Source organism: Cupressus sempervirens, chromosome 8, assembly GCF_028749045.1.
Source record: "Cupressus sempervirens isolate cs-2001-9-10 chromosome 8, ASM2874904v1, whole genome shotgun sequence".
Classification (NCBI taxonomy): domain Eukaryota; kingdom Viridiplantae; phylum Streptophyta; class Pinopsida; order Cupressales; family Cupressaceae; genus Cupressus; species Cupressus sempervirens.
In genome coordinates this window covers 153,504,816-153,576,904 of record NC_143125.1, presented here as the reverse complement: position 1 = coordinate 153,576,904, position 72,089 = coordinate 153,504,816, and the positions used below count along the sequence as shown (strand labels likewise).

The 72,089-nt window shown below is 33.5% G+C and overlaps 1 protein-coding gene and 1 pseudogene across 2 annotated transcripts; both read left to right on the top strand.

Moving 5' to 3' along the window:
• The first annotated feature begins 1,430 nt into the window (after positions 1–1,430).
• On the top strand, positions 1,431–7,122 carry LOC149542016 (coniferin beta-glucosidase-like). The gene is made up of 12 exons (XM_089797058.1): positions 1,431–1,727; positions 2,618–2,684; positions 2,786–2,920; positions 3,065–3,136; positions 3,285–3,372; positions 3,905–4,124; positions 4,590–4,705; positions 5,263–5,483; positions 5,781–5,812; positions 5,897–5,999; positions 6,329–6,437; positions 6,593–7,122. The coding sequence occupies exons 1-12, from the start codon at positions 1,578–1,580 to the stop codon at positions 6,813–6,815; spliced, it is 1,536 nt and encodes a 511-aa protein (XP_089653184.1). The 5' UTR covers positions 1,431–1,577; the 3' UTR covers positions 6,816–7,122.
• Positions 7,123–38,276: 31,154 nt separating this feature from the next.
• Positions 38,277–47,017, top strand: LOC149542015 (indole-3-acetate O-methyltransferase 1-like; annotated as a pseudogene). The gene is made up of 4 exons (XR_016355171.1): positions 38,277–38,419; positions 45,047–45,412; positions 45,763–46,020; positions 46,530–47,017. The product of XR_016355171.1 is annotated as an indole-3-acetate O-methyltransferase 1-like (transcript).
• Positions 47,018–72,089: the final 25,072 nt, after the last annotated feature.

Below are 72,089 nucleotides of genomic sequence, written 5' to 3'. Positions count from 1 at the left end.
ACTCTTGTTTTGATATTCATTAGTTGTTAGATCTCTACTTTTTACTATTGTTTTTCTTTTTCTATTTATTAATTGTGATCTCCACATTAGCTCATGTTGTGATCTATTTGGTTAATTTTTGATTTTTAAAATTGATTTAGATTTTAGTTTTTAAATTATTTTAAATTATTTTTATATTAGTTTAATTTTTTTTTTAAATATTATTTTTTAATTTCTATAAATAATTTAGTCGATAGAATATTTATTATATATATATATATATATATATATATATATTTAATTTCTCTTATTAATTTTTCATAATAGAATTTTTGATAGATTTTTAAAATGATTATTTTTTTCATATTTGATAAATTTAATTTAAATAAATAATATTTATGAATCTATTTAAAAGATTTTAGTAAATATTGTCTCATTTAAATTAAAAATTATTAATAATCTAATTTGCTCACATAAGATTATAATTTAAATATCCACTTTTAACTATTATTTTTCTTTTCTTATTTATTTAAAAAATAATTACTTGTGATCTCTACATTAGATTATGTTGTGATCTCTATTTACTAAACTTTTGATTTTTTAAATTGATTTAGGTTTTAGTTTTTAAATTAATTAAAGTTATTATTTTTATATTAGTTTAGTTTTTTCTTTAAATATTGTTTTTTAGTTTCTATAATTTATTTAGTCAATAGAATATTCTAGAGATGTTGCTACTTTTCATATTTTTTTATATTTCTCTTATTAATTTTTCGTAACAATTTTTTTTATTTTTTTAAAAATAATTTTTTTTCATATTTGATAAATTGAATTTAATTGTAAAATATTGAAATTATTGAATATGTTTCTTAAGCAATATTTAAATTTCCTAAATATTGTAAATTTTATATCTATGTTTTAGTCTTCAACTTTTTTATTTTTGTATTTTCATTTTAAAAAAAACTTATATTTATATTAGTTAATGTTCATTCTACATTTTTCTCTTAAATCTCATTTCTTATCAACGCACTCGTTGCATGTACAGAAGCATGCAATTGATAGTTCTATTCTAATTTTCAATTCCTATTATTGACATTCTTTGCACCAATTTTCTTGTAATTAAGAAGCATCTCTTTCAAGTATAGAATTTCTCTTGATAAAAAAATAGCGGCTTTCTTTGCATGAACTTGCTTGTAATTACTAAGTATTTCGCTTCTCAGCAGATCAGTGCATGGCTATTCAGGCGGCACTTGCAGTTTAACTATTTTCTTTTGTTTTATATAAATATTTATAAGGAAAGAATGATTTATACTATCAATTTTTCATATTGAATACTCAGAATCAAGGGCAGGCAAGATTGGGAAACGAAAAGATTGTGACACATGCACAGAAATGCTATAAATAGAAACCCTGAGTTGATAGCAAACTCAAATAAAACAACAAAAGATCTTCACCATTGAAGGCCACGTAGAGAGTAAACACCCTCATATCAGGAGCTCATGGAAGAGATGATTTGACTATCATGCTCTTTATATAATTGAAACAATGCACGGGATCATTTGTAAAATTCTCTTATTCGAGCAATTAGAAAAACATTGAAAATGAGGAGCAGAGTATCAAGCCTGCTCCATGTATTGGTGGTATGTACATTGGCAATCGCCATTAATGGAGAAACTGATGATTCTTCTTCCATAAAGAGAGAGGTTTTTCCCAAGGATTTCTTGTTTGGAACTGCTTCTTCTGCTTACCAGGTATTCATTTGTGTTCTTGGCAGCTAAGCTTTTGTATGTTTTGAACTTATACATATGTATAAAATAGGCTTTTGCTTTCTCAAAAGTATCTACAGATTGAATGATTTAAGTGTGTTCTTGGAAGTTAAGCTTTTGTATGTTTTCAATATAAACATATGTATAAATTGGGCTTTTGCTTTCTTCAGAAGTATATATATGAATAAAGGTCTAACATATTGAATGATTTAAGCGGGTTTTTGTTCCTTGAGGTGTATATTAATGAATGTAGGTCTAGCAGATTGAATGATTTAAATGGGTTTTGTTTTGTTCAAAGTATATATGAATACAGGTCCAGTGGATTGAATGTTTTAAGTGGGTTTTTGTTTTCTTGAAAGCGCGTGTCTATATATAAAGGTCCAACAGATTGAATGATTTCAGTGGATATTTGTTTTCTTCACAGTATATATGAATGCAGGTCTAGTCGTTTGAATGAATTTAGTGGTTTTCTTGTTTTCTTCACGCTTATCACAGATTGAATGAAAGGTTTAACGATTTAAGTGGGTTTTTGTTTTCTTCAAAGTATATATGAATGAAGGTCTAGTAGCTTGAATGATTTGAGTGGATTTTTGTTTTCTTGAGGCTTATCACAGATTGAGTGAAAGGTTTAACGATTTAAGTGGGTTTACACATGAATGGAGGTCTAGTAGCTTGAATGATTTGAGTGGATTTTTGTTTTCTTGAGGCTTAGCACAGATTGAATGAAAGATTTAATTATTTAAGTGGGTTTTTGTTTTCTTCACAGTATATGCGAATAGAGGTCTAGTAGTTTGAATGAATTCAGTAAATTTTTGTTTTCTTCAGGGATAGCACAGATTGAATGATAGAAATGGTTTTTAAATTTTTCTTCGCAGTATGAAGGAGCAGTTGCAGAGGGTGGGCGTCGACCAAGCATATGGGATGCATACACCCATAAACCAGGTATTGTGATTTGGTGACAAGGAATTTTAAGGGCGGCCGTTTATCAGAACTCTTTGAAAGAATTGTTTAGGTTGATAATTAGTGTATCATGGACTGAACAGGAAATACTTATGATGGTAGCAATGGAGATGTTGCAATGGACCAGTATCACCGTTACTTGGAGGATGTAAAACTCATGTCAGATATGGGAATGAATGCTTATCGCTTCTCCATCGCTTGGTCTAGGCTTATCCCAAGTAAAGATTACTGTTCCGTTTTTAGATTACATCATTTGGGTATCAAGAAAAGCAGTTTTAGTCCTTGGGTAGTATGAAAAATCAAATCATGGTATTTTTTGTGGAATTGTGAAGACTTATTACGATATTGATATTTGGTGCCAGATGGAAGCGGTGAAGTTAATAGAGAGGGAGTGGATTACTACAACAAACTGATTGATGAGCTCCTCAAACATGGTAACTACTGGTTTGTTTTGAGTATGATGCATCAATTAGTGTTCAGAATTCTATAAAGCTATAGCAATCATAACCATGTCAATATTAGAGCTATTAGATTTCCACAATCTATCAGAGATATTAGCTTGTTTTTTGGGTTCAATTACAGGGATTCAGCCCCTGGTGACACTTTATCATTTTGATCTACCTCAGGCTCTCCAGGACTCTTATGATGGATGGTTAGACTCAAGGATTGTGTAAGTTGGGTTCAAACTTCATATTATCTTATCTTTCTTCTTGATTACTGGCTCTGTTTGTTAGAAAAGTCTACAATTCTGATGTTTTGTATGACTGCAAATACTTGAAACTTTTATAGAATTTCTCAGGTTAAAGACAATAGAAACGTATCAGATTTTCACAATCCATGTTAAATGTTTCATTTCTTTTGGTATCGATTGTCGATGATAGATTATGTAGTATGATCCGAAACGTTGATGCTAAAAATGGTCACACAATCGATCCCAGAAGAATGGATAGTTTTGAATTTAGATATCTCTACAAATGCTCAAACCTTCTATATAAGGTTATATTAGAGTCATGGAAATAGAGCTTGCTTATGTTTTACTTTTAGCAATATAACTAGGTCTATATTGCCCTTACAGTCATGTGCAGACTTTCTTTGTGCCCTAATTTTGAGCTTTATTCTACCCACAATGTGCTTAAGTATTTCTAAAATGTCAATCTTGGCATGAAACTAGTCCGAAAAATTACCTTCTTTGTGTTGTTCAGGGAGGATTTTGCAGCATACTCAGAAGTGTGCTTCAGAGAGTTTGGAGACCGAGTGAAGTACTGGATGACATTCAATGAACCCAATATCTTTGTTCCTTTGGGGTACAGCTCTGCTACTTTTCCACCTCAAAAGCATTCCCAGAGGGATACATCCCTTGCCAGCCGAAATGTCCTCCTTGCACATGCGACTTCAGTGGAAATCTATAGAACAAAGTATAAGGTATATCATTATCCCGCTTTATCTTTTCAGAACATGGAAATGATAATCCAACCTCTAAGGTAAGGTATAAACAAGGAAAGCCTCTACGATACAGGGAAACAACCATTCAGCCCTTAGATTATATCAATGTGTAAGTTATAATGTATGAAGCTAACTCATGTATGGTGCATCCTAGGGGATAGATAGCCATTTCTTATAAGCACATCATAACTTTTATCTCTGTTTGTCCAAGAATCAACATATTATGAATCTTAAGCTTTACATTCTTCTTGTCATTAATATGTTGTTAATGTACTTCTAAGAGTGTCACCATTGTAGCTCGGGACCAGCACCCTCTTGCTGCTGCTTATTTCACAAACATATTATGAATAACATAATCAGATAATCAGTTAAACAGTTGCATAGGCTGAGCAGAATGGTATTACGGAATTGACATTCTTACTATATTCTCAATAATTTGCACAGGCTGAGCAGAAAGGCATGATTGGAATTGACATCCTTGCTAGCTTTTTTGAGCCTTTGAGGAATACCACAGAAGACCAAAAAGCTGCACAGAGATTGCTTGATTTTCACATCGGATGGTAAGAGAAATTCACATTTCTTAAAGCCCTTGTTTTCCCCTTTAAGTCTAGTCTAATCCAAATTTTGCAATAGTGACATTTTTAGAAGCAACGATAGACCTTTCTAAGTTCTTCAGTCTTAGTGTAGCAGAAAAGTTGTTTTAATGTAAAATTTTCCATATGCTACTGGTGGACTAACAGTCAATGTTCTTCTCTGGAATTCGTCACATGGCATAATTGCCTCTTGTGTTCTATATGTCTAATAGTTGTATCGAACATTGACAAGTCAATCTTTTGGTGTAATGGAAACCCTAATTTGTAACAAATGGTATCAAAGCTTGGCCACAGGTTGAGGGGGGATTTTTGGACCAACCACCAACATTCCCCTTCAGAATTTTTGACATGGCTCAGAATGCTTTTGATCTGGTCTCAAATATACATTAGAAGTGGAATACTTCTTATATAATGAATTGAATATAAACTTTTCTTAGCTGGATCTTCAATGAAGGAATATGATCTTGTATGCTAATCCTTCACATTATAAATCATATGCATTTTCTTGTGATAATTGATTGCAGGTTTTTGGATCCTATTTTTCATGGAGACTATCCTGCTCACATGAAAGAAACATTGGGCTCTGAGATGCTCTCACTCTCTAAGCAAGAGTCCATGAAATTGAAAGGATCTGTAGATTTTCTGGCTATAAACCACTATTCCACCATGTATGCTGCCAATCCTCCTTGCCCACCAGATAGCTTGGACAAGCGCTTCTATCAGGATGTTAATGTTTGCTTGTCAGGTAAATTAATGAAGTCTATCAGATCTCCACAATCCATATCAATGTTTATATTCTTTTTGAGATCGAATGTGTAAAATTTTTTAGCACCAACATTTTGGATCATACTACATGATCTATCATCAGAATTCAGTATGATCCAAAACGCTGGTGCTAAATTAGTACACAATCAATCTCAGAAAGAACAGAAAGAATATATACAGGTAAATTTGTATATATATAAGCTCAATCTGAGTATACAATTCACAAATTTAAATGAAATTTCTGAGGCCCTTGATTTTGTCTCTCAAACTTTAACAGATAGACGTGATGGCGTTCCCATTGGACCAGAGGTAAATTTCCAAAACCCCAATATCATGCCCTGTTTAATTCTCTGTTTCCATGCAGTAATTTGTGTCTAATCTTGTATTTTGCAGGCTGCAATGAAGCTGTTTTTTGTGGTGCCCTATGGAATGCAAAAAATACTTGACTACATCAGAGTAACTTACAACAATCCACCAGTTATTGTAGCAGAAAATGGTAAACTGAATTGTTCCACTAGGCGATTATGAATTTGAGTACATTAATGATACTGAAAGTTCATGAGGTAGTTAAAATCTGGACTGTTTAAACATCATATAAGAACATTTGATTCTTAAACTAAAAGTATTAAACAATCAAAATCGACTTATCTTTTTAAAGCTTATTTTTTCTTAATATGCATGCAGGGTTCAAAATAAAGCGCTTTTGATGTGTATAATTTATAAAATCAAATTCATGCAATTGATATCAAAACTATGCACATAGCATTTATGGACCCTGGAAATCATGTATGCAATAAATTAAGTTTTCTGGCTTGATTTGAGCAGGATTTTCTGAACCCAGAAACGATTCTCTGTCTATGAACCAAGTGCTTGGAGACAAACACCGTCTTGATTATCATCGAGAATACATGAAGTATTTGTTAAAGGGTATTAGGTATGCAATTCTCTGCATTAGATTGCTAAATTTATGATTCACAAGAATCCATCTTTTTAATTTTTTTATAATCGGAAATAACCGATTGATCACCCATTTCACTACAATTCAAATTCTGCTCAATCAAATTCAATTAAATTTGAATTCAATTGCAGGAATGGAGCTGATGTAAGAGGTTACATGGTGTGGTCTCTGCTGGATGACTTCGAATTCAATTATGGATACACTATCAGATTTGGCTTATATTATGTGGACTATAAAGACAATTTGAAAAAATATCCGAAGATGTCTGCTCGGTGGTTCAGAAAATTTCTGAGGAGCAATTCAATTTTGTCTCTATCAGAGAAAAGCGATGACGTCAGCTTAAGTAGCATTTAAATGGACGAAGATTTTGATATACATTGCCGCCATTACACAGTTTGTTGGGCCTGCGTGTGAGCTATTTTTACTTGTGGGGTGGCATTTTTTCTTCTCAACTGCGCATATTCTATGGGCATTTTTGTAGGATTGGATTTTTTTCAATGCACATTACATGTGCACTCCAGTAGGATTAGTTTTAAAAGCTCCATGTAACCTTTTTTATTTGTAACTATGCATAACTGGTGTAATGTCACCAGTTTGATTTTTTTTATAGATACGGAAACATTTTACAATGAATAAAAAGGGATATTTTTAAAAATATTTTTGTTTTCAAATTTATGATTGGACAAAGCATTGTCAATCTATCTAAATTCTAGACATAAAGGCTAATTGTTGTGATGTCTTTTGTTAATTTAATATTCACACTTGTTAATTTAGTATTCAATATTTTTAACAACATTATACTAATAGTTGTGACTTTGAAGTTATTTTTGGTTGAAGTTGTTCTATAATTGAAGGAAATGCATCCCTTATTCTAAAAAGCAATCAATCATGTGATGCTGCATTATCTACGCAAGTATGAGAGTTCCCATGCACTACGATTGATCTCATTATTTTTTATGGAATGTTGTGGGACTTGCTAGAATTTTGAGAACTATTGGGTCTTCTCCCCTATATATTATCCAAACTCAAACAGCATTTAGATATTACACCAATGTCTTGAACTTTTAAATTATTTTATTTATATTAATTAAAATTTTAAAATATACAAATTTAATAATATTATATTGGATGAATGACCAACAAATAAAAAAATTCAAAGATAAGGAATATTGTTTCGAAGAGAAAGAAGAGAAAAAATAAGAATTGAGAAAATCAGCCAAGTGATATTAGATGAGAAGTGATAATATTTATGCTTTGAAGTTTAATTTATATAAATTAGTGAGAAGTTCTTAATTGTTAATTTTTAATGTTTTGTTTGTAGTTGAGAAGAGTTTTATACTATATCAAATTAAACTAGAAATTACAAAACATGCAAAAAGTAAGGGGTTATTATTCATCCAAAAAAAAATTAGTAATCCCTAATTAGGCCCCCAAATGTCCAAGGCAAAATCATCCCCACATGACATTCTTAATGTCACATTTGCAAAACCAAGTCCTTTGAATAGCTTCTACGCTAATCTCAACCATAGCTAGTATATGAATTTACAAGATATATACCTAGATAAAAACATGCAAGTTCAAATCAAATTTATGAGATATCAAACCAACAAACCATTTAATTAACATCTATTTCAAAATGTAGGAGAGATAAAGAATCTACTCGGACCCTTGAGAAAGGGGTTTCCTCCATTTTCATGATTACTACTAATGATGGCTTTGTGGAAGACCTAGCCTCCATACCCACCTTGGTTGAAGATTCTTCTATTAGATGAAAACTATGTACTACTCTAGAGTGATGCTAAATGAGGTGCCCAATATTGCTATATGGTGCATTCTTCTTATGTCTCACCCATGTTCTTCATCTTCTATTTCCTTAGTCTTAGGGGAGTTAACATTGCCCAAACCATCAAGTTTTTTAAAATTTTTATCATACTTGTATTTCACAACTGAATCCTCTATCGCATCTAAAGTTGCTCCAATCACATCTCCTAGCACATTCGTTATACATTTTTTCTAGGAAATTCAAGCTTCTCTTGTTTTCAGTTCTTCTAAAGCCTTGGGGTTCATACCCACCCAATTAAAAAGGGGAACATTTTGGTTGGCCCTCCATATCTTTCCCACCTAACTATTCGACAAGGTTTAAGAATTGTTAAGTCTGCATTTATATTAATAATAATGGTTTATTATGCAAATATCTAAGGAGATTTTTAACATTGAATAGTCTTTGGAAAAGTTCTTTTGCCACTAATTTCTACTTGTCCACCACCAATGTTGATGCGAGAAAGCTAACAAGTGTCTATATCTACCTGATATATGTTATCTGTGTGCATGAGAGTTGGAGCCATGATCCTTCTGATGACATGGTTATATATAGTTCCTCTTGTGGTTGCATTGCTTCAAGTTTCTTTTTAATTTATTTATCTAAGTTAGACTCTTTTCTTATTCTGTGACTATTCATTGATGTAATCAAATACTTGCACTGTGTGATGCATATGATTAGAGTACATTATTGTAATGTCCCTTATTGGTACTTAATTTATCTTAAATTTCTCAATTAAGGTTTAGATTGTAATGTTCCATAATAAAATTAGTTATTTATCTTATTAAATTTAAGTTATTTGTACATTCATTAACACTTAGATCCAACATTATTACCATTTGACTCAATGAAGGAAGGAGTGGATGTTATCCAAGTTGCCTAGATACCAACTTTACAATGGATTCCCTCAAAGCTTATAGATCCAATTCTATATCATGAAGGCTTGTGAAACGTTGACTCCTACCATATCTTGGGACAAAGATCCATTACTTAGATCTATATAAGGCACTTCTTGGTAATATTACTACCTTCTCAACTTAAGTCAAATAGTAAAATACTTCTTATAATATAATTGATATAGTTCTTGTATATATATATTAGAATATATAACAACCTCTGGTCCAGATAGAATGTAAATATATATTTTGTTATTAACATTTATTCATAAATACTTTTCATTGTCATAATATTATTCCATGTTCTCTTCCTTTTAAAGAGTATCCATTATATTCCTTAATTACTTCTTCTATTTCCTAATTATTTTAATACTAATATATAATCCATAATTACTAAAGGTTTAACATATATTAAATTTAATATATAAATGAAAAAGAACTAAATCCCATATATTTCATCTTTCTAAGAGGACATACCTTTATTTTTGTGCATTAGTTTTCTATTTCCTAACACCTCCTCATTCCTACACAATGAATGAAATGCGTTTATTAATTTTGTTAATATTAGTTCAACCTTGTAAGTAATAGTTTATATTTTATTTTTAATTTTTCATTTCGTTATCCCAATAGCAAGTCTTATTATTTTCTTACTTTCCTTTTATACCTTTTCCTCCCATGATTTCCTCCTACCTTTCTCTTTTATTTCCTCCTATATTTTCTCAACTTTCTCCTATAATATTTTCTCCAAAGTTTTCCATATTATTTATTAATGTCTTTTTTGGTTCCCGATTTAATAGGGTTTACACACCTAAGATGTCACCAAGATACCCACCCAAATAACCTAAGAAGTAGCTAATTCATATGATCAACAATCAACTAGACCAACTTGTCAAGGCACTGTGTAAAACCTTCTTCACTTTTGGCTTTGCAAAACCAAGGTGGGTGCACCTATGTGTTAGTATGAATACTAATGGTAATCCTTTGGGGAAGTCTTTTGAGATGTTAGAGAGATGATTGAGGACTTATGCATTGCATTCATGACTTGGTTTGTCATTGATGTCAACAAATATTCTTTTTTCTTATGAGTCGAAGACATGTTCATGGTGATGTGTTTGAGGTAGTAGAATTTGATGACCATTTTGTGATGGTTGCTAAAGTGTAACGTGTCACATGTTTATTGTCAGACTAATTTAGTTTTGGAATTTGTTTTGGGTGAATCATTATAATGTAACATGTAATGTAATATCTTACTCAAGTCCTATATTATTCATTGTACATTGAGGAAGCCTCAAAGCCAAGTCAATTAGCTATTTTAGGACTTGGTATAAAGGAAAGGTATTTTCCTTGGTTGTAAGTGTCATATGTGTTGTACATAATGTATGATCATTGTATTATGTGAATTGTGGATGGAAATTTGATAAGATTAATACATAGGATGATGTATTTACAAGTTCAAAGGAATTATATTGGCAAATAAAGTTGTTGTCTCAATTAGTTCAACCATGGATATGTTATCTTGAGAATTATTTTGTGAAGACAATTTTAAAGCAATTAGACAATGGGTTTAGTTGACTTCCTATCAACTTCTAATAGGGTTGAATCAACTCCTAATAGGGTTGGAATCTTCTAGCAGAGATTCAAAGTCTTCTAATAGGGACTATGTGTATTGATTATATGCAATTGACTCCTAACATAGTCTTATCCTTTCACAAGTAACTTTTAACTCAATACATCATCTTGTGGGCATTGTTCTTGCCTAGGTTTTCCCTAGTTAACAAATATTGTACATTATTGTGCAGGGTTGTTATCTTATGGTTGTTGCATCTATTGGTTACATATTTCATATTTAATAATGTTTATTTAGGTGGTTTAAGAGCATAAATAATTCACCTCCCCCACCCCACCTAGTTGTATTGGTGGAATTTACTTTCTAACAATTGGTATTAGAGCATCAGGTCCTTGATCAGGAAGTTTAATGACTTACATAGATCCACAACTACATTCAAAAATGAATGTCAAAAATTTCATGGAGAGAACTATGATAGTTGGAAGGAAGAAATGAAGACTCATTTTATATACATGGGAGTTGACTATTTGATGATTTGATAGATGAAAGAAAGCTAGATTTATGTACTGAGAAAGATCTATTCATGTACAACATGTATGCGAGAGAAACAATGTTAGCATCTCTTCCAAAATCAGAATATGTTGAGGTAAAAGCTTACAACTTGCACATTCAATTATGATTAAATTACAAGGTCTTTTTGAAGGTGACATGTTTTCAAAGAAACCTAAACTTTACAAATGGAAAGATATGTTTGATAGTGCCAAGATGCAAGAAAATTAATCAGCAAGGGAATATTTTGCTAGGATATTTGAGATTGTTGTAGGAATTAAGAGTTGTGATGGATCTGTTATTGAAGATGTTGTGTGGAAGATTCTAAAATATTTTCCACCTTCTTATGAAAATAAGGTAGAAACTATCAAGGAGATTATTCATATCACATCCAACTTTATCAAGGAGACACTACTAGGGAAGTTGCAGGCATTTGAACAAAGATTATAGAAGAAATAGGATTGACACTACTTTTAGTGTACAAAAAGAAAAAGCTACATTAACTATAAGTGCAAGTACAAGTGGATATTATGCCAGAGAATGGAAAACAAAGAAAGAAGAAGACAAGAAGATTGATGAAGGAATTACATTACTTGCAAAAAGGAAACCTAAAGGTAGGAAACATTTTTTTTGTTGAACTTGTAAAGAACTTGGTCATTTTTCATCTCAATGTCCTAAGAGAGAAAATAAGGTAAAACCTAGAAAACCTTATAAATCTAAGATTACAAAAGATTTCTTCCTTGCTAATGAATTTGATTTTTAGATGATAACTCTCTTAGAAATTGATGATGAAGAAGATGAAATTGGATTTGTTGATATTAAAGAAGAGAGTCTTGGAAAATATGTAAAAGAAGAGAAAGCTTTAGTATCACATGTAGAAAAGAAAAAGTCTGATTGGATTATAGGTAGTGCACACTCTCATCATATGACTGGAGATATGATTTTTTTTTGAGTTTAATAGTTATGATGGAGGATTAGGTAGAGTTGGAAATAATGCACCATCCTATCCAAGTAAAATGGTCTACTACTCTTGATGGGAAAACTAACACCGAGGATGCCTATTTTGTTGATGGATAAAAACATAATATTTTAAGTGTTAGAAAACTCGTAGGTAAGGGACATCAGTTGAGATTCATTGAGAATACTTGCATAATCAAAGACAAAGATGGTAAACTAATTGGAGCATGTACAATGATTAGAGGTAATTTTTTTCAATCAAATCCTACTAGGATGACATGTTTGGTTGCAAAAGTGGATGATAGTTGGCTATGGCATAAGATATTTTGTAACATTAACTTTGATACATGCACATTTTTAGTGTGACCTTGTTAGAGGGTTTTCATCAAAGATCATCTAGACCTTATTACTCCTTGACATTTCTAAAGAGTGGTTTTATCTAAAGGACTTACAAAAATTACTATCGAATGTTACCATATAGGATTTCAAAAACTATTAGGTCCTCTTAGTTAAGAGGTTTCTCTACTACAATGATAAGAAAGCAATAATCAAATGATTTTCTATCTCTTCCTTATGATATCTTTCTACCTAATTCACACACTTACACTTACACTTAACACTTCCTCTAATTGATCTTCTCAATATTATTCTTCTCGGTTCACCTTTTGTCTTCTTCTTCTCAACAATCACCAACAATCAACGACATCAACAACAAAAAACATCTCGTTCATACCTTTAAATAGATAATTTTTTCATTCTAGATTCTTCTAGAATTTTTTACTTAATCACTTAATTACAATCATAGATCTCCATCTAGCTTAGGTTAATTGAATCTGGTCACTCAATTAACACTCTTCCACCTCAAAGTCTATGCATACTCTAAAAATAGTAAATCTCTTTCATCATATCTCTCTTGAGTTTTTCCAATCATTGATATCACAACTAGTTTTGTTCTTATCTTTTAGAATTATTAAAAATTCTTATTTTTCACCAAATGTTGGCCTTAAATGAATCTTTTACAAAAAAAATCTTCATGTTCATGCTCGGTGAACATTACAAATTTCTCGATCAATATTTGACTTGGTTAACATTAAGTTTTCTTGTTTAACACCACACGTTAACATTTCTTCCTTAGGTGCTTCGTGAAAACTATAGTAGTTCAATTAATACTATATTCCTTTATTCACCTAGTTGATTGGTGTAATTTGGCTAGCTTAGTGCAACTTGTTTATACATCATGTAAAATAACCAAACCAACATTATACTGTCAGAGTCTAACTCATTCTTGAGTTCTCATTGAATACCAAACACTTATCAAAACTTCTATCATCATTCTTTCTTCAAATCCTCTTCATCAATCAAATGATATGACACTCTACTGAATTAGCATAAACCAACTAAAGCTTGACATCAATGACTACATCAAAACTGATATAATTCTTACATATCAATTACTCAACATTACAAGTTGAGGTTAACAAACTCCCACTTTTGCATTGATGGTAACACATAAACATAAGATTTGAAAATACAAAACATTACACTATTCATAACATAATCAAATGTATGCATTTATGATAGCATAACTTCTCTAAATTTATTCAGTTTCTCAAATGTAGATTCAACCACTTTGAAAAAATTTCCTCCATTGGGTATACATCACTTTCTATTTAGCAACATCATAGGTCCTCTCCCTTTAGTCATTCTATCCTCTTATAGGTCCTCTCCCCTTTTTATTCATTCTCTCCCCCTTTAACATCAATGCCAAATGTAACTATAAGTTCCAACGTGAAACTTATAAAAAAAATTTGTTATATTTTGTACCTTGCATGTACTTCTTACACCAGTTTCATTATAGTCACTTTTGAGAATTTTAGAAAATAATGCCCAAAGAGTGAACTCTTGCATCAACTCTACAAAAATATATCTATTCATCCATGAATTGATACAACATGCATCCTTTATTAGTGGGATAGTGAAAGGATCCCCAACTTACCTCTTAGATACTCAAAAGAATCCTTAGGTAGTGGCTATGTAAATATGTCTCCAATTTTCTCCTTTGACTTCACATATTTTAGCCTCACTTTATTCTCTTGTACTTTCTCCCTCAAATAATGATACTTGAGAGATATATGCTTGGTTTTTGCATGCATCACAAGATTCTTGGATATTTTTATTGCACTTGTGTTATCACAATAGATAGCCATCCAAACAATATTTGAACAATTAATTGTAGCAACATCATACTAAGCTTCAACTATAGATTTTGATATGCAACTTTGTTTCGTGCTCAACCATGTAATCAATCTTTCTCCTAAAAAGAAAGCTCCACCACTTGTACTTTTCTTGTCATCAACATTTCTAGCTCAATCAACATTAGTGTTATTTCTAAGTTCAAAATTATCCATATTCTTCAATTCCTTTTAGGTATTTGAATATCCTTTTAAAAATAGGCATGTGTGTTTCCTTTGGATTTGAGGAAAACCTTGCAACTATATTTAAACTGCATGTGCAATACCAATTCTACTGTACACAACACATTGTAACTTCCCTATCATTGATCTATATTGTGTCTCATTCACTTTATGATGCAGGAGAATCAGGACATGCAAGGATCCACAAAGAAGATTAAAGATGGTTCAGAGGAAAGGAAGAGTTTAAACCAATCAATTAGCATGTGTTGAAGCAATCATGGCCTTAGGAGGCTTTAAAAATGATAAAGTTGCAATGAATCCTAAAGGGCTTGTTAAGGACCTTAGGATATTTAATGATGAAATAGGGTTAAAAAGTAAATTTGGATTCAAATAAGTCATAAATATTCTTAGGAAGTTTTAGGATTGGTTAAATTGTCTTGAGGATCTACCAGGCAAATTTAATGGGTTAGATAGTTGATTTATGTAATAATTTGCAAGTTGGGGAATTCAAATATTTGAATCCCAACAGTGAGTTCATTTTGGAGGAAAATTAGTTTTAAGAAGTTTTAGGAAAAACTAAGCATGGAATCAATCCAAATTGGTTGTAATATTTATAGGGTATGCTATTAAGTTAAGTTGGAGGCATTGTATGGAGGGCAACACTAGGAATAATCCATTGTACTAACTGTGCAAGAAGACTCAATAAAACTCTATTTTTGATGTAATTTGTTGTTTTATTTTTAGTTTTGTGATTAGAGGATGTTATAACCCTTAGAAGACACTATACTCTAGATTAATCCATTCTTAATGCTCTGAAGTTCATCTCAAATCTCTGATTTTTCAAAACAGTGCTAATAACCATTAGGATTATTATTATTATTTTTGGTTACTTTTGACAAGAACTAATGTTTGGATGATCATCTCATGAATGAAACCACTAGTTATCATGGAATGATCTATCAATGACTCGTACAATACCATTCTAACACTTACATGTGATGATAAGAGATAGTTTGAAGGTGATCACCCAAGAAGGGAGTGTTAAGGGATAATGGAAAGATAGCTATGGAGCAATATTAGAGGATTTTTTTGAAGAAGGTGTAAGTTTTATGTTTGGAGGTGTCTAGATATACCCTATACAAGGTGAATCCACCTTTTCTTGATCCCATAAGTGGTGGGACAACATCTATTTAGAAAGCCCTAGTTTAGGGTGGTTTGGAGAAGCAAATTGGGGCTTTTGGTGTTACAAAAGTTTTGGGGCTAATTCCTTGTGGATTTGACATATTTATGACCTAAGAGAGATTTTATAGACTTAGGGGTCTTGAGAGTACAAGGAACTTATAGTTTCTTTGTTAAATTTCCCTCTTTTCATGTATTTTAGAGCCATGACATAGTAACAATAGGGTATGGTCCAAAGAAACCCATGGAATCTTTCTGACATGTTGTAGTATGGCCAAAAGGGTATCTAAAAACCTATAGAGTTAGGTTATTTCTTTGGAAAATTTGAGAGAAATACAAGCTTCTTTCTTGCTGGAGACCTAATGCAGGGCAATTAGGCCTAAAGGGAAGTTTGAAGATATTGTAATAGTTGGGGAGTTGGGCATAGTTTGAAACCTTGAAAATCCTTAAATCCAAATAAATGCCATCTAAAGACATCAACCCTATGACTTGGAATCTCGGTGAAGAGTTCTTGCTAGTTTTTGAAGACAATGAAGCACTTGAGGGTTTTGGGAAGGCTAGTTAAACTTCACAAATTGGTAATTTTACAATGGGCTATTCATCCTCCACCCTTACCTCTACATGAATTGGTATCAGAGAAAAATAAGAATCCTTTGGAAGTTTGGGATCTTAAGAACTTTCATAGTTTGGATCCTTACTTAGCCCTTAGAGTTGAAGTATCCTTTGAGGAGAAGCACTTGAGTTGATCCAACTTTTCAAGGATATTAGGAACCATGTCTGAAGAGGAAGGACATCTACCTACAAGGATGAAAAACATGGAGTTGGCAAGGATAGTCAAAGAGTAGTTGGCAAATAACAAGAAGTTAAAGGAAACACTAGAACAAAAGGAGAAGGAGAGCCATGAGAATAAGACACTAGAAATTATGATGGAGAGAATCTTGGCATTAGAGAAAAGACATAAAAGAAAATGACATGACAAGGAATTAGAAATTAAATAAGAGGAAGAAGTTCCCCAAGAGGAATAATGATTAGATCCTAAAGATAAAAGGAGGGCTAGGTTTGTAAAAGTTATAAAGAGTGGAGATACAAGGGCAAGGGAAAATTTACCTATGTATGGAGGAAAGATCGATATGAGGAATTGAGAGATTGGTTTAGTGCCATGGAGAATTTATTTGAATGTGAGGATGTTGAAGAGGGATATAAGTTGAAGATAGGAAAGTCAAAGTTGAAGGGACACACTCTACTATGGTGGGATTGTGCTCAAGCAAAGAGATGGAGGAATAGGAAACCAAAAATCACATCTTGGTACACTATAATGGATAAGATGAAACTAAAATTTCTAACTAATGATTATAGGGTGTAGTTATAGAAAAAGTTGCAAGGTCTTAAGCAAAAATACATGGATGTACATAAGTAGACTGAAGAGTTTCATAAATTGGACTTAAGGGTGAGTCATGATGAAGTTGTTGAAGAGAAAATTGCAAGAGACACAGGGGAATTAGGTTCAACATCCAAGATTAACTTAGTCTTTCTACCCATACATCAGTTCAAGAGTGTTACGAATTGGCCATCAAGGCTGAGAAGAAGATCAAAAGAAGATAAGAGAGACAAAGAAACACAAGAGGAGGTTCATCAATGAGAGGAAGAGGTGGTAGATGCTCTACTAATTTTCAGAATAGTAGTGATAAAGACAAGGATAAACCATACATATCAAAGACAAGAGGAGGATATAGGGGAGGGAGACATGGAGGAAGAGATGATGGAGTGTTCATAGTGACATGCTTTATTTGTAATGAAGTGGGCCATTAGTCATATAGGTGTCCTAAATGGATTAAAGACAAAGGTTGGGATAAGAGAGTCAATTTAACCCAAGAAGAACCAAAAGAAGAGGAGGGATCTAGAACCATAATGGCTTTACCCAAAGAGGGAGAATGTTTTATAGTTGGAAGAGGAAAACTGCACAATAGAAGCATCTTCAGATCCAGTTGTTTGATCTAAGGTAAAGTATGTCAACTCATTATAGAATTAGGAGCAAGTTATAATGTAGTGTCTCATGAAGTTGTTAGGAAGTTAATTTTTTTTTTTGCACATCCTCAACCATACCATACAACTTGGGTGAACATGAATTAGAATATGCTTATTAATGATCAAGTCATTATTGAATTCTCATTTGGATAGTACAAGACAAGGTATGGTGTGATGTTCTTAGTATGAGTTGTAGACATTTGATTTTAGGAAGATCTTGGCAATGGTTTAGAAAAGTTATCCATGATGATTTCACAAACAAGTACTTAATCCATCATGAAGGAAGGAAGTATGAGTTACAACCCTTATTAAAAGAGCAATAAGAAAAAATTGTAATGTGTTTTGGGAAAGAAATGAATGTGTAGGTACAATATGATACTGGATGGTATAACAATAAGGGAGTGTAGTCATAAAGCATTTTGAACAATCCTAAAAGAGGAGAGTTTTTGGATCTAAAATTTGTGCAAGTTGGGGCTGTTAAATATCCTATAATGGAACCACCACATAGAACTAAGGAGGAAATGGGGAGGCAGATGTTTAATCAAAGGAATGGATTAGAGATGAAGGCCTTGAAACCATCTTACTATCCTTCATTCAGATAGTCAACACATGATTTTTTTTTGGCTAATCCTTTGTGTATGAATCCAGGGCATTTTGTGAAGAGGTAGGTCACCTTGGGAGATTACCTCACCCCTGCATACCAAAAGTCACCAAAGATCAATGCTTGGCCTAAGAAGATAAACTCTTGGGACAAGAGTTTCATTAGAGGAGGGGAGTATGATGCAGGAGCATCAAAACATGCAAGGATCCCTAACTTAGAAGATAAAAGATAGTTTAGAGGCAAGGAAGAGTTTAAACTAATCAATTGGCATGTGTTGAAGCCAATCATGGCCTTAGGAGGCTTTAAAGATGATAAAGTTGTAATGAATCCTAAAGGGCATGTTAAGGACCTTAGGATCTTTAATGATGAAATAGGGGTAAAAAGAAATATGGATTCAAATAAGTCCTAAGGATTCCTAGGAAGGTTTAGGATTGATTAAATTGATCTTGAGGACCTACTAGGAAAATTTAATGGGTTAGATAGTTAATTTTGCAATAATTTGTAAGTTGGGAAATTCAAATTTTTGAATCCCAATGGTTAGTTCATTTTGGAGGGAATTTAGTTTTAAGAAGTTTTAGGCATAACTAAGCATGGAAACCAATCCAAATTGGTTGGGATAGTTGTAGGGGATGCTATTAAGTCAGGTTGGAGGCATTGTATGGAGGGAAGCACTAGGAATAATCCATTGTATGAACTGTGCAAGAAGACTCGATAAAACTCCATTTTTGATGTAATTTGTTATATTATTTTTATTTTTGTGATCAAAGGATGTTCTAACCCTTGGAAGATGCTATACTCTATATTAATCCATTCTTAATGCTCTAAAGTTCATTTCAAATCTCTAATTTTGCAAAAAAAATTTTCCAACCATTAGGATTATTATTTTTCTTGGTTAGTTTAGACAAGAACTAATGTTTGGATGATCATCCCATGAATGAAAACACTGATTCTTATAGAATTTTCTATCCCCAACTTGTAAAATACCATTCTAACACTTACATGTGCAAATAAGAGATTGTTTGAAGGTGATCACCTAAGAAGGGAGTGTTAAGTGATAATGGAAACCTGGGTGTGGAGCAACAATAGAGGATCTATCTAAAGAAGGTGTAAGTTTTATGTTTTATGTTTGGAGGTGAATCCCTAGTTTAAGGGGGTTCAGAGGAACAATTTGGGGCTTTTGGTGTTATAGAAGTTTTGGGGCTAATTCCTTGTGGATTTGACATATTTATGACCTAAGGAGAGAGTGTCTAGAGTTAGGGGTCTTGAGAATACACAAAAATTATAGTTTTTTTGTTAAATCACCCTCTTTTCATGCATTTTAGAGTCACAATACGGTAACAGAAGGGTGTGGTCCAAAGGAACCCATGGAATCTTTCTAAAATGTTGTAGAATGTCCAAAAGTATATTTGAAAACCTATAGAGTTTGGTTGGTTCTTTGGAAAAGTTGAGAGAAATCCAAGCTTCTTTCTCATTGGAGACATAATGAGGGGCAATTAGGCTTAAAGGGTAGTATGAAGAGATTGGAATAGTTGGGGAGTTGGGAAAAGTTTGAAATCTTGAAAATACTTAAATCCAAGTAAATACCATCTAAAGACATCAACCCTACCACTTGGAACCTTGGTGAAGAGTTCTTGTTAGTTTTTGAAGACGTTGAAGCACTTGGGGGTTTTGGGAAGGCTAGTTAACCTTCACAAATTGGTAATTTTACAATGGGCTATTCATCCTCCAACCTTACCTCTACAACACTTTAGTAGTAGTTTCCTCCTATGATAATTTGCCTCCAGTCACTATAGATGTATCAACTGGCCTTAACTCATCCACCAAATTTCTTCATGATCTCCTTAATGTACTTAGACGATGTTACATATATACCTTCTTCTATTTGATGAACATGAAAAGCAATTTGAGCTCACCAAACATAGGAATTTCAAACTCCATATTCACCTGATCAAAAAATGATTTGCATAAAAAAATATTTCCACCAAAAATGATATCATCCAAAAATATTCAGCAATGCGTACCTTGGTTTCAACTTCACTCTTCAAGTATAGCTTATTGTTCTGACAAATGAAATCTTAATCAAATATGAATACAACCTTTCATACCATGAAGGAAACACTTTTCATTTCTATAAAAATAAATACTTGTTACCACTTGACACAAATTCTCTCTATATTTATCATTTGTAAAGACTGATAGTAACTATTTCCATCACTTACTGAAAGTGCATCACATTATTTAACATCATTTTCAACATTCTTAGATTGCAATTGACCTCTTGGTTTTGGCATCAAATAATCACCATGCCATTCGAAAAAATTTATATGGGAAGATGTATGAATTGACATTAACCAACCTAATAATTCAAAAATTTGAAGAAAAAACAAATCCCATGCTCTTTGCATAAAAATATGATATATTTCACATACGTAAAAATGAGTGTAACAAAACATCTTAGTATAAAAATAAATACATTACATTACTATAAAAAGAAATACTTGCCATCACTTGACACACGTTCTCTTTGTATTTATCATCCATAAAAAATGATAGTAACCATTGGCATCATTTATCAAAATTATATTGCATTGTTTAATACATCTATCATTATCAACATCATTGGAATGCAATTAATCTCTCTGTTTTGGCATTAAATTGTCCCCGAATTCTTCGTAATGAATAAATGGAAAGTCACATGAATTGATATTAACCAACCTAATAATTCATGATAATCCAAAGAAAAAAAAATCCAATATTCATTACATAATAAATATGATATATTTCATATAAATTTAAAAATAAGTGTAACCAAACATCTTACTATAAAATGAAATACTTTTTATTACTATAAAAATTAATACTTTCCACCACTTGACACATATTCTCTATGTATTTATCATTGGTAAAAACTAATAGTTTAACCATTGGCACCATTTACTAAAAGTGCATTGCAATATTTAACATACTTGACATTATCAACATCCTTGGACTATAATTGACCTCTTTGTTTTGGCATCATATGGTCACCACGTTCTTCATAATGAATATACAAAAAGTTGTATGAATTAACATTAACCAATCTAATAATTTAAAAATAAGAAGGAAAAACAAATCCCAAGTTTTTTTCCTCAAAAATATGATATATTTCACATACTTAAAATGAGTTTAACCAAAAATATTACTATAAAAGGATATACTTTCCATTTCTATAAAAATAAATACTTGCCACCACTTGACACATACTATCTATGTATTTATCATTCATAAAAATTGATAGTTTAACCATTATCATCATTTGTTGAAAGTGCATTGTGTTATTCAACATACCTACATTATCAACATCCTTGGAATGAAATTAACCTCTTTGATTTGGAATCATATGGCTACCATGTTCTTCGCAACAAATATACAAAAAGTTGTATGAATAAACATTAACCAACCTAATAATTCAAAAATTTGAAGGAAAAAATAAATCCCATGCTATTCAAGCATAACAATATGATATATTTTACATACTAAAAAATGAGTGTAACAAAACATATTAATATAAAAAGAAATACTTGTCATCACTTGACATGTATTATCTATGTATTTATCATTCATAAAAATTGATAGTAAACATTGGCATCATTTATCAAAATTTTATTGCATTGTGTAATAAACATGACATTATCAACGTCCTTGAATGCAATTGACCTCTTTTCTTTGGCATCAAATGGTCCCCAAATTCTTTCCAATGAATATATGGAAAGCCATATGAATTTATATTAACCAACCTAATAATTCATGATAATCTAAAGAAAAACAAATTAGGTATACTCTTTGCATAAAAAATATGATATATTTCATATATTTAAAAATGAGTGTAACTAAATATCTTACTATAAAATGAAATACTTTCCATTACTAAAAAATGAAATACGTTCCACCACTCGACACATATTCTCTATGTATTTATCATCTATAAAAATTGATAGTTTAATCATTGGCATCATTTACTAGAAGTGCATTGCATTATTAAACATACCTAACATTATCAACATTCTTGGAATGCAATTGACCTCTTTGTTTTGATACATATGCTCACCATTTTCTTTGCAACGAATATAGGAAAAACTGTATGAATTGACATTAACCAACCTAATAATTCAAAAATATTAAGGAAACACAAATCATATGTTCTTTGCATAAAACTATGATATATTTCACATACTTAAAAATGAGTGTAACTAAACATCTTACTATAAAAGGAAATACTTGCCATCACTTGACACATATTCTCTATGTATTAATCATTTGTAAAAACTGATAGTAACCATTGACATCATTTACTGAAAGTGCATTGCATTGTTTATATACCTGACATTATCAACATCCTCAGAATAAAATTGACCTCTTTATTTTGGCATCATATGGTCACTATGTTCTTCACAACAAATATACAAAAAGCCATAGGAATTGACATCAACCAATCTAATAATTCAAAAATATGAAGGAAAAACAAATCCCATGCTCTTTGCATAAAAATATGATATATTTCACATACTTAAAAATGAGTGTAACAAAACATTTAAGGATAAAAATAAATACTTTCCATTAACATAAAAATAAATACTTGCCATCCCTTGATACATATCTCTATGTATTTATCATTTATAAAAAATGGTAGTAACCATTGACATCATTTATTGAAAGTGCATTGTATTATTTAACACATCTGGCATTATCAACACCCTTGGAATGCAGTTGACCTATTTGTTTTGTTATCATATGGTCCCCAAGGAATATACAGAAAGGCTTGTATGAGTTGAAATTAACCAACCTAATAATTCAAAAATATGAAGGGAAAAAAAAATCCCATGCTCTTTGCATAAAAATTATGATATATTTCACATACTTAAAAATGAGTGTAACAAAACTTCTTACTATAAAAAGAAATACTTTCCATTACTATAAAAAGAAATATTTTCCATAGCTTGACACATTCTTTATGTATTTATCATTCTAAAAACTAATAGTAACCATTGGCACCATTTACTAGAAGTGCATTGCATTATTTAACACATATGATATTATCAACATCCTTATAATGCAATTGAGCTTTTTGTTTTGGCATCATATGGTCACAAAGGAATATACGAAAAACCCGTATGAATTGACATTAACCAATCTAATAATTCAAAAATCTAAAAAAATAAAAATATCCCATGTTCTTTCAATAAAAATATATAATATATTTTACATACTTAAAAAATGTGTAACCAAACATCTTACTATAAAAGAAATACTTGCCACCACTTCACACATATTCTCTATGTATTTATCATTTGTAAAAACTAATAATAATGATTGGAATCATTTATGAAAAGTGCACTACATTATTTAACTATGTCAAATTATTAGGGTCCTTAATATGCAATTGATTCACACACTCACACTTTCACTTAGAACTTCCTCTACTCGATATTCTCAATACTCTTTTGCTTGGTTCACCTTTTGTCTTTCTTCTTCTCCACAATCACCAATGATCAATGATATGACAACAAAAAACATCTTGTTTATCCCAGGTTTAAATAGATAACATTTCCATTCTAGAATCTTCCAAAAATTTTCACTTAATTATAGTCATAGATTTCCATCTAGCTCAGGTTCATTGAATCTAGTCACTTGGTTAATACTCTTCCACCTCCAAGTTTGTGCATACTCTAAAAATAGTAAAATCTCTTTCATCAAATCTCTCATGAGTTACTCTAGCTGTTGATCTCATAACTAACTTTTTTCTTATCTTTTAGACTTCTCGAACATTCTTAATTTTCACTAAATGTTGGCCTTAAATGAATCTCTTACAAATTTGTTCTTCATGCTCATGGTCGGTGAACATTAAAAATTTCTTGATCAATACCTAACTCACTTAACACTAAATTTTCTTAGTTAACATTGCACTTCAATATTTCTTTCTCAAGTGCTTAGTGAAAACCATAGTAGCTCAGTTAATATTGTATTCCTTCATTCACCTAGGTGATTGGTGTAACGTAGCTAGCTCGGTGGAACTTGTTAATATATCATGTAAAATAACTAAACCAACATTATAATGTTAGAGTCTAACTCTTCCCAATGAATACGTCACTTAAATCATCATACTTTCTTCAAATCCTCTTTACCAATAAAATCCTCTTCATCGATGAAATGATATGACATTTTATTGAAATAGTGTAAGTCAATTAAGGCTTGAAAAAAATGACAATATAAATATTGATATGACCTTTACATATCCATTAATTAGCATTATGATTTGGGAGAAAAAATCTCCCCCTTTAGCATTGAAGACAACTCATAAACATAATATTTGATATTACAAAACATTACATCATTCATAAGATAATCAAATGTATGCATTAACAATAACACTACTTTTCAACTCTCTAACTTTATTTAGTTTCTCTACAATAGATTCAATGTTTCCAGCTCAATGTCCACTTTGAAAAATTCTCCCCCTTTGGGTATACTTCGCTTTTTGTTTAGTAACATCATAGGTTCTCTCTCTTTACTCATTCTATCCTCTGATAGGTTCTCTCAACTTTTTATTCATTCTCTTTGCCCCCTTTGACATCAATGCCAAAGGTATTACAATATGAAACTTATAAGACCTTGTAGTTATATCTTGTACCTTGCATGTACTTCTTACATTCGTTTCATTATAGTCACTTTTCACAACTTTAGGAAATAGTTCCTAAAGAGTGAACTCTTGCATCAAATCTAGAAAGAATATATATATATATATATATATGAATTCATGTAACATGCATCCTTTCTTAGTAAATATTGGATAGGAGAAGGACCCATAACTTACCTCTTAGATACTCAAAAGCATCCTTAGGCAGTGGTTTTGTGAATATGTCTACACAATTTTCTCATTTGATTTCGTATATTCTAGCCTTACTTGCTTCTCTTGTACTTGTTATCTAAAATAATGATAGTTGATAGATATATGCTTAGTTTTTCCATGCACCGCAAGATTCTTGGATACTTTTATTGCACTTATGTTATCACAATAGATAGTGACAGGTTCAACAACTTCTTCATGCATTCCTTCCAATAATTGCTTAATCCAAATAATATTTGAACATTTAATTGCATCAACAACATATTAAGCTTCAATTGTAGATTATGATATGTAGCTATGTTTCTTCCTCAACCATATAATTAGTCTTTCTCCTAAAAACAAATCTCTTCCACTTGTACATTTTTTGTCATCAACATTTCCATCCCAATCAACATCAATATAAACTCTAAGTTCAAAATCATCTTCTCATTTGTACTACAATCCATATATTCTTTTGAACCTTTCAAGTATTTGAATATCCTTTTAATAGTAGTCTTGTGTTTTTCCTTTGGATTAGAGGAAAACCTCACAACTATACCAACTGCATGTGTAATATCAGGTCTATTGTGCACAACATACTATAAATTTCCTATCATTGATCAATATTGTGTCTCATTCACTTTAGTAGCAGTATGATCCTTAGATAATTTTCCTCTAGTCACCATAGGTGTACCGACTAGCTTTGACTTATCTATACCAAATGTCTTTAAGATCTCCTTAATGTACTTAGTGTTGATATTTGATTGAAAAGATCATTGCTTAGAAATATTGTTGAAGAATACTATGTGTTTCAATCATTGTTTTGTCACTCATGTCAAACCTACTATTTGCTGGTAAGACAATTGCTTATATGTTTCAAGTACTATCACATAGTTTATTGTTGAGGAGAATTTGATCAACAAGATGTAACAAAAATACCTAGAGGAAAGGTTGAGTTATGATTATGTAATGAAGTAAAAGAATCAATTAAAAAAATGATAACATAATCTATTGATGATCTACTTGAGGTTACAAAATGGCTGGCTACACTTAGAAAGTTTAGAAGAATAAGGTAAACAAAGTTTATTTTCCAAGCTTGACCAAGTGGATAGCAGGTGCTGAGAAAAGTTAATTCAAACTGAGCAAAAAGTCAATTGAAGCTGAGTAAAAGAAAATTCTAGTAGATCTCGAGTAATTTTTAGTTAATTTTGAGCATCAGTAAAATCTAGTTGATTGTGAGTGATTTTACAATTGATGCCAAGTGACGCAGGATGTGCTGAGCATCAAAAGATTGATAATGCTGAGCTGATGCATTATGACAAAGATCGAAGATTTGCCAAATAAAAGCTAACAAGTTTGTTTTCTTGGAACTTGTGAATTAGGAGGAAGATAAGATTGATGAGTCGGTGGCACAAAATCTTATGTAAACCATTTTGGAGGCAAATTCAAGTGAATTCTAAGAGAAGTTTCTAGAGAAGACAAGATATGGGGTAGATACATTGTATCCTACCTAATCCATCAAAAACCCTAATTTTGATGATGGATAATAACCGAAAAAATGTTCTAATTTCCTATATATAGGAATGTCTAGTCATGAAGCAAGAGAGTTAGAGAGTTTGAGGCAAGAATTTGATTAGGAGAAGGAGAAAGGGGTTTTTCTTCATCAAGTGACCAAGTGAAGAAGTCTGCAATGACACACTGAGCAAGAAGGCTTAAAAAGATGAATACTTGAAGGGGGAACAAGTTGTTAGAGCTGCAAAGAATGGAATCCAAGCAGAGTTGAGGACTAAATAGAGATCTATAATCTACAAGTAAGGTTGTAAGTTGTATCAGATCAAAGCTCTACTATTACTTTCTAGCAATTGTATTAGTCTAGGGTAAATCCTTTGGAGTAAGGTTGACTTAACAGTCATTGAAAAATCCTTTAACAGGGTGACATTTCAAGTGAATGGCCTAAACTCCTCTAACAAGGCTCATTTTTAGCAAGGTGATTGAAATCCCTTAAATGGGTCACAATTAACATTGTGTATTGTAGCCTTTAACAAGGCATCACTTCAAAAGAGGGAAACAGGAGTAGCATGTTACTAGTGGGTTTTCCCAAATTGGGTTTTCACATTAAATCATTATGTCAAATGTGTTGATGGATGTGTTGTGTTTCATGCTTTACATTTCTACAAGTTGATTTGACAGTAACATATAAGTCTTAGTTGATACATAATGAATGCATGCATGGGTATGAATGTTTTATGGGTTCACTGAATTGTGAAAAGTTTTATTTGTACATCTAAACTTTAAATAACTAATTCACTCCCCCCTCTCCCCCAGTTATTCTAAAATAATTCCAACAATTGGTATCAAAGCCATCTGCTTAAGAGAATTAGTTTTAAGGTACTAGAAGCACAAACATCAAGATGTCAAAAAGAGAAGTACCCAAGCTCAACAAAGATAACTTTTCTACATGGAAAATTTTGATGAAGCTACACCTTAGAGGACTTGGAGATCATGCACAATCTTGAATTTTAGTGGAGCATGTGATCCAGTAGGTGCCCTAACTATTGAATAAATGAAGAAAAAGAAAGAACACAATCAGGCAATGTTGGAGATTGCCTTTTCCCTAAACTATGCTAAATTTGATGATATCAAAGGTCTTGATAGTGCAAAGAAGATGTGGGATGTCGTGGCCACCATCTATGGAGGAGACAAAAATGTTGAAAGAGCAAAGTTAGAGAGTCTCAGAGGTAAGTTTGATGACATGAGAATGGAAGCAGGTGAGAATATTGCTCAATATGTTGCTAGAATAAAGGAAATTGTTAGTGCAATAAAAGGTGCTACTGGTAAAATAGATGATGATACTGTACTAAGCAAAGTATTTAGGACATTATTACCTATTTATGCCATTAGAGTTTCTGCAATCTAACCCTTGAAGTTCTGGTAGGTAGACTCACTGCTTTTGAGCTATCTAATTTTAACAACTACAAACCAGAGAGTATTGAATTAGCTTTCAAAGCAAAATTATTATTAAAGGATTTTGAGGAGGTAAAGCAGAAGAAGAAGAAGAAGAAGAAGAAGAAGAAGAAGAAGAAAAGAAAGATAAAATATGTATCTAGTGACATCAACATAGATGAGGAAGAAATTAAATAATTGGAAGCATTGCTGGCAAGAATATTTCACAGAGCAAAAGGCAAGTTCAAAGGTAAGTTACCCATCATTTGTTTCAATTGCAATGAAGTTGGTCATATAGCTACAAGATGTAAATAGAAGAAGAACTATAGAGAAGGAAACAAGCACACAAATAGAAGACAGGATGATGGTAGAGACTACAAAGACAAAGGCAAGAAGTCATGCTACATTGCTGATGAACATTACTCAGATGAACATGATGATGTAGTGTATGTTGCAATGAAGGACAAATCTGATGAGGATGAGGCAACTGCACTTGTGACTTGTGTGAAAAAGAATGATAAATGGATTATTGACAGTGGATGCTCACATCACATGACTAGAGACAAAAGTAAGTTTGTTACCTTAACTTGTTATGATGGAAATAGTGTAAGGTTTGGTAATGATGCACCATGTTTGATAAAAGGAAAAGGGTCTAACAAACTCACATATAAGATTTCATGTGACAACGCTTATTATGTTAAAGAATTGAATTATAACTTGTTAAGTGTGTCATAATTGAATAATTTGGGATGCAAAGTTGAGTTTGAAAATAAAACTTCCAAGATATATGACACAAATGGAAACTTGATTGGAAAAGGTGATCAAACTAGAAGTAATATGTTCTATTTGGATATAGAAGATGCTACTTGTCTCATTGCAAAATTTGATGATGTATGGCTTTGACACAAGAGATTATGTCATGTTATTTTTGATAATCTAATTGGCATTAGTAACATGAAAAGAGTTAGAGATTTGCCTAAGTTAAAGAAATCTGATAATATAATATGCAAGCAATGTTAGCTAGGCAAGATGACAAAGTCGAGCTTTAAAATTAAAGCTTATGACAAAAATTTGACGCTTTTCAAATGTTTAAGTGGTACTTGGCAAGAGTTGAAAAAGAAATAGGCAAAAGTCTGAAATGCTTGAGATTAGATAGAGGAGGAGAATTCACTTCAAATGAGTTTGAGATGTTCTGTAACGATAAAAGAATCAAAAGACAAACATCTGCACCTAGGACCCCTCCACAAAATAGAATTGCTGAAAGAAGAAATAGGTCTATAATGGACTGTGCCAAAACACTCATGATGGAGAAAAATGTTGCTCTAAAATTCTGGAGAGAAGCTGTAAGTACTACTATATAAACCTTGAACCATGTGCAAGTCAAGAAAGGTACTCATTCAACACCTTTTGAACTATGGTATGGATATCCACCTAATGTGAAATACTTTAAGGTATTTGGAAGTAAATGTTATATTCTTAAAGATTTTACGAGTGGAAAGTTTGATGCAAAAAGTGAAGAAGGTATATTCCTTGGTTACTCTACAAGAAGTAAATCTTACAAGTGTTTAATTACTAACACTAACAAAATTGTGGAAAGTGAAAAATGTGAATTTTGATGAGTTTACAGAAGTACATGAGGTTGAACCTACAAAGGAACCAAAAGAATAAAAATAATTTGTATATTTATATGAAGAAATGCCTGCTGAAGAAGATGTCACAAATCAAGTTGCAAACCAACAGCAAGTCTCAATAACTGTCGAGTCACAACTTGTGAATGTCAAGTTGCATTCAAGAATTGAGCTTCATTTAGATGCCGAGTTGTAGAATGAAGAAAATGCACATTCTAATTTTGAAATTAGCATACATGAAAGAGATGATGAAATACTTAACAGATATGTACACAATGACATTGAACCTGAGAGACAAAATGTAGTTACAAGAACTGAGCCAAGATTGTCCAAATATGTCAAAAGATATCATCTAATAGATCAAATCATTGGAGACAAAGATGTAAGGCCAATGACAAGAAATAGATTGAGAAGTGACATGTTTGTTAAGCATGAAGTAATCTAAGATAGTGAAAGATGCATTGGAAGATGATGAATGGTACAAGGCTATGGAAGAAGAAATTCAAAAGATAGAGAATAAAAAGACATGGAGTCTAGTTCCTAGACTAGAAGACAAGAGTGTGATTGGCACCAAATGGGTATTTAGAAACAAGCTAGATGAGAATGGTGAAGTGACAAGGAACAAAGCAAGACTAGTTTGCAAAGGGTATGCACAAGAAGAAGGAATTCACTATGGTGAGACATTTTTTTCTGTTGCAATAATGGAAGGAGTAAGAATTATACTTGCTTATGCTACATACAAAGGCTTCAAAGTTTATCAGATGGATGTTAAGTCTACATTTCTAAATGACATATTAAAAGAAGTTTACATAGAATAGCCAGAAGGTTTTATTGATAAAAGTAATAAGAACATGGTATGTAGACTACACAAAGCCTTATATGGATTGAAACAAGCACCAAGAGCATGGTATGAGAGACTTCATACTTATCTTGTGAAGATTGGATTTAAAAGGACAGATGATAAGAACAATTTGTACATAAGACATACAAGGACAAAGGTATATTTTTATCTGAAATATATGTTGATGATATCATATTTGGAGGACAAGATGCTTTCTTGTAAGGACTTTGCAAATCAGATGAAGCAAGAATTTGAAATGTCAATGTTTGGTGAGATCAAATTCTTTGTGGGACTACAAGTATATAAGATGAAATATGGTACATATATCACTCAGGTAAAATAGGTCAAAGAGATATTGAATACATTTGAGCTAGAGAATCCCAAGCCAGTAAGTACACCTATGGTGACAACACTCAAGCTATCAAAGAATGATGATTCAACTGAAGTAAATCAAACATTATATATATCCATGGTTGGAAAATTGCAATATGTAGTACACAATAGACACGATATTGCATTAGTTGTGGGGATAGTTGCAAGATTCTCTGCTAATACTAGAGAGAATCACTTGATGACAATGAAAAGGATAATAAGATACTTGAAAGGAATAGAAGAGTTTGGCTTATACTATAAGAAGAATGAAAAGTTTGAACTAAGAGCCTACACTGATGCTAATTGGGAAAGAAAAATTGATAATAGAAAAAGCACAAGTGGAGGAGTATTCTTCTTAGGTAAAAGACTTGTTACATGGACTAGCAAGAAGCAGAGTTGTACTTCCCAATCTACTGCTGAAGCAGAGTATGTTGCTACTGCTATTAACTACATATACATTGTATGGATCAAACAACTACTTAAAAGAATGAAGGAAGAAATCACAGAACCAATGACACTTTATTTTGACAATACAAGTGCTATCAATATATCAAAGAATCTTGTGATGCATACAAAGACAAAGCACATCACAATCAAGTATCATTATGTAAGGGAATTTTCATTCAAGATAAAGAGGTGAAGATGAAATATATTAACACAAAGGAGACAATTGTTGATATCTTCACAAAAGCATTACCTAACGATGCTTATGAGTATCTAAGACGTAAACTAGGGGTGATACCCCTATCAAAGGCTATGTAAAAGATAGAGGGAGTACCTTGCATCAAACAAGCTGACATTCATTTAATACAAATTGATGCAATGTATCTTACTTTAGGAATTGCCTAAAGTAATCATAGAACTATAACTACAAATTAGTCACAAGCAAGGTGACAGAGTGAGAAATTTAAGAACCTGCAAAAACCTACATTTGCATATATTAAAGATGCCAAGAGTTGAGTTTATGTCTTTGGAAATGTTGTCAAAGAGGGAGAAAGTACATTAAATGATCAAGTGCAAGAGGAACAATGGAGAAAGCAGAAATCAATTAGAGGAAGGATCAAAACAAAGAGGGAGAGATTTTGCTGAACAATTCAGTATGAAAGAGAGAAGGCATAGAAGGAAATCAGAGGGAGTTATATTTTGTAACCTAATCAAAATATGGAAGTTGCTGATAGAGGGAGAAATTTCAATACGAGTTTTCTTTTTGGTATTGTCTTACTATTTTAACCTAATTAGTTTGATGGAATAAGATGTTCATCATTTGATTGACTTGGTTGATCAGTTTGGTTTGCCATTAATGCCAAAGAGGGAGATTGTTGATATTTGATTGAAAATATCATTCCTTAGAAAGATTGTTGAAGAAGACTATGTGTTTCAATTATTTTTTTGTCACTGATGTCAAACCTACTATTTGCTAGTAAGATAATTGCTTATATGTTTCAAGTACTATCACTTAGTTGATTGATGAGGAGGATTTGATCAAAAAGTATCTAGAGGAAAGGTTGAGTTATGATTATGTAATGAAGTACAAGAATCAATTAAGACAATGATAACGTAATGTATTGATGATCTACTCGAGGTTACAAAATGGCTAGCTACACTTAGAAAGTTTAGAAGAATAAGTTAAACAAAGTTCATTTGCCAAACTTGACCAAGTGGATAGTAGGTATCGAGCAAAGTTAATTCAAGTCAAGCAAAAATTTAGATGGAGTTGAGTGAAAGAAAATTCTTGTAGATGCCAAGTATTTTTTAGTTGATGCCAAGCACTAGTAAAATCTAGTTGATTGTGAGTGATTTTACAGTTGATGCCAAGTGATGTAGTATGTGCTAAGCATCAAAAGATTGATAATGCGAGCTACTACATTATGATAAAGACCAAACATTCACCAAATTAAAGTCGACAAGTTTGTTTCTTGGAACTTCTAAATCAAGAGGAAGATAAAATTGATGAGCTGGTGGCACATAATATTATGTAAACCATTTTGGAGGTGAATTCAAATGAATTCTAAGAGAAGTTTCTAGAGAAGACAAGATATGGGGTAGATACATTGTTAGAGAGTTAGAGAATTTGAGGCAAGAATTTGATAAGGAGAAGGAGAAAGGGGTTTTGATTCATCAAGTGACCCAAGTGAAGAAATATGCAATGGCGTAGTGAGCAAGAAGGCTTAAAAAGATGAATGCTTGAAGGGTGAACAAGTTGTCAGAGCTACAAAGAATGGAAGCCAAATAGAGTTGAGGACTGAATAGAGATCTATAATCTTCAAGTAAGGTTGTAAGTTGTATTAGATCAAAGCTCTACTGCTACTTTCTAACAATTGTATTAATCTAGGGTAAATCCATTGGAGTAAGGTTGACTTAACAGTCATTGGAAAATCCTTTAACAAGGTGGCAATCCAAGTGAATAGTCTAAAATCCTCTAACAAGGCTCACTTTTAGCAAGGTGACTGAAATCCCTTTACCATGTCACATTTAATAGCGTGTTGTAACCTTTAACATGGTTTGCCTTTAACAGTGCATCACTTCAGAAGAGTGCAAAAGAAGTAGCATGTTATTGGTGGTTTTTCCCAAATTGGGTTTCCACGTTAAATCATTGTGCCAAACATGTTGATGGATGTGTTGTGTTTCATGCTTTACATTTCTACAAGTTAATTTGATAGTAACATATAAGTCTTAGTTGATACACAATGAATACATGCATTTGTATGAATGTTTTATGCGTTCACTAAATTGTGAAAAGTTTTATTTGTACATCTGGACTTTGAATAACTGATTCACCCCCCTTCTCAATTATTCTAAAAGAATTCCAACACTTAAATTGTGTCACATATATATACCTCCTAATGTTTGGTGAACTTGCAAACCAATGAATTTTTTTTATCTCACCAAACATAGACATTCAAAACTCCATATTCTTTTGATCAACAAATAGTTTGAACAAAAAATCCTTTCCACCAAAAATGATATCATCCACAAATATTTCAGCAATGATTTATTGTTCTCACTTATTTTGACAAATCTAATCTTAATAAAATAGGAATGCGACCTTTCATACCATGAAGGAAACAATTGTCATTTCTATAAAAATAAACTTGCTACCACTTGACACATATTCTCTATGTGTTTACCATCAATAAAAATTGATAGTAACCATTAACATCATTCACTTAAAGTTCATTGCATTATTTAACATACCTAACATTACCAAAATCCTTGAAATGCAATTGACCTCTTTGTTTTGGCATCATATGGTCACCATGCTCTTCGCAACAAATATAAGAAAGTTGTATGAATTGACATTAACCAACCTAATCATTCAAAGATTTGAAAGAAAAGAAAATCCCATGCTCTTTGCATAAAAATATGATTTATCTCACATACTTAAAAATGAGAGTAACAAAACATCTAAGTATGAAAAGAAATACTTGTCGTTACTATAAAAAGACATACTTGCCATCACTTGACGCATATTCTCTCTATATTTATCATGTGTAAATTTTTTTAGTAACTATTGGCATCATTATCAAAATTGTATTGCATTATTTAATACACTTGACATTATCAACGTCTTTGAAATGCAATTGACCTCTTTGTTTTGGCATCGAATGGTCCCCAAATTATTTTCAACGAGTACATGGAAAGCCATATGAATTGATATTAACCAACCTAATAATTCATGATTTTCTAAAGAGAAACAAATCGTCAATCATTGGACTCATAGGTGGCTCTGTACTGCTGGTAGGGTGACACTTCTTCAATCTGTGGTTTAGGCCCTTCCCATATACAAAAGCATGGTTCAGGCTGCCCCAGTGCATTTTCTTAAGGAATTTGATGCCCTCCTTCACCAATTTCTTTGGAGTGGCAATTTGCAAAATACCAAATGGAGCCTCGTCAATTGGGATACCATTTGCAGACCAAAAAAGGAAGGAGGCCTCAGCCTTCATTCTGCTATCTTTTGTAGTTAAGCTCTTGCTGCCAAACTCTATTGGCATTGGTGTACTAGTCAGTCTCATCTTTGGGCCCGTATCCTGTCACACAAGTATTTCCTTAGTGTTGAACCTTCAGATATTTCTAGGTTTTCTCTTGAGGGAAGAGGCTCTATGGTGTGGAATACGCTCAAGATTGGTGCTCACCTAGTGAAGAGAAGTTTATTTTGGATCTGTAATAGAGGCGCACTGCAGCTCTATTTTGGAGTGATTCTTGGAATGGGCATCCTCCTCTCTTATCCTCTCATCCTCACTTCCAGTCTCTTTGTGATGCTTTCCTTTTTGTTGGATGGAATAAGGTGGCTCATTATAAGGAGGCTTTTAATGTGGGCCTTGTTGTGGGTTATAGATGGAAGAATTCTTCTGATTGGTTGTTGGGTGGCTCTCTGGGGGATCGGTGGGAACTATCTTAGATATTGGCTTCTAGGAAGTGCAAATCACTATAGGAACCTAATGTTTTGGCTTGGGGAGGTGCTTTTTTTGGAAAGTATTCTATTTCTTCCAAGGTACCTTGCGTTGATGAAGCAAATTTTTAGTGAGGTGGAGGTCTCTTAGTGGAAGAAAGTTTGGAATAGTTTTTCATGGCCTAAGTGTAAATTTTTCCTCTAGATTCTGGTTTACAATCGTTGTTTGACCTAGGATAATCTCTGCAAGCGAGGCTTCCAGGGGCCTTCCATTTGTGTTTTCTATTGCAATAGTGAAGAGACTATATCTCACCTTTTTTTCTAGTGCCCCTTTGCCAAACAGATTTGGCACTTCTGGTGGAGTGTGTGGGGATGCATGTGCTAGCATGTTTCCTCTTTGTTTGAATTCTAAGACAGTTTGGGCCATTCCCTTTCCACAACTTCTTTTCTTCAGGTTGCTTGGACTATCAGCCCTTCCCTTATTTTATGGCATGTTTGGCTTGAGAGGAATAGGAGGATCTTTCATGATCTGCAGTTTGAGATCAGGCACCTATGGGAGAAAATTATTAATTATCTTTATGAAACAGTCCTAGGTAGATGTGATATTGGCGGAGATTTGGACACTAGAGATGCTAGTATTTACTCTTGCCTCTCCTTTCCTCTTCAAGGCTACACTCCCTCGGTCCCCCACATCCACTTTGGGAATAGAGCTAAGAAACACTCTCAACATGTTGATTGTGAGTGACATTGGTCTCCTCTTGAGGCGGGCATTCTTAAAATCAACACTGATGGTTCTTCTAAGGGAAATCCTAGTCCAACTAGTATTCGGGGAGTTGGGCATGATAGTTCTGGTGATATTCAATTTTTTTTTTCTATATACAAGGGTTACCATACTAATAAGCTCATGGAAGCCCTAGCTATCTTGGTTGCAATGGAACGATGTTGTCAACATGGCTGGAAAAGAATCATCTGTGAGACTGACTCATAGGTGGTTGTGAATTTATTGAATAGAAGGAACCTTGTGCATGTGGAGTGGCATTTGGCTCTGGTTATTCAGCAGATCATTTAGTTATGTAATTCTCTGGATTCTATGTCTTTTATGCATATCCCTCATGAGTGGAACGATGTGGTTGATTGTCTACCTAAATGGGCCTCCGAGCAAGGGCTGGCTTGGAATATTATTGATCATAGGATGCTTCCCCTTGATTTATCTTAGATGCTAGTTCAACTTGTGGACCATGATAAAGCTTTGTAGTTCCCTTTGTTTCTTGTGTTGTTCTGATCTCTTTGGTATTCAATAAAATTTTTAGCCCTCTTTTAGTTTAAAAATGAGTGTTACCAAACATCTTACTATAAACTAAAATACTTGCCATTTCTACAAAAAGAAACACTGGCCACAACTTGACACATATTCTCTAGATGTATTTGACATCTGTAAAAACTAATAGTTTAACCATTAGCATCATTTACGGAAAGTGCATTGCATTATTTAGCATACCTAACATTATCAACATCCTTGGTATGCAATTGACCTGTTGTTTTTTGACATCATATAGTCACCATGTTCTTCCCAACACGTAAACAAACAACTGTATGGATTGACTTAACCAACCTAATAATTCAAAAATATGAAGGAAAAACAAATCCTATGTTCTTTGCATAAAAATATTATATATTTCACATTTTAAACATGAGTGTAACCAATCATTTTACTATAAAAGGAAATACTTGCTATTTCTATAATAATAAATGGTTGCCACCACTTGACACATGTTCTATATGTATTTATCATATGGTCACAATGTTCTTCGTAATGACTATATCGAAAGCGTATGAATTGACATTAACCAACCTAATAATTAAAAAATCTGAAAAATAAACAAATCTCATGATCTTTGCATAAAAATATGATATATTTCACATACTAAAAAATGTCCTTGGAATGCAATTGACCTCTTTGTTTTCACATCAAATGGTCCCCAAATTCTTTGCAAATACATGGAAAGTCGTATGAATTGATATTAACGAACCTAATAATTCATGATAATCTGAAGAAAAACAAATCCCATGCTCTTTAGATTAAAAAATATGAATATACAAAGAGCTGTCTGAATTGACTTAACCAACCTAATAATGCAAAAATCTGTAGGAAAAATAAATCCCATGCTCTTTGCATATAAATATTATATATTTCACATGCTTAAAAATCGGTGCAACCAATCATCTAAGTATAAAAGGAAATACTTGTCACTTCTATAAAAATAAATACTTGCCACCACTTGACACATATTCTCCATGTATTAATCATATAGTCACAATGTGCTTTAGGGAAATCCGTATGAATTGATGTTAACCAGCCTAATAATTCATGATTGTAAACAAATCCCATCCTCTTCACATTTCATATATTTAAAAATAAATGTAACCAAACATCTTACTATAAAAGAAATACATGCCACCACTTAGACATATTCTCTATATTTATCAGTCCTAAAAACTGATAATAATCATTGGCCTCATTTATCAAAAGTACACCAACTCACCTCAAATTATCAGCGTCCTTATAATGAATTGACCTCTTTGTTTTGGCAGCATATGACCCTTGAGTTCTTCGGTGCATATCAGCACAACAAATTTACTGAAAGCCGTATGAAGTGACATTAACCGACCCAGTAATTCCTAAGGAAAAACAAATACACCTTATACAAACTAAAGATTATAAATAGAGACGTATCAGAGTTGATGAGAGACACGCATTAGACTTTCCTGAAAAAACCTGAGGAGTCAAGAAAGCCATCAAAATGGAGGTGACCGGATCTAAATCTCCAACTCACTCTAAACCGAGTCTTGAAAATGTGCTTGGCATGAAGGCCGGAGATGGAGATTCTAGTTATGCAAACAGTTCTTCATGCCAGGTATAAAATACAGATCCAATCTATTATCATTTTCTATGTGTTTATTTGCTAATTCCAGTTTGAAAGCTTTGAAGAATATAGTTATGCTAACAATTCCTCATGTCAAAAGTACTAAACACCCAATCAATTTCTTTCTTTTACTTCCTTTTGTGTTTCTTTACCGACTTTCAGTTTGAAGAAAGACAGTATTGTTGGTCTTGCAAATTTCCTTGGTCAGAATTATAATTTGATAAGCAGGATATAGCAAATTAAATTGTTGTATTGTAGTATTATTATCAGAACTAAGTAGTTTAGGAGTCAAGTTCATTATCTATCTTTTATAAGTAGTGATTTAATGAATTTATCTTTTATGAAAACTATTGAAATACTTTGTACTCATTAACTAAATGCGTCTGCTATCCTCCAAAATGTATCAAAAGTCAAACATATTTTTTCCTAGATCTCAAAAAATACAGTGATTTTTTCTCAATTTTTTCTCTGTTTTCGATTATAAAACATGCAGATCATGATGAACAAAAGCTGAAAATTTTAGAAAAATCCATTGTGTTTTCAATTTTTTGAATTTTGGTCAAAGGTATATTTTATCTCCCTTAATTAAATATATGAAACACTGCTCATTTGTTGGTAGTGTTTGGTCAGGCTGTTTGGGCCTTTCTTGGTGGTGGCTGGTTTTTGCTCTAGTCTCCGTCTTGTTAGTTGTTTTAAGTTTTAGTTTTTTCTTGGTTGTGGCTGTTTTGATCTTGTTCGAGTTTTGTCTGCTAGGTACTGAATTTGGACCCTTTTGTGTAGTTTCCAAGTCAAATTCATAGATCCATCTTTCCTGAATAATGATTTACTTGTGAAAAATCAACTATTGCAGTCACTAATTATTAATCTCCTATCGTAAATGATTATTAAACTGCTGAAAACAAATTCTCAGCTAATATTGAAAAATAACACAACTACAACTTCACTTATATAATATGAAAAGAAATTAACAACACAATGAACACAATATTTTCAGACAAATTTTCCTTGAAAAAACCCCTAAGGGAAAACCAGTTCTACAGATGATGAATTATATTAAACTTCAACAAATCAAGAGATACAAAATTCCTTGCCTCTCACTGGCAGAACTCCGACAACCTCCTAATTTCTCCCGCTGATATTCTCCACAGCTATCCCCACGCTAACATTGTGCCCTTGCTAACACTGCAAGACAATTTGCTATCATTGCAAAATGCTTCTCCAAAACTTGTATCTCCAAATGACCCAATGACCCCTTTTTATACTACCCTATTGGAAAAACCAATGACCGAGATTAAATCAAACTAACGGCTGAGATTAAGACAACTCGACAGCCAATAATAGATTGCAAGGTGTCCAAAAAGGAATCACTAAATTTAGTAAATAATTATCCTTGCAATAACCATTTACTAATTCTCGGCAAGTGGACAAATAGCTGTCCAAACTAGCCATAACTAATGCTGCTATACATAGATAAGGACGAACAACTGTCCAAGCTACCCATAAATACTTCTACTATTTTCGGGTCAGAAATAACAGCTATCCAACTAACAATAATTAACACTCCCTCTTAGCGAGGAATTTTTTCTGCATGACACCCATCTTATCTCTAAAAAAGATAAATTTGGCCTTTCCCAAAACTTTCGTCAGAATGGACTTGCTACCTGCTCATTGTAGGTATGTATTGTAGTCGAACAATACCTCGTTGTACACAATCCCTGATGAAGTGATATATGATATCTATATGTTTAGACCTATCATGAAACACTGGATTCTTAGACAATTTGATGCAACTCTGATTGTCACAATGTATCACAGTAGTCTCAACCTTCTGACCAAACAAGGCTACTAACAACTTCTAAAGCCATATAGTTTCACATGTCGCCATGCTAGCTGCTATGTATTCTGCTTCTGCTAAACTTAGAGCCACAGACTTCTGCTTCCTGCTAAACCAAGATACAACTCCTAACTCCAAATTGAAACAACACCCTGAAGTGCTCCTTTTGTCCGTTGTACTGCCTGCCCAATCTGCATCAGTATAGCCTATCAACTTGATACCTTCACCTCAGACATATCTGATCCCATACTCAACTGTACCACGCAAGTAACACAATATATGTTTGGCCACTATCCAATGCATTCTTTTTGGTTCAACCATGAACTAACTAAGAGAATTTACTGCAAATGCTATATCTGGTCTAGTGTTGACCAAATACATAAGCGAACCAATCAACTGTCTATATAAAGTGGGATCTACATCCTTCTCCTTAGTTGTATCTACCTTCCTCCAATTCATAATCATGGGTGTAGACATGGCTTTGTAATCCTCCATCCAAATTTTTTTCAAGATTTCAATGCAATATTTCCCTTCACCAAGGAAAACCTCCCCATTTGTTTGCCACACTTCCATGCAGGTAGAAAGTAGTGCATAAGTCTTAAATCCTTCATCTCGAACTCTTCTGCAAGGTTCCTCTTTCAATCCACTATGAGCCTTGAAGAAATAGGTCATCCACATAAAGAACAAGAATGAGAATCTCACCCCTAACCACCAAGTAGTAGAGGTTAGCATTTGCTTCACTCTTTACAAAGCCCATTTTCTGCAATTATGTATCAATGTGCTCATACCATGCTCTAGGAGCTTGCTTGAGTCCGTACAATGCTTTCTTCAATCTACACACGTGGGTCTCTTTGTTGTGTGCTACAAAGCCTTTTGGTTGTTCTATGTATACCTCCTCCTTCAACTCACCATTAAGGAATGTTGTCTTGACATCCATTTGATGGATTTGCCATCCCATCTATGCTACAAGTGAGATTACAGCTCGTATAGAAGTATACCTAGCAACTGGAGAAAATGTCTTTTCATAGTCTATTCCCTCCTTCTGAGAGAACCCCTTTGCCATGAACCTCACCTTGTATTTCTCAATGCTATGATCTACACTGTGCTTTATTTTATAGATCCAACGTGATCCAACTACAACCCTATTTGTTGGTCTAGGTACTACCTCCCACACATCATTATCCATTATTGAAGAATATTCCTCAACCATAGCATCTTGCCATACCTAATGTTCTGCAGCTTCCTGATAGCTAGAAGGCTCACTATCTACCAACTGACTAACTAATGCCGCATAGTCATTGAATTTGGCTGGTTGTCTTCACTGTCTACTACTCTTCCTAGGAGCTCCCACAAACTCTTGAGTATCCTTTTGTGTATTTGGAACCACATGGTTCCCGCTACCAACTATAGAGGATGAAATGTTAACCTCTAAGTCTTCTAGATGCATTTCCTATTGCACCTGTTGCTCCATACTCTGTGAATCTTCACTAACTGAGCCTACACTCGTACTAGTAACTGTACTAGAGCTTTTTTGCCCTTGACTTGGTCTTGGAGCTTCTGTTGGCTGCTCACTTTGATCATTTGCTGGCAAATCTCTGGATCTCCTGAATGCCTTGTCCTCCATGAACTTGACATCCCGTCTGACAATAATTCTTTTACTCCCTAGAATAAAAATCCTATATGCCTTTGAGGTCTCACTGTACCCAACAAAGTATTCCCTCTCTGCAGTCTGATCTAAGTTTGTACGTGTATCACCAAGAATATGGCAATATGCCAAACTCCCGAATATCCTGAAATGACTAACATCTGGCTTCTTCCCTGTGAAAGCCTCCTCTGATGTCATCTTCCCTAGCACCTTGTGTGGAACTCTATTCTGAATGTAGACTGCTGTATTACATGCCTCTGCCCATAAGTAACAGGGCATGTCCTGGTCATGTAGCATAGCTCTTGCTACCTCCGATATAGAACAGTTCTTCCTCTCAGCAACTCCATTCTGTTGTGGATTGTAAGGAATAGTCCATTCTCTCTTGATTCCTTCTCTGGTACATAACTCCTGGAAGACATTTCCTTTATACTTGCCTCCATTGTCTGATCGGAGAACCTTTATCTTCCTTCCTGTCAAATTCTCCACAAGAGCCTTGAACTCTTGGAATCGACTGAAAACCTCATCCTTAATCTTCAAGAAGTATATCCAGGTCTTTCTAGAGAAATCATCAATAAAAGTAACATAGTACTCATATCCTCTAAGAGATTTTTTTGACATCGGTCCACAAACATCTGAATGTACTAGATCAAGAACACCCTTAGATCTGGTGTCACTCTTTGGAAAAGATGCTTTCACAAACTTCCCTAACATACATCCCTTACATATATTGTCATGCTCTGTGCTCACCTCTGGAACACCTATCACCGTCTCACGAAGCAATCTAAGTGCTCCATGATGAATATGGCCCATCCTCCTATGCCATAGCTCTCCAAGATCTCTAGGATTACTGTTGCTCATGAGTGCCTTAGGAGTATCAAACTACAATCTATAAAGGCGACCACTCCTAACTCCAATAGTTATGGGTGATTTCCAATCCTTGTGCTTAATCAACACATTTGTCCCTCTAAAGAGTACATTATACCCCCTATCCTGAAGAATGGATACAGAAATCAAATTCATACCTAAGCCTGACACATATAACACATCATGAAGTGGAATTATCTTCCCATTCTCCCTCTGAAACTGAACAGTCCCTTTCCCAATAGGGTTGAGTTTGGACAAGTTTTCCATAGAAATCTGGATGTTGGTGTCCTCCTCTTTGTAACTGGAGAAGTACTCTCTAACTCCTATCATATGAAATGATGCCCCACTATCTATATACCAAACACACTGTGAGGTTGAGCTAACCATACAAGCTACGAGTGCAAACTCCTCTTCCATTCTACTGGAGAGTTCTTCCACACTTGCTGAAGCTGCCACCTACTTCTTACCCTTCTTCTTCTTTGGGAAATCACTGACATAGTGGCCAAACTCATGACATCCAAAGCACTTGACCTTAGAAAGGTCCTTCTTCTTCTTCTCACTTTGTGTATTTGATCCTTTGCTAGATCCCTTCTTTGCTTTCCCTTTACCCGCTAGGGAAGCGTTCTCTTGTTCCACCTCATTTTTTTGACTCTTGTTGGCCCCATTAACAAGACTTATTCTAAACTCCTCTTGAGTGAAATCCATCCATAGTCGATCCCAACTCGGTAAAGTATCTCGTCCACTGACAACTTGAATAAAGAAACTCTGTTGTTTAGTAAACCCATTTAGGGCTATTCTCACTAGCTTGTCATCACTAGGGCTATCTCCAACAGCTGCTAACTTGTCCTTGACAAGTCTGAGCCTGGTGAGGTAACTTATGATGTCTTCTCCCTGATTCATTCAGGTATTTTTTAGCTTCTCTTTGAGAATCAACTTCCTGTTGGTGGTAGCATTCTGGTATAGATTCAGAATGGCATCCCACATCTTCTTCGTTGTATCTAGCTCTGTGACACGTGGAACAATATGATCCTTGACACCATCAAGGATAATCCTCCTCACTTTGGCATCATCCTTTCTATATGTTGCAAGCTGGGTTGCATCTGTTGGTACAGGTACAACACTGGTAGCATAATACTTGATACCATTCTCTTCCAACAATAAAGAAATTCTTGCCTTCCAAACACCAAAATTTGAGGCACCATCCAATCTATCCTGATCTCTCAAACCAGTTGAAGCCATCTCAAGGGATTAAAGCAATAATAAATCTAAAGAGATCAAAATTTCTTTCCTAGGGCAAAACTCTTCTGCCCTTAACAACGCTCAGATACCATGTGAAAAATTTAACTATTGCAGTCATTGATTATTAATCTCCTATTGTAAACGATTATTAAACTGCTGAAAACAAATTCCTAGCTAATATTGAAAAATAACACAACTGCAACTTCACTTATATAATATGGAAAGAAATGAACAACACAATGAACACAATTTTTTCGGACAAATTGTCTCTGGAAAAACCCCTAAGGGAAAACCAGTTCTACAGATGAGGAATTATATTAAACTTCAGCAAATCAAGAGATACAAAATTTCTTGCCTCTCATTGGCAGAACTTCGACAACCTCCTAATTTCTCCCACTGATATTCCCCACAGCTATCCCCACGCTAACACTGCACCCTTGCTAACACTGCAAGACAATTTGCTATCACTGCAAAATGCTTCTCCAAAACTTGTATCTCCAAATGACCCAATGACCCTTTTTTATACTACCCTATTGGAAAAACTGATGACCGAGATTAAATCAAACCAACGGCTGAGATTAAGACAACTCGACAGCCAATAATAGAATTGGTTGCAAGGTGTTCAAAAGGGAATCACTAAAATTAGTAAATAATTATCCTTGCAATAACCATTTACTAATTCTTGGCAAGTGGACAAATAGCTGTCCAAACTAGCCATAACTAATGCTGTTATACATAGATAAGGATGAACAGCTGTCCAAGCTACCCATAAATACTACTACTATTTCCAAGTCAAGAATAACAGCTGTCCAACTAACAATAATTAACATTACTGAAATCATCTTTTATGAAAACAATTGAAATACTTTGCACTCATTAATTAGATATATGAAACACTATTTGTAAAATATTAATCAATAAATATGACTCAAAACTAGACAGTTAGAATCCTATAGAAATATCACAAGAACTATAACTTTTAGTATACAAGCTTTTCCTGATGGAGAATAAGTATTTTTCAAATTTTCTATTGCAGCTAAATATTATTGAAGGTTTGAAACTGATTCTGGAGCGCAGCATTTACGAGAATATGAGATTGAAGTTTAATGGGGAATGCGCATTGAGGATAGCTGACTTGGGGTGTGGAACAGGGAGAAATACACTCCTGGTAGTAGACACCATTGTCAGAGCTCTACAATGCTCACTTAGACAAGAGGAAATGCTAGAATTTGAGGTTTATTTCGCTGATCTTCCATCGAATGAATTCAATTCATTATTTCAAATGATGCCCGCAAGATCTTGCTTCATAGCGACTGTGTGTGGATCACATTTCAGACGTCTCTTTCCTCAGAAGACTCTGCATTTCTGTCATTGTTCTACCAATCTCCACTGGATTTCGTAGGTGAGTCACCGTTACCTTCTAGACAAAATCAAAATTTCAAAATTTAAAAGTATAATAGATTTATTTAGTATTTGTGTTTAATGATTTGCATGTTTTGTAATCGAAAACAGTTAAAAATTTCAGAAAAAATCACTATACAGAGCTAGAAAAAAAAGTTTGGCTTTTGGTGCATTCTGAAGGATAGCTGTGCAGGATGATTTCTGGATACAAAATATTTTAGTGTCCAACTTAAACATTACATACTAAGACTTGATTCTAAGCTAAAAGTATTAAATAGCCAGAATTCACTTATTTTTCTAGACATAAATGTTTTTGATATAGAAGAGTGATATGATGACATGTAAATGCAGCTTCCAGAGAGTGTTCAACAGAAAAGGTCTCATCGTGTAACTGATTGTGAGGAGGCAGTGGGAGCTGCATATCTGCAACAATTTAGCAGAGACTTCACAGCATTTCTAAATGCCAGAGCAAGAGAGATGGTTGATGGGGGATGCATGTTCATAGCTGTGCTGGCTCGTAATGCTGGTAGCCAACTAAAGGAGGAGCAAGGAATATTAGGAGATATTGCGCGCCACTTAGAATATGCATTTGAGGAACTTGTTAATGAGGTTTATATCATGCATTCCCTCTCTCTTTCTATAATTCACCTTCTCTCTTCATCCATGAATGAGTTTTAGAGTAATGTTTTCTTTGAAATTGTGAATTAGAATGGATGGTATAAACATTTCTCACTAAAAGTGTGAAACAGTCAAAGTTGACTTACTTTTCCAAGTTTAATTTCTTCTTTAGTATGTGATGTTTAGGGGGGCACCCTTAAACATCACACACTAAGGAGAAAATTAAGTTTGGAAAAAATAAGTCAAGTTTGACTATTTAACACTTTTAGTCTTGAAATGAAGCTTAGTGTGTGATGTTTAAGCCGTTTGGTTTAAGGGTGGCCTAATTAGAGCCATTTGAATTTTTATTTAAATTCAAAATCCTCAGGTACTTTAAAACAAATGAATAGTTAATCTGACATATTTTAAAACAAATGAATTGTTAGATTATATATGTTGTGCTATAATATAGACATTTGTATTGGAAGGATCAACTTATTGAAGAAAGTCTGTATTGGTAGGGTATTATTGAAAAAGAGAAACATGAATCATTTTATATACCTTGGTTTGGTCCAAATTTAGAAGAGATCAAGAGTGTAATAAAGAAAGAGGGGTCATTTGAGATAAAGACCATGAAGGTGGTGGGAGGATTTCCATTGCACCCTATGACACATTGGAGAAGAGGAGATGAGAAAATGTATGGCAGAATTGTAGAAAATCAGTATAGAGCATTATTTGAGAACATTATAGAGGTTCATTTGGGTTGTGAGCAACTGACTAATGAATTCTTCTTTAGAATTGCTAAAAGAGCTTCTATAATGTTTGAAGAGTATGTCTCAAAAGAAATAGAGTTAGTTGTTTCTCTCATGACTAAAAAAGAGGCATGCAATAATTGCTATGGATGAAGGGATTTATTTGTGTTCTCAAGCTCATTAGTTTCTATGTAAAATGTAATTAGACAATTTTATATTTAATAAGTGGCTACCAAAAGACTAGTTCATGACATGTATTTTTGATGTCACCCACCAAAATATATTATGTATTGTGTTTTGTTCTTTATAGAAATATTTCATCTGTACTATTATTAATTTGGATGGATGAATTATTTAACAATTGACTTGACTACTATTATTTATATTGTTAATATTTTTTGTCTTCGCCTATTAATGGAATTGAGTGCATTGAAACCCTTAAGAAAAGGGAAGAGAATAAATGGAAATCAACTCAATCTCAATGAGAAAAGCTATTTTTTAAAGAGTAAAAGAATGTAAAATATCAAAACATGTTCACATTGATATTGACAATGAAGCAAAACTACAAGCTCCTAAGGCAAGAATAATGCTCAAGGATGAATTTTTTTAAATTTAGATAGATGAGGTTTCCATGCTAATAATAAAATGGTAATATCCAAAAGCCTTCAAGGTTAGTAATTAAATTCAATTGTCTATTGAATCAATAAAGCTAAACTTCCAACCACATATACATGAAGCTAATGTGAAAATATAGATCAATATGATAACATGGCTATCAATACATTTGAAAAAATATGAAGCACTAGTGCAAGATTTATTTGGTGATATTGATACTAACATTTTGAAATCAATGCTTGACAAGATTAGCAAGCACACTTGTAAAAAAAAGTTAACTGTATGTGGAGATTATTCTTTGAAGAATTAAATATTACAGGTCAATGCCAATTATTTGTTGAAATGATGAATAATTTAAAATTTAGGCCTATCATGAAGATTTTTGGGCTAAGAATGATGGATGATTCAAATGAAAAAAATATTGTAAAGAATCTAATGAGTGCTTATGACAAAGTGGGTTCTAAATTACACACCAAAAAAATTAGTGAAGCTTTGAAATCATTGATTGAAATTTTTTGAAAAAATAACACACGTGTTTTCCCTAATCAAATAGATGTTGTAAGAAGGAGGATTGGTAGCCAAAATCGTGACCCACATGCGAAACATTTTTTGGACTCAATTTAGACACAACTTTTTACAAAATTTATTGGTATGTATCCTCAAATTCGAATAAGTCAAAATTTTTTTGAGATGGGTAAACCTTTTTATGTCAAGATAAATCTCACACACACAACTTGTTGTTATAGGAACATATTGAATTTTCAAACCATTTTGATGTTTTAAGGCATATGTGTGTTTTTGCATTCTAAGTTTGTTTTGCAAGATTGTGATATGAACGAGCCACCGAGATCTTCAAGGGAATTCATATCCAACATTTTATGTGAAATAGGAGACAACCAACAATTTTACAAGACATCATGCTTGGATGGTACATGCTTATTTTGTGGTTCTTTGCAACTTTTATCAACTTGTGAACATATGGATAGTACACATGCAATTGAAAATGAAATAGTAGATTATGAAAAATTTAAGATAGTGACATATGCTCTAAAAGATGGGAAATAGGGCAAAAGATGTGATTTAGTCATTGAAAAGATTCAAGTGTATGAGTTCATGAAGATTTTTCATGAAAAGATTATTTACGAGTATGCAAGGCATGCACATAGAGCTTGATGGCTAGATTTGCAATTCAAGTTGTGCAAGGATACACTTCCACTAGATACCATTTTTTTGATTGTAGACTTTACAGAGAACTACACATTAAAACCACAAAATGAGGTGCAAAAAAACTATACTTCTCAACAGGTTTTCATATTTGTTCACATAACATTCATGCATTCACCTACAAGTATAGAGGATGACAGGAAGATTTTGAGGGAGTAACATTTTTACATCAGTGATGATCGATCACATTCTATGAAGTTTGTACATGATTTTTTTCAACTATTTTATGGAGATTTGGCTAATAGGGGCATAACATATCGTCATCACATTATTTGGTCAGACAATTGCACATCCCAATTAAAGAATGCATAGATGTTCTATTGGTTAAACAGGATGCACATGTTGTGTAGAATTCAATGTATGTGGAATTTCACAGAGGCTGGTCATAGAAAGGGAGAGCATGATGGTGCAGGTGCATGCATCAAAAGAGCCTTAGCTCATGAAGAACAAAAGTAAAAAGATGGAGTAATATTGATAGATGCAAAATCCATCATCCAGTGGTGTAATGCTACAATGAGTTTAAGTAAGGAAGGTGAGTCTATGGTTCATAGATTTTTTTGGTTGATAGATAATACTGACATTGCACCATATGAGGATTGTTGCACACAAATAGGATCCAATGATTTGCACTCTTTTAGAAGCTTTGATGTAGGTTCGTGGAGTATCCACAATGAAAAATGACATTCTATTATCCATCATGTGTAGAGGAAAATTGGGATGAATGTAAGTCGATTGAATGGGTGGACAAATGGAATATATGGGTTTTGGACTCAAATGACACCTATCATCCCCCACTAGCACTAGAAATGGTAGAGATGGATTCGCTTATTGAATTTGACCACTTGTATGATCTAGTGTAACCTAGTAATATATATATTTATATATCTTTGTAATTTCAATATGTAACTTTATAACTTTTACCTAAGTATTTTTTGAATTAATGACCGCATTTTGTACATTTGTCATTGCAGGCCATTTTTTTGTTGTTATTGCACCTAAAGACAATGAAGAAGGGAAAAATTATTATTTATGTCATTGTATCCAAGCCAAACAAAAATTGGATCACATGGTCATAGACGGTGAAGGTTTAGAGTACCATGTTGGTGCAATAGTTGTAACTGACACATGGCTTAGATGATATTCTATGAAGAACCCTAACTTGTGGTTATTCAAGGAGTGGCAAACGAAAAGGAAGATTTTTCATTATTCAAACCTTGTTGCATCAAATGTCCACTTGATAAAATATGGTGGAAAATCACATAATAAGATTCTTTGGAAAGTTCACGAATCAGGCCATGAGGCAATACTTGAGACATTAAAATGTAGAGAAAATCTAGATGGCTCATTAGATTGAATAGGGAGAGAGGGAGAGAGAGAAAGAGTGATCAGTTGGATCCAAATACAATGTTGCAACCTCTCCCCCAAGACTGTCCACATGACAAGGTGGGTATTGTTGTTTAGAATAAGTGAAAGTTTAGAATTTTTTGTTTAGATCAAAATGTAATGAAAGAACATGAAAATTGTTAGAATGTGAATGCTTTGTGATGTAAAGTCATGATTGTATGCATGCAACCAAAAACTTCAAACTGGTGAAAGCAAGGATACAATGGGAGAAGTTTCCAAGACTCATCAAGCCCTTCAATAAGCCGCTTGATCATTGCTAGAAGCTCAAACAAATAATTCTTTGCATTTGGAACATTGTTACCAATATTGATATTATGAATTACATGCTTTTGTCTTTTATTTGTTGTTATGTTTGTTCACTCTTAGTCTGAAGATTGCAAGGTTGTGATTGTGTGGAAGAATCCACACCCTTAAGGATAATCATAGGTGGTTTATCAATGTTTGATTTTTAGCCTTCCTTTTTCCCTTTAGATGTAATCATGTTTATGTTCTCACAAGTTGGGGTGGAGGGAGGGGTATCGGTGGAATTAATTACTAATTACACTTTATTTATGTTTACTTAGGATACAACATTTTCATATTAGTTTTTGTAGTAGTCAACACATTATTTAGCACATATTGTAGGAGAAATCCACATGCACTTATTGTCATCTCACACCTATTTGTTTGTGAGATCCACCTTTGTGTTCTTACCACATTATCCTTCTCTCATCGTTTCACATGTTACACATACTTTGTTGTACAATGGATGATGTTTCACCTTTAGTTGACATGTGATTACACCTTGTTTAGTTGATAGGTTATCACTAGCAGCACTCCTAGTTATCAAGCATTACCTATATATTCAGGAAGATCTATGTGTATTGCGTCCATATATATTTTAATTATTGATAATAATTGAATCTAGTCATTTAATGATCAAATTATTTCATCTCTCTCATTTGTGTTATCGATTGAGCTACTAGATCTTGTCATTTTCATTTTTTGCCTTTAGCAAATTCTTACACTTAGCATAGCTACTATCTTTCAAAAGTTCTTCCTTATCCTTATAAATATTGGATTTGAGTATAGTTTCAATATTTGGTAGCTCATTACCAAGAGTATTCATCTCATAGAAAAAAATTCTTCCAGCCTAAGCTTCTCTTGAAACTTCTTTTATAGTTCTTAATTTCTAAATAGATATGACTTTTTCATTGTAACATGTAGGCAAAGATCTCATAATTTTACTCATGTTCATCATCATCACTTAAGGTGCCACCTCTACTTATAATTGAACAAACTATATTATTCACTCTCTACATAAATGGTGAAATAGTTCACTTTCACTCACCATTATATCTTCATACTTCCCTTAAAGACCCTAAAACTCAGATTGCTTAACATACCTGACACATTTACAAATAGTTTCTAGCTTTTTCCATGCCTCATGGGTTATCATTGATCCATAGATGTGAGAATACTCTATATTAGACAAGCCATTAATCAAATATTAACTTTCTATCATGTTTTTTCTTGAGTTCCTTCATTTGATTTGTAGTAGCATTTGATAGATCATTTGGTATATCATAAGGCTTCTCACTAATATCCCAATATTCATCTCCCATACATATCATATAAGTAGTCATACCATTCTTTGAAACCATGTTGTTGGTTCCATCAAACTTAGGACCATCATTTCGTAAACTTCCCATGTCAAATATCACATTAAGTGATCAAACATCTTTAAAAGGACTTGGCTATAATACCAATTTTTAGGCCCAGGAAGAGACAAGCACATCTTAGGGAGGGGGTGATTCAGTCTTATGCCAAATATAATAATTCAAACCACTTAAATAAATCAAATATCTAAAAGATAAATAATAATACAAGATTTGTAACACATAATACATAATACATAGCACATAACATCATATATTGGTGCATGGGCACTAAGTGGACACATGAAACTACAAGGTACACCAGGACTTGTGAAGGAAACCATGAAGGTACCAAGTGAAATCAATGCCTAATGAAGATATGTAAAGTAATTTGATGATGAACCATGGCTATTGAAGTCATCAAAATGTAAGGGAAGCATGAAATTGTCAAATTTGTAATACATTGCCAAGAATGGGCAAACATAGGCCAAAATGGTACAAGTGAGGTTTAAGGAGTTAAATTTCATTTAATGTTAATATCATAGTCAAATTTAATGTATTTGGTTCATCAAAGTCATAGTATGGAGGAGTCACAGGTCATTCAAGGTTAAGATACAAGATATGCATAAATACATGTAAATTGCAAAATTGACAAAATGTTGTCAAGAATGTCAAAAATGGCTAAGAGAAAGGACTAATGGATATGTTTAGAGTTTTATAGTGTAAATAAGTTAAAGATTCTTTAGATTAGTATAGAAATGTTGAGTTGTCAAGTTGACAATATTTTCATATGTTAAGTTAGTACACTGTTGTAGACAGTTACAAACAATTAAGAAGTTGTTGTCGGGTTTGTGGGAGAAGATGGGGTCTATTTATAAGTTCTTCCATGTGATTAGAAGGGAGAGATGATCTATAATGATAAAATATGTAATGAAACCAAAGATGGAAGTTTTATGAATATAATTCAATTTTTTTGCATTTTATGAAGCTTACTGTCCCATGGGTACAATCCCAATAACAACAAATTTATTTGAATATATAAAATTGAAATTGGTTGAAACTTGGTATAAATACATTTTATTTTATTTTCCTTATATGTTTATGCATTAACTTCAATGTTTTGTTTGGTGATAAAGCGAAGGAAATCATTGGTATAAGTGATTGTGCTTGTATTGTGACTATAGACAATCATTAGTGCAAGGACTTTAATAAGTGCCTTGACTCACCCACCAATGGGTTTCTAGTGATTGGTGTGGTGAGTCAAATGAATGATAGATCCTTTTAATATAGTGAATATGTGCAGGGATTTGAGATAAAGTTTTGAAGAACCCAAAAAGATGAGAAATTGCTGATTAAGAGAAACCAGAGCTATTAGATTTCCACAATCCATGAATAATGTCACATTTGATTTCTGGGTATGATTGTGTGAGTTTTTTTATCATCAACATTTCAGATCAGATCCATTATCAGGATGCAAGAGAATCAAGGAGAACAAAAAATATTGATTGCAGATCCAAGAAGGGAGATCTCAAATAATGAGGGTTTGTTGATTTGGGAGTTTGATGAATGGTGATACTTTGGGAGTTTGATAATATTGTGTTTTAGGAGGTCTAGAAAGACTTTTTAAGGTTGGGGAGTCTTGGAGATTAGTGGAGGATAGGGTTCCTTTGTTGGGGTAGGCTAATTAAGCCTAAATACATGTGCAATTAGTAGTAGAAAGGTTCACCAGTCAAGAGGTGAAGTTTTGAGATTGATAGGGGTTTTATAACTCCCAAAAGGGTATTTGGAAAGTTAATTACTTACCAAGTTTTTTAGAAATATTTCATGGAATTTGCAGATTTCTATCTAACAGGGCTACTAGGTAAACCTAGGAGGGCTAAAGTTAGGGTCAGTGTGGGAAGCTTGATTGGATATTTGGTATGTTGGAGGCACTAGGTAGACTAGGTGCACTAGGTACCCCAGGAGAGTATTAGAGTTTGAATAGATTGGATTGAGATAATGCAATGATGAACTCATGAGCATGGTTGAGGAAGTAATCTACCAAGTCAGAGAACATCATTTGATCTTTGAGTAGGACTGATTCCTTAAGTTGATTCCAAGTTATATTGTTGAATCCTCAAGTTGAGTTAGTCTATTTAAGGTGATAGTGGAGGGCTCTGCATCATATATGTTCTTGAGGAAACCTATTAGGGAAAACCTAGTGGGAGCCAAAACCACAAGATATTTGTACTATGAAAAAGTACTCCTAATTTTAAAAAAAATAGAGAAAAAAATCAATCCATTTACATCAAGAGGCATATGACCCAATTTATGGACGCACTATGTAGAGCACATTTCTTACAACCAATCTTAGATTTTGCCTTTAGTTGGGTTCACTGATATAATCTTGATTATAAGATAGTGGACATAATGTTAACTACAACCAAGAAGATAAACATCTGAAATACTAAGACAAATCCAATTAAGTACAACTTCTACTTATTCATAAAATGCATACAATATATTTCCTTTGCACATCCTTTGCATACTTAACATACTCTCAATTATAGAAATGTTATCTCATTTATCCATGTTACAAAGATTAAACATAAAGAAGGTTGGCTAATGCCTATTACAATAAAAGATATAAATATTATGTTTAATTAGTAATGTTATCCAAATCAAGTCATCCAAGACTTGGATAGGACCCAAATGAATAACCAAAAGCATGCAATGGTATCACCAAAGTAGCACCAAGAATCAAAACTTATTGCTTCATCAAATCAGTTAGACCCTAAATAAAGAAACACCAAAAAACCACCAAATAAATAAAAATTTGGTCTCCTCAATCAATGTGAACAATTAACATGATCTAAGAACACCAATAAGAAGCATGAATACCATTTAGAGCCTTCATATCATCACTAACTAAAATCCCAAATCCTTTTCAACACTAATCAACAAGAACGCTAAAATATTGAACTCAATCATAACAAAAGATAGATTATTATACTCTAACTCATGAAAAACACTAGTTAAGGAAACAATGATAATTCCAATACAAACACTAGCATAAAATATTGTCCTCTTTCATTTTTCTCTAAATTTTTTCATAATATCAAGAAAATAAATTGAAGATTAGGATACCCATTTCACTCCTCTATGACATATCAAAAGATGAGGTATAGTTATTTTGGACCAAGTCTTTGTTGTTACACTGTGGACCACTTTTTAGGCATAAAAATGAGGAATATAGGTGATTATTCAAGAAATTTTTTTTAAAATTTTTTTTTTAGAAGGTTATAAAGGTCCTTAGGGTCATTAGGTTAAGTTTTAGGCATCTAGGAGTTAAAATGTCAAAAATTGCAAAAAATTGCAAAAGTTGTCAAAGCAAAATTACAAAAATGCTAACAACTTTGCAGGATTTTGAGAATTGGTGAAGAGTTGAGCATTTGGAAATAATTTATTTTAGTGTTTTTGAACCTTTTCGAAGTCGTAGAATTGGAATCAAGTGAAAAATGTAAAAATTGCACTTTTTGTGCAAAGTTGCATTGTTGAAAGTTGTAAAAGTTGCTCGAATTTGCAACTTAGTTTAAAAAGGGTCGTGGGATCGAATTGTCTATTCTATTAGATCCAAGTATTTAGGTAAACCCTATCCCCAATATCATCCCATTGTGTTGAGCACTCAAACATTCTCGAGCACACTGAACCAAATTGTCCCTAAGGGTCACTAAATGCTATAGGGCAACGATCTTTGACGGGGAATATCTCAAAGCCCATGCGAGGTATGGATGTGATTCTAGTTCCTATAGGAACATGTGTAGAGACCTACAAGCCTCTCTCACTATCTGGAGATCATACTCTATTTTGGTTTGTGATGCCATCTTGGGTGATGCTGAAACTTGTAGTGTTGGCCAATACAAAGTTGCCAACTGCCAAATCTCTCTCACCTTTCGTCATGGGATCGAATTGTCTATTTCATTAGCTCTGGGTGGCCAGGTAAATCTTATCCCCAACCTTGTCCTATCTTGTTGAGTTCTTGAACATTCTTCAGCACACCGAATTGAAACATCCCTAAGGGTCACTAAATGCCATAGGGCAACAATCTTCGACGGGGCATATCTCAGAGCTCGTGTGAGGTATGGATGCAATTCCAATTCCTATAGGACCATGTTGCAAAGACCTATAGTAATTTCTCTCACTTTTTGGAGATCTTACTTCATTTTGATTTTGTAACGCCATCTCGGGTGATCTTGAAACTTGTAGTGTTGGCCAATACAAAGTTGCCAACTACCAAATCTCTCTCACTTTTTGTCGTGGGATCAAACTGTCTATTTTGTTAGCTTCGGGTGACTGGGTAAACCTTATCCCCAACCTTGTCCCATTTCATTAAGTGCTCAAACATTCTTGGGCATGTTGAACCAAAACGTCCCTAAGGGTCACTAAATGCCATAGAGCAATGATCTTTAACGGGGCATATCTTGGAGCTTGTGCGAGGTATGGATGCGATTCTAGTTCCTATAGGACCATGTTGTGGAGACCTACAATAGTCTCTCTTTCTTTTTGGAGATATTACTTCATTTTGATTTTGCAATGCCATCTCGTGTGATGCTAAAACTTGTAGTGTTGGCCAATACAAAGTTGCCAACTGCCAAATCTCTCTCACCTTTCATCGTGGGATTGAATTGATTATTCTATTAGCTCCAAGTGGCTGGGTAAACCTTATCCCCAATCTCATCCCATCCTGTTGAGTGGTCAAATGTTCTTAGGCATGCCGGACTGAAACATCCCTAAGGGTCACTAAATGTCATAGGGCACTAATCTTTGATGGGGAATATCTCGAAGCTCATGTGAGGTATGGATGCAATTCTAGTTCTTGTAAGACCATGTTGCAGAGACCTATAATAACCTCTCACACTTTTTGGAGATCATACTCCATTTTGATTTTGCGGTGCCACCTCGGGTGATGTTGAAACTTGTAGTGTTGGCCACTACAAAGTTGCCAACTGCCAAATCTCTCTCACCTTTTGTCCTGAAATTGAATTGTCTATTTTGTTAGCTCTAAGTGGTTGAGTAAACCCTATCCCAAACCTTGTCCCATCCTATTAAGTGCTTGAACATTCTTAGGCATGTTGAACCTAAATGTCCCTGAGGGTCACTAAATGCCATAGGACAACGATCTTTGACGAGGCATATCTCGGAGCTCGTGTGAGGTATGTATGTGATTCTAGTTCCTATAGGACCATGTTGCAAAGATCTATAGTAAACTCTCTCACTTTTTAGAGATTTTACTTTGTTTCAATTTTGTGATGCCATCTTAGGTGATGTTGAAACTTGTAGTGTTGGCCAGTACAAAGTTTCCAACTGCCAAATCTCTCTCACCTTTCATCCTAGGATCAAATTGTTTGTTTCATTAGCTCTAGGTGGCTGGGTAAATCCTATCCCCAACCTTGTCCCATCCCGTTGAGTGCTCGAACATTCTCGAGCATGTCAAACTGAAATGTCCTTAAGGATCAGTAAATGCCATAGGGTAGTGATCTTTGATGGGGCATATCTCGAAGCTTTTGTGAGGTACAGATGTAGTTCTAGTTCCTATAGGACTGTGTTGCGAAGACCTATAGTAACCTCTCTCACTTTTTAGAGATCTTACTCTATTTTGATTTTACGACGCCATCTCAGGTGATGCTAAAACTTATAATGTTGGCTAGTACAAAGTTTCCAACTGCCAAATCTCTCTTACCTTTCATCTTTGGATCGAACTGTCTATTCTGTTAGCTTTGAGTGGCTAGGTAAACACTATCCCCAACCTCATCCCATCTCCTTGAACACTCAAACATTCTCGGGCATGCCAAATCGAAACATCCCTAAGAAAGATAATGACACATTAAGGGGTTTACAAGAGTTCATAAGTTTCTATTTATCTCCCCCACATTGAAAATATCATGGAGAAAACATGGTGTGATGTCTAGAAGGAGAAAATTCTAAAGGCTCATAACTTTTCCTCCTCATCATAACTCACGATCTTAAGGGTTTATTAGAGGTAGGCTTAATATGGAACATATTCTAATGTCCCATAGGTTTATAAGATTGTGGAAAAACTATCAAAGGAATGATAAAGATCACTATTTTGCATCATTATGAGGGTTTCTCAAGGATCTTATCTTATGTAATGCCATATTTGTGAATAGAAAAGAATACATTCACTACCTCTTGTATTATCATTCAAAAATACCAATCACATTAACATACTCCTAAATGATAGATTTGTAAACTATGATATTTTTTGGTTCATTATCTTATATTGAATAATGGTTTGGATGGTTTAAAGAAGTGTGATTTTGATAGTTGTGAGTATATGTGACCCTCACCAATGTACGATAGTTTCATGAGAGGCAATAAAAAAGGAAGTCAAAGTAAATAGATATATACAGTATGAAAGTATATGGTGCAAGAGCACCCTTTCAAGGCTCCCACCATTTCATAAACTTCTCTTAAGAAGTATGTGAATAAAATAAGAGCATATATCTCATGCTTGTGTGTTCAAGCTAGGATAGGTTTTGAAGTTTCCTCCTTCATCTTTGTTGGCAATGCCCAGCTGGGAGCAACCAACAAAGAAGTAGTTCTCAAAAGAAAAGTATAAATATTAAAGACTTTCCCTTTGAATAGATTCAAGAGGGATATAAGAAGGTTATTTATTGAAGAGGAGAAGTTTCTATGAGTTGAATAAGGTGTTCACAAGTTGAGAGCAACAGGTAGCCCTCAAAACCCCCAAAACCCTCATTTTTTTGCATTATTGTTGTATGAATTTTTGGTGGCCTAAAAGTTCAAAAATATTTGAGTATGGACCATGTGAAAAAAATGTTCTTAAGGATAAGTCTGATGAATCCCTAAGGGAAATAAGTTATTAGCCTTATAAATGTAGGTGGAGGCCTAATTAGGGGCTCTTCTAGTAGCCTTTTTGTGAGGAAATACTTAGAAAAAATTAAAAAGTTTATATCAAGGTCATAGAGGCCACTAAAAATATTTTAAAAAACCTAGAACAAGGGACAAACTCCTTGAGCTTCCTTTTGATTGCATCATATGTTAAGAATCACTGTCGCCTACTCCTTAGTGGCAAATTTGTAGAGCTCTTTGTATTTACCTTTGTCATTATCCTTCTTTTCAAGTGCATTCTTCTTCAACTGGCACAAAGATGTGGTCAGGATGTGCATGAATTTCAATGAAAAATGGGAGTTATTACATCTTCTTGTCCAACCTTGTAACTCTTTCCTTGACTTTATTAAGCTCTTCCATAGTTTCCTCACACTTGTCGCACTGAACACCTAGAATAGTTGTATTCTTACTAATCACATGTGGTTTAACAACTTCCTCTATTGATATGTCTTAGGAGAGGTCCAAAGGTTCCATTTTGAGGTTTTTAGGGATATGGGATGATCTACTAGCTGTCTTAGAACAAACCTCAATCTCAACCTCTTTTGCCTTTTCCTCTTTTTCATCACTCATATTCTCCTCTCCCTCATCTAACTTAGAGTCCACTTTCATTTTTTCCCCTTTTCTACAAATTGTATCACAAGTCTCTTGGAGTGACAAGGGGTCTTAGTTTCCTTTAAGACATCAATATTAGAGTCAATCTCATGAATGATAAATTTAGTCATTTTTGAAGCCTTGGTCTTCTTTTTGGTAGAAATGATTTGCTATTCTTCTCTTTCAATTTCTCCTTAGAAGCATCATTAGGAGAGGTTGAAGAGAGCCATGCAAGACTTTTATCATATGTTTTTGAGGAAATTTTCCTCATAGGGAAAAAATGTTACATTACAAACACTTGTAGATATTTTTAATGACAACAACAAGATAAAAAATATACGAAGTAGAAAAATATAAATTTCACCCACATAAATTGACCCTTGATCTATTATGGAAATTGAAGATGTTTCACTCAAAAGTTTATTTATATATAAAAAAGAGAGAGAGGGGCCAAAGGTGGTGCAAGCTATTATTGTAGGAATGGGAGTTGAAAACTTGGATACAGTTGTTAACAAACTAAGGTTTAATTCTCATTGATGCATGAAATTTAGGTGGCAAAGAAATTGAATTTGAAAATTTTCTCTCTTTGTATGATGCATTTGGAATTAGATGAAGAGAAATCCAACACTAGTAAATAAGTATATGGTTTGTTTAATAACATAGGGAATAGGGGAGGTGTCCACAACAATTCTAAGAGTGGGTTGCATTATTCTTTTGTTGACTTCATTTCTAGAAGGTGGTGCACATATTATTTTGGGAGGTTGAGTGTCTAGGTTGTAGAAGTATTTGGAGAGAGCTTTATTTTTTGGAGTTTTGTTTGGGGATAGTTTTTCGATAGCATTTTTTGAAACCAGGAGAATTGTAGATTCTAAAGAGTAGACTTTTAAAAATCCATCTCTGTAAAAAAACACCATGTCATAGGTATGAGAATATTGTAAAATAAAGTTGATAGACTCTAATTTTTGTACTGCAAATATGAAAATATTGTTAAATAAATCCAATCGGCTCTTCATTTTGCAATGTAAATTTGCTCGGGTTTCAATAAGAATTTATGAAGTTGGGCATCAATTTGTTGTTCATTTCATCTGACTTCTTGTTATATGTTTCAAATTTGTATTTATATTTAGAATGCTAGTTATACTAGATTTATGGGATCAATAGCTCTTTGCATCCCAAATCATAAAAAAAGACCCATTAGAATTCAAATTTGACTAAGATATCTCTTAGATAAATAAAAGCATTTACAATTAAAATATAAATCTTGCCACTCAAACTCATAGACTATTGAGATCTTCTATCCGATTATGAAATCTTAAATCTTAGTAAAAAGGGACTTTAGCTTTTTTTTTCAACTCTACTTATTGAAATCTAGGTTTTTGATGGTTGGATAGAAGTTGGCATGAACTAGAGCCAAAAGATTCAACCGTCAAACAAAAATGTCACTTTACATAGGTATTGTTCTGTGCCTAGATTATACTCATTTTTTTATAAATCTACTGTGCCAAGGATTCCATCATCAAACTAGGTGTAGTAGATTTTTGAGAAATTGTCAATTTGGCAAGATAAATATATTAAAAAATTCCTCTCACTGTGATGTAGTGAATCAATTCGTAGGCAAGGGATATATGAAGAAACTAATTGTCTACAATAGGGAGCTATTTTAATTTCCCTTCTAAGTGATTGAAGAGGAGTATGAGGAGGTTCTAATAATGTCACACATCACATAAATATCATACATCAAATATAAAATGTCATATATACATCAAATGTATATCAAATTCATTCACTGACATAAAATCCAACATATATGTCTGTTGATGCCTATACATGTATGTCTATCAACTATATCTTCTCCTTCCCACAAGGGGAAGGAAACAAATCTCTAGAGGTCTTTGGTCATTGTGTGGAAGGAGATAGTGGAAATGATGGGGTCTTCCTTGCACTCGCTTGTCCTCTTGTTGAGGGTCTTCTCTAAATTATTATACATTGAAATCAAATATATGTACACACAAAATTAATTATTTTCTTACTGCCATCATATAGTCGCTCTACAAGTCCACCTCGAAGGTTCGTGGATGATCAGGTGTGACAAGACCCTACAACAATTGAATCAATATAATCACTTATAAATAACATTAGAAATTTTGATACTAACTATTATAAACAACAACTAAAACCAAGAAAGTTCTTTCATACCTCAGTCAATGGCTGTGAACTAGCCATAGCTATAGCCACTCCATGATCAACAGACTATCGAAGATGGAGTCTCAAATGTCAAGAGCTGAATGTCATACAATACACGTTAAATGTAACAAGAAACATGAAACAAATATAATCAAATAAATTAAATTAACACAAATATAATCATGTCTAAGCTTGGAGTCCATAGTGAATGTCAACAGTCCTGTAGAGAACTGATGCACATGCATAATTTTTTTTGTCAATCCTTCATATGATTACTTAATAAATAGATGAATTCATTTAAATGATTAAATTGATACATAGCTTTGGACTCATCGACGGGACAAAAAATGGGGCTGGGGGATCGCTATTAGGGCCATTAACACTCTGACCCTAAATTTTGAACAATGTCAATACATGCTAATTAATTAGTCATTCACTATATATATGAAATGTGATCAAATTAGTTTATTATAATTGTAATTTACCTGTGTCAATGCCAAATGTCTCATTCATGAACTAATCAATCACTAGCCCATCATCTACACCATCTTCATCATGACTGCCAAATGTGCATAACGATCCGCATGATGTGCACATGTGACTGCAACGTGCAGAAGGCTCCTCCTCAACTAATGGACTTGTGTAATGAATGAGGGTTTGCGTCAAAGCACTAATAGTCCCTAGAGCATTGGCCTCTACATGTTCCTTCATAACTGAAGGAATAGTCACATGCTCACCCTATGGCTTGACCACAAGTGCCCTAACTACATTAGGGTCATGATGTGCCCCCAACCTCTCAAAAGATGACCCCCCAGCTCTACCCTAAGAGTCTAATATATCAAAATAATTAGGGATCTCCCCAAGGACAAACTCACAATACAATTTCCTTAAGAAATACATTGGGACCTCATCATTATTGCAAGGAGGGGCATCAAAAACCATCCACCATCTATCCCAAAAATTATTTCTGATACCATCGTGTATGCACCAATGGATGGGGAACCATTTAGTACCCTCTCTAAAAGTATCTTGTTCACCAGGCTTTCTAAATAATGCACAAATCCTACCTTTTGGTATATCTTTTTTTTAACATCTTGATATGATAATTTATTTGCATAATATCTTTTTTTTTCATCCCTCTTAACCCACCAAACATCTAATTGACCACTAAGAGAAGCTATGTGGGTTTTAATGGACTCGATGGAGGATGTCAATTGAGCTCTCATTGAATTTGGTTTGTCCACAAGCTTTCAACCTACCAATGAGTGCTTCTAATTCAGTTTTGCCTTTTTAAATTTCATTTTTAATGTTTTCTTGTGTGCCAGGAGGAGGTCTTGCAATTGGTCCAAGTTACAAAATTTGTTGTTCTTGTTGTGGAGGGTTTTGGTTTGGAACTTGTTGAGGGTTTTGGTTTTGATGTTTTTGGGGATTTTTCGGTTCATTATTCACATTTCCTGATAAGAAATCAATTGAAATCTAAATAAATAAACAAATTTAAAGGAAAATTGAAAAAACCTACAAAACAATATAAAAATCATATAAAAGAATGCAAAAAAAAAGTTAGATGACATACAGTGTGCTCATGATCTCAAACTTCAATGACGTGGAGGCATATTGGCAAGGCGAGCAGTGAAAACCTTCTATTCTCTCAATCCGCATACATGTTGTGAGGAGGGGAAGTAGCAAAATAGAGGAAAAATGAATGGGCTACAGGTATGCAGCCCATTTATAATAATTCACTTTTTTATAAAGTGCATACGCGCTATATGCTTATGCACTATGGCTCAGGTTACCCAAGTGTCATGCCCAAACTACGAGGGCAAAAACACACAATTTTTTTAAAAATTATAATTATTATAATGCTCAAGTTGATAAGTTTGCAATCACACTACAAGAAAAGATTCTCTTCAATACATCATAAGTTTAAAAACTCTTGTGGGGGAAAACATCGTTAAACTTAAGCTCTCGTTAATAAAATAATATCGACATTTATTTCGTTTCATATTAATCTTAAAACAATAGATTTAAATTTCCTCTATAACAATATAATTAAAGATAGATTTAACATTTATTACATAGCATCTTTCATCTCATATAAAGTTAACATTATAAAAAAAAGAATTTTAATCAAGTTCAACTAGATCAAATTCAATTATAAATCTCTTAGAAAAATATCGATTGACAAAATAATCGATATTGAAAAGTCACTTAAAGAAAAACAATTAACTAGAATTAAAACAGAATATATATATATATATATATATAATTTATTAACTTTAAATATTTCGACTACTTTAACATAATAATTAACTATCAAAATCTTCTAAATTTAAGTTTAATCAATTACCAATTAAATAAATTCTAACTAATTATGAAATTTAAAGCTTTCAAAAATTAATTACACAACTAAATAATAATTAAATAATGCTAACTACTAAACAAAATTAACTAACTAAATCATAAAACTATCTAACTACCCTTTAGATTAAACTAAATAATATTAAAAGCAAGCTAAAATACCTTAATATAAAACTAACTACATTATCATTACAAAACTATATTAAAACTAACAACTATCTAAATCATTTAATATGACACAAATTTAAAGACATAAAATAAAACAAACTAACTAACTTAATCTAAACTAACACTAACCATGCTTAATTTATAATTAAACAACTTTACTAACCTAACCTAACATAATTATACTAACACCTAAATCCTACTCTATCTTATCCCTACACCCCCTACACCTCCTACACCCCATGCCAAGTGGTCATGACAGGGGGGCCCTCCTCCCAATGGGCCGCGCGCTGCCCAAAGGCCTGTGCTCGCAGACCTATCCCCTTCCCATTGACTACGTATGGGATCACGTAGAGGGGAAGGATGGGAATAAAAGTGGGGGGAAAAATAAAAGGTTTTTTTACTTGAAAATGTATAATGCTTGCTGACCTCACTTCTCTCCCCTTACCATGATTCGACCCCTGTACTTGCTGGCAGGTGGTTGGGGATTTTGATTTAAAATTTTATTTTTTTTATTATTATTTTTTGAATGGATATAAAGTCTTAGGCCTAGTGCCTTGCCTCCTAGCCTCTAGGAGTTAATGAAAAAGTTTTTTTGTTGGGTTTAGGATATTTTAGGATAGTTATTACTAAAGTTTTATAGATGGAGATAGGATAAGATTTTAGCATTATGTTCCTATAGTTATTAATATTTATATTATTGATTATTTATTTTTGAAATTAAATTTGAAACAAAGGATCTACAGAGAATATTCTCTGTTCCACAATGATTTAATTTCCTTCCTCCATGCAAAATCCAGAGAGCATTTTGCTGTTGGGGGAAATTTTTTTTTGAAGTTTTTATTTTTCTAAGTATAGATTACAAAGAGATGTATATTTTTATTTTTTTTTGTTTTACAAGGAATATATTAATTGAATGGATTTATAACATGGAGTTAATAATTGTGTCACAATAATGCATGATAAATTTGATCTCCTAAATAACTTGAATTGCAATAAATCAACCATAGCCATTATTTTCTTTCCTTAACATAGTTTTCATTTTGAACATATAAGGAACTTGATAATTTTGCTTAATTAAACCATCATCATTTCCATCCTATTTTGATGTGCATCCATCCAATTTAAAATTACGATTAAAACACATGACAAACAATTATACTCAAACACCAATTTTATTGGCAAACTTGATTCAAAGGCTCAGCTGGGAAAGAATCAGGAAGAAAACCCGGCTTCATTGCCAATCCAACAAAGTTTGAAATACCAATTTGCATAGGATATCAATCCAAAATTTCAACAATATAATTGAATTTTCTTCATGACCCTCATCAAGGGATTCATAACAATTTCTGCAACACATTTCTAGAACCATGGATGGAATAGAATTCTGATCAGGTGACAACAAGCATGACCAAGAACAATTCAACCATGCATATTCACACAAGGTTATCACTATATGATTCACAATGAATCAACACTAGGGAAAGGTGGATTCTTCCAACTAGGAGAAGTCAAGAACAACACCAAATAGATGCCCAATCGAGGCTATAAACCAAGAACTTTCGTTCTTCCATTTTAACATACCATACTCATACGAGGTTTGTGCTGATAGGTAGGGGCCCATAAAACCCTACCCTTTCTCCCTCTTCTCATCCTGAGAAGAGACTCTACACTGGTTGGAGTCCAACTAAATAGACCTTTCCCAAAATTGGTCACTTCTGCCCTCTCCAAGGGTGAGTAATACCAAAACACCCATGCAAGAAAAATCTCAAAATTGCAAACATAAACATGAAAGAAAATCATCCAAAATAACATGGTTTTCAAATCTTCTCAACATACCCACAATCATACAAATATTCATATAAAAACAAGGTAGCATAAGCATGAAGCAACATGAAAATCTGCACAAGGGAGATGAGAATTCCAACCTTCACAAAGAGGTAATGGCAAATGAACAATTTTGAGTAGAGCTTTTCCCTTCCTTGCTTCAATCTTCCAAGACTCCTCTCTAAATGTAGAGATTGGGTAACAACCTCTATTAGACCAAGAAGGGCCTCTAAATAAGCCTCAAACTCAACCACCAAAAGGATCAATAACTTCTCCCACCCACTTACAATTCTAGAAACTCCTAACTCAACCTACACTATGGTTAAACACTAAGTGGAGGTGGGGTAATGAAACTCATGGTAGCCATAGTCAATTTTCGCACAAAAGCAAAATGAGACTTTTTGAGTGGCCTCAAAAGTCAAAAAAAGGGGGCTTAGGGGTTGGAAAAGACCCCTAACCCATACCCATACCCCTTAGGTATAAATATTTCATGTTTTAAAGCCTTAGGAATAGGTTTAGAGCCAAACAAAGGCTAGGAAACAATTAGGACCAACTAACAACTCTAAAAAGCAGATTAAGCACTAATCCGAATTAAGGATGACTAAACTCAATTAAGAATCCAATTAGCAAACTGACACTAACTTAAATCAACTTAGGTCCATGGGTTACACAACTAACCCTAACTAGCATGCTAAAGAGCACAAACAATTCACGAGTGTCAAGCAACACTAAAAGAACATAGTTATGAACACTAACATTCACTGAACACAGAAAGATACATACATACATCTCACAATACAATACTTGAATTATGAACAACAAGGTTCCCAAAATTAACACATAGAGATCAGTTATGTTCCTCCGTCAGTTTCTTCGGCTAAAATATCTGCACACTCATTGCACACATCAGTAGTCGCAAAAATCACATGTACATATGTATATATACGTATCAGGAATCACATAAATTAAAACATCCATCTATAACAAAATCAGGGTTCCTCTCATCCTATTCAATTCTTAACCATTTAAAATATCTTAAACCAAAATGTTAATCCTACCTTTTTACTTAATTAATCAACATACATAAACATAAAACATCAAATGACAGACATCAAATATCTAAAAGTAACATCACACAGCTGTGAAGGGTTGGGGCGAGGCCTCACACCAAGCCATAGTGCATGCGCACTATTGAAAATTAGAAAAAATAAAAAAGGTGTCACCTTTTTGGCACCACAACTTGGTGCACTTACCCCGTAATAAAGAAAGAGGGATCATTTGAGATAAAGAACATGAAGGTACTAGGAGGATTTTCGATACACCCTATGAATCAATGGAGAAGAGAATAGACAGAGATTTGTATAAAATCAGTACAAAGCATTATTTGAGAATATTATAGAGCTTCATTTGGGTTTTGAGAAATAGATCAATGAATTCTTCTTTAGAATTGCTGAACGAGCTTCTATACTATTTGAAGAGTATGTCTCACAAGAAATAGAGTTAGTTGTTGCTCTCATGACTAAAAAAGAGGCATGCAATAATTGTTATGAATGAAGATAGTTTTTGTGTGTTCTCAATCTCGTTAGTTTCTATGTAAAATGTCATTAGAATATGTTATATAATAAGTGGCTACCAAAAGACTAGTTCATGACATGTATTTTTGATATCATACCCCAAAATATATTATGTATTAAGTTTTGTTCTTAAAAGAGATATTTCATCTATACTAGTATTAATTTTGATGGATGGATTATTTAACAATTTACTTGACTACTATTACTTATATTGTTAATAAATTTGTCTTCACCTATTAATGGAATTGAGTGTGTCGAAACCCTTAAGAAAAGAGAAGAGAATAAATGGAACTCAACTCAATCTCAATGAGAAAAACTATTTTTTCATAGTGATTTAAAATTAAATGTGGATCCTTCTAGTGTAAGATATATCATTCAAGATCATATAAGAGTAATATAATGTAAGATATCAACATATATTCACTTTGATATTAACAATGAAGAAAAAATACAAGATCCTAAGGCAAGAATAATGCTCAAAGATGAAAAAGGTCTAATTCAGATAGATGAGGCTTCCACCCTAATAATAAAATGGTAAGATCCAAAATCCTCCAAGGTTAGTAATTAAATTCAATTGTCTATTGAATCAATAAAATTAAACTTCCATCCACGTATATATGAAGCTAATGTGAAAATATAGATCAATAAGTCAACATGGCTATCAATAGAGTTGAATACTTTAAGAATGAAGCACTAGTGCATGATTTATCTCGGGCTAGTGAAGAGTAAAATTAAAGGAATTAGTTGCAATTATTAGATTATCACATTTCTACTAGAAGAACTATAAGCTAATGAAGGAAAATAGAGAGAAGAACACAATCTAAAAACTTAGTAACAGACTTTTAATTAAACAAGAAACAATACATTTCCATTACACGAATTTTTAAAAAAATCACTTTCATTTTGAGATGGACATTCCTATTTATCTTGTTTCATACCTATGTTAAATATACATTTGCAATACATCTTCATTACATGCAACAACCTTACATTTTTTATTTTCTATGAGCTTTATGGGAGAGATTTCTACAAATAATCATAGGCATTGGTTTAATTTAGACATTTCATCTATCTTTAAAAGTCTACTGAATTTGAGTGAATTTGACTATCTTGCAAAAAATCAAAGATTACTTCACTAAATCTCTTGTAGTTTGTAAGAATTTGGCTTAGGCCAGAATTCAACCAAGAACTAAAGAACTCAACACAAGCATACAGTAGACCAAAATAGGTAGAGTATGATCAGAATGATGATATTCATTCAATAATTGGATACAAGAGTACATTAGGAGTGCCTGAATATAAAAGCCTCAGGAGGGCTTCTAGAATGCATAGAATTCAGCATTATGATATGTCATACAACTAGGCACATGTCCACCAGATATGGATTATCCTCCATTAAGCACAGGATTAAGTGCGATGATGTGAGGATAAGCCTACAATGGTGTAGCATGCAAATCAGTGGAGTAGACAACATGTGCTAAATGAGGAGTGTGGATAAATGTGTTGTCATCATGACAACTTAGTGAATGATGCATACTCCTATGTTGTAGACACCATGTGCATAATTAGAGTTGCATAACTCAATGAGAGTTCACAAACTCCTAAGTGTCTCACCTAAAATAATAATAAAATAATGCAAAATAATTAAATAATGCATTAACCTAAGTAAAACTTAAGTGTAATAAGTAAATACTTATTTACACCAACACCTCCCCTTAAGTGCAAGTTAGGGGAATGTCCTTAAGGTTATGAAAGCTAGGATGAAATGCAATATGGGTCTTGGCTACTAGGCCATGTTAGGTACCCATGTACATAATGATGTGCAATCTCCCATAAAGTGGGGAAAGAGGGAAAACCTCATGGGAAAAACCCTCCCCCAAAAAGAGAGATAAAGAAGGATGCATGGATGGATAAAGTAATCAAGACCCCTCCATTATGACATACATCCAATATATACATAAGAGAATGATGAGAAGAGGTAGAGAGACAGGATGGGCCCCCCCCCCCCAAAGAAGAATGCTGAACAATGACTGCTCCAATGAAGAAGCTGATCCAAGACTACAGAATGGTGTTCCTCCCCTTAGGAAGAAACAATGCCAAGGGTACAAATGAGATGCTTCCTTTGTGTGTGGAAAGAATCCCATGGATAAGTGATGTCTCTGAAACCTACTCAACTAGCTAAAGAACCTATCCCAAACAACTGTCTGTCTCTACTATTGATGAAGAACCCTCCTGCAACTGCTAATCATAAGTATCCACAATCACTTCAACCTGTGACAATTGATCCTGTAGAGAATGAACAAGAGAGTCTAGAACCCTCATGACAACTGAAGAAGGTAATTTTGCATCAAGAAGTAGAGGCAGATCATCAATACTATCCCCCAAATCTGTCATTGAGCCTGTATCTGGAAGACTGAAAGTACCCTACTATTTTGGACCTATCACTGTGGCGATGTATGCATGCAGGCTGAACTGATGAAGTGACCTCTCACTGTATCTGTCGACAGAACTCCACATGTCTGAAGCTATTGAAGCACTATCGCTGGTGCCACTTTCAGTTTCCACACTGTATGATCTACGAAGAGGAGTAGAGGACAAGCTCGAAGAACTTTCCTCAAATTGTACATCCTTCTCCACAAATATCTGATGAGTCTCTAGATCTAGAAATCTATATGCCTTCACACCATCTTCATAACCAATGAAGGTACAAGGTTGAGATGATTGTGCCTTGCATCTCTTGGAAGATCTATTTGCCCATGCAAGACAATCGAAGACTCTGAAGTGTGTCACAATAGGTTTTCTACTGCACCATGCCTCAAAAGGAGTTTTTCCATCTAAGGCTGGATGAGGAGAATGATTAAGAATGTGAGTGGCACTGGAGATTGCTTCGACTTCTAATGATGGATCTAGACACTTGGCATGAATCATGCAACTTGCCATAGACTTTAGAGTTCTGATCCTCAAAGCTGCATCATTTGTCTTATGCGGATTGAATGTTGAAGGAATCTGAAGATCAATTCCCTCATGTCTGTAAAAGTCCTTAAGTCTTTTGTTCACATGCATGTTACCATTGTCCATGCAAAGTATTTTGATGGATTTCTTAGATTTTCATTCTACATGAGCCTTGAAGTCTAGAAACTTGTCCAACACTTCACGCTTACTATGCAGATAGTAGACCCAAGTGAACCTTGAAAAGTCATCAACTAAGATAAGTATGTAGTGACCCTGTCTAGATGCAAAAGGACCTGCTAACACCATGTGAACCATTTGAAGAACACTTGCTACTCTAGAAGACTTCCCTCTTCGTAACTTCCCCTATGGATGCATATCCACTGAATCAGATGAACATTTACCCTTAGAAAAGTTGATTTGAGGTAGACCTTTGACCATGTGGTATGTGCAAAGTTGCTAAAGATAGCAATAGTCAAGATGACCATACCACTCATGCCATAATTGTATGTTTGAATGTGATTGAGATAACAAGGCCTTTGAAGGAGAGTTGGGTACAAAGTGTGAGAAAGAGTACAACCTCTTGTGATCATTCACTTTCCCCACTACAACTAAGGAATCATCTTTAAGACTGTGCACTTTTACTGAGTCTGGAAGGAACTCAACTCTATGTCCATCTCTAAAGTGAGTGATTTGGTAAATTGATAGGAGATTCAAACTTAGGTTTGGAACATAGAGAACCTCTTGAAACTCTCCATTTTCCATTTCCACGTTGCCTTTTCCTTCAACTTCCATTTTGCTATCATTCCCCATGAAGATGTGCGGTACCTTTGAGTGATTCATTGAAGAAAAATCCTCCTTTGAAGAACCCATGTAATATGAGGCACCGGAGTCAAATATCCATTCTTTTGAAGAGTTTTCATTTTCCATGAATGCTTGCCCTTTGCCCTTTGAATCTGAAGAAGATCCCTTCTCCTTGTAAGCATTAGGCAATGGAATATTATGTTTCTTCATGATGTTGGTTAATTCATCAATTTGTTTAATATATCATTCATGCTCTTCATGACCCGGTTTCTTGCAATAAGCACACTTCTTCTTCTCCTTATTATTGTCCCCTTTCTTGTTGGAATTCGAGGACTTGCCTTGTTGATTGGATTGTGGTGTGTTCTTTTTTGCATCCTCAAATTTGCTCTTCCATTTCTTCTTACCCTTTCCTTTATTTGAAGATTGTCTAGCTAAATGTTGAGAACCCTCATTGGCCACCAATGCTTTGGACTGAGGTGATTTGAGAATCTCCATTGATTTCAACTTCTTTTCTTCATCATCCAACAGCTTAGCATATTCATCAAAAGTGACTTTCTTGTAGGTAGACCCTAAGGTAGTCTTTTAGGTGTTAAAAGAAGATACAAATGTGGAATATTTCGATGGTAGCTTGTTATGAATGAGATAGATCAGTCTGTCATTTTTGATAGAACTCTCACAATCAGTAAGCTTTGTCCTTAATTCATTCACCTTAATGGTGAAGTCCTGTATTGAGTCATATGACTTAGGATCTAAGGAAATAAGCTCATCTTCTATTTTAAACACATCCTCATCAGACACTTTACCATAAAGGCTTTCGAGGGTATCCCAAGCTTCCTTGGATGTAGTACATTTCTTGATTTGATACATGATTTTATCATCTACCCCCAAACATATATCACCTAGGTCTTTCCTATCCATGGCTACCCAATCTAAAATTTCACTTGTTGATACATTATCACCTGCTAATTTAGGAAGAGTACCATCTACATATTGTGAAACTCCATTATGCATTAAGTGATACAACATTTTGATTGACCATGAAACATAGTTATGAGGAGTTAATTTAGGAAACTTAAAGTTTCCCA

Bases quoted from the DNA above. Each gene is read 5' to 3' on its own strand.
- LOC149542016 (XM_089797058.1), top strand. From the start codon at position 1,578: ATGAGGAGCAGAGTATCAAGCCTGCTCCATGTATTGGTGGTATGTACA. The intron at 4,125-4,589 runs GTATATCATTAT...TAATTTGCACAG, and splicing joins TCTATAGAACAAAGTATAAG to GCTGAGCAGAAAGGCATGAT. The intron at 6,438-6,592 runs GTATGCAATTCT...ATTCAATTGCAG, and splicing joins TATTTGTTAAAGGGTATTAG to GAATGGAGCTGATGTAAGAG.